The 72,089-nt window shown below is 36.7% G+C and overlaps 2 protein-coding genes and 4 non-coding genes across 6 annotated transcripts; 3 read left to right on the forward strand and 3 right to left on the reverse strand.

Annotated features, from left to right (window-relative positions):
• Positions 1-9,811: 9,811 nt before the first annotated feature.
• On the reverse strand, positions 9,812-33,270 carry LOC142978440 (serine-enriched protein). The gene is made up of 10 exons (XM_076122901.1): positions 32,711-33,270; positions 15,426-15,582; positions 15,042-15,204; positions 12,636-12,769; positions 12,072-12,231; positions 11,426-11,564; positions 11,224-11,301; positions 11,028-11,145; positions 10,778-10,941; positions 9,812-10,489 (listed from the first exon to the last, which is right to left on the reverse strand). The coding sequence occupies exons 1-10, from the start codon at positions 32,884-32,886 to the stop codon at positions 10,312-10,314; spliced, it is 1,467 nt and encodes a 488-aa protein (XP_075979016.1). The 5' UTR covers positions 32,887-33,270; the 3' UTR covers positions 9,812-10,311.
• SmE (Small ribonucleoprotein particle protein SmE) lies at positions 13,642-14,172 on the reverse strand. The gene has a single exon (XM_076122902.1). The coding sequence runs from the start codon at positions 14,065-14,067 to the stop codon at positions 13,780-13,782; it is 288 nt and encodes a 95-aa protein (XP_075979017.1). The 5' UTR covers positions 14,068-14,172; the 3' UTR covers positions 13,642-13,779.
• Positions 14,906-14,977, reverse strand: TRNAG-UCC (transfer RNA glycine (anticodon UCC)). Its single transcript has one exon. It is a non-coding gene; the product is annotated as a tRNA-Gly (tRNA).
• On the forward strand, positions 32,618-32,689 carry TRNAE-UUC (transfer RNA glutamic acid (anticodon UUC)). The gene has a single exon. It is a non-coding gene; the product is annotated as a tRNA-Glu (tRNA).
• Positions 33,271-33,464: 194 nt separating the features above from the next.
• Positions 33,465-33,538, forward strand: TRNAN-GUU (transfer RNA asparagine (anticodon GUU)). Its single transcript has one exon. It is a non-coding gene; the product is annotated as a tRNA-Asn (tRNA).
• Positions 33,539-40,385: 6,847 nt separating this feature from the next.
• TRNAG-UCC (transfer RNA glycine (anticodon UCC)) lies at positions 40,386-40,457 on the forward strand. The gene has a single exon. It is a non-coding gene; the product is annotated as a tRNA-Gly (tRNA).
• The last annotated feature ends 31,632 nt before the right edge of the window (positions 40,458-72,089 follow it).

Consider the following 72,089-nt stretch of genomic DNA (forward strand, 5'->3'; position numbering starts at 1 on the left):
GCGCGGAAAACCCTCCACTACCGGTTTTACCGACACGATAACCCCCATACACTATGACACAGGTGCAAAGGTACACAGGTAACCAGGTAAACACACCTCACTGTTTGTAAACATACAAACTATTAACGTAAAGAACCAAAATGTCCAGTCAAATTTTGCGGTTTACACTGGAAAATTACGTAACACCGCTCGAACACGTGAATACGACTAATATATTCAAAGTATTGACCAAATATTAAACACTTTTTACAAAGTTAACACAATTGTGCCAAATGTATGATCATGTGACCCGCGTCTGTTACATGTGGTCGTTTCAATTTTATATTGTAATCATTAATATGACCCCCGAACGCTTGTGTTGTTGAATTTTAAATAATTACATTATTACATCGCACAACACTGCATGAACAATGTTCCTTTATTACCGGCGAACGATTAAGATCGGAATAAAACATATAAAGAATTACCAGGAAAGTGTCATCTACAGATAGCCGTCGCACCTAAAGTGATAGGTCAGTGGGTTTTATTCTGATAATTCTCAGTAAATGTATACAATACATGGTGTCGAGATGAGGACATTACTATAAAGATGCGGGCTCTGACATTGCAGGAAAATTATTGATTTCTCACTAACTGTTTAGATTAAAATGGACTTCGCACCGATACCACCTTTTCGAAAATCAAATTAAACATATTTAAGGCGACAGTGATAATGCTTCACGTGCCCGACATCTCCTAAACAGCCACACAATTCCTAAGCTAATTGCTTCAGAACTAACCACAACTACATTTTATTACCTCAAGGCAACAGCTACATACTTTACTGTGTGATACTAAACACAAAAACTAACTTGAGACTTGTCACCAAATTCATCTTTGCAGCCTTAAACTTAGCAGGTATTATTATTAGTATCAGAATAAATAAATGACACATAAGATAGTAGTTCTGATCATTTTCTCTGTTAGAACCTTTCTTAGTACACTCATTCAATAGAAGCCTGCTAAATGCGTACTATGACACACGACAGATCATATAGCTTTAATGAGTTCATTACCACCGTGCGTGTCCCTGCGCTAGAAAACAGCCCTTTTCCCGGCATACTTGTCTAATTGTATGAATCAGTACATTCAGGACTTAGATAACAAATGCTGAATGGTATTAGCCATGACTCAGGGCTAAGCGGCTAAGTAATAAAACGCGAGAGTCGCACGATGTCTCCTACATTCTCACGAACAAGTTTTTGTTTCACATGAGTCAGCTGGCAGCCATCGTAACTACCTAGCAAGTCTAATATACCACCCCTACTTAGGCAACGATCGATGACATTTTCCAGTCGAGTTTCTGGTTTTATGTTCTTTACCTGCCCATTCTATTCGTAAAAAATATCGTACATAGCTTGAAAGTTTTTGATAACTTCACATAATAGTTAATTTCCTAGGATCATCCTGCACTTATGGGTCTGTGTATATTGTATAACTTGTCTCAATGAAAAACTTATCAAAAATTAGTGTAAGTACTTTGAGGTGCTATACTTTAAAAAATGCACTTAATTGTATAATTACAACTCAAAACCCTACTTATCTCAACTATGCTTATCTCATTATAAACATTCCGTAAAATTTCCATCGGTTTCATACAAGCCATGTGAATAACATACAAATCGTGAGCACAACATTATAATGAAGTGGAACTCAACATCCAGCGACTAGTTTTATGCTGGTTGACATAATTACACGCCATTATGCAGGTAACAGTAATTAAATCAAATGGAAAACAAAAAGAACCGCTCGGTCACTGGAACGTTATAACTTGCACCAAGCTATTAATAAAAAATAATATCAATATTTATGTTTTAATCGTTACAAAAACACCTTGTGATGTGTGGGAGTGGCTCCGTGGCTTGCTGCTCGCTCGGTTATATTGGTCGTGTATAATTTCACCGCGGGGCGCGTTGACCCCTGGGAAAACCTGGATTTTACTGTAAAATCGATTTATGTCAGTTTCATTAAGAGCCCGCGCACCACGACCGAGCAGCGCGCTTAGGGTTCCATGCTGGTCGCTTATTTTATAGACCGATTTATTCTTCAAAGTTAATATTAATACCATTCATTTATTATCAAAACATTTCAGGCTGGCAGTAAAAAGGGGTGTGACCTCAAATCAAACTATTCGATCACTCTATGAATATGGTTATTTTTTTTAAGCTTACGTATGTTGTTGTATCTGTATGTATGTATTTTTTTTTAAAGAAAGTGATAAAGGTACCGTGTCTTTTTACATTGTGCTTGGTACCTTAGGTATTAATATCCATGTTGTGAGACATGATTCGTAGCGTAAATAACTAATTAACTTGTTATTGTGAGTAAAGTTCATTATGATGAAATACCTGTCTTTGCAATACTGCAGTAATCAAGTTTGCAACATTGCAATAAAGTTAATAGATAGAAAAACAACAACATGTCACCATTGTATATGTTCCTTTGACCTGTAATAAGGTTATTGGAACATTTATTATAGTATAATTCAGATACTGTCTGTCAAAAATACTGTTTCAGTGCCATCTGCCAATAGTTTCACCACAAAACCGTTACTCGTTTCTATTGCATTACAATCTGTGGTTAATAACTTTTTATTTACTCTGTGACACGGAACCAAATTGACAGAGGATTAACCGTCAACTAATTTTTAAATTTAGAACGTATTAGAGGTCGCCTTAACATTTAGTTTTAAATTAATCGAGTAGGAAATCTATTCGCTAAATTAGTCGATGACCGGTGATGGCTTCTTCAAGGAATGTCATTGCCTGAAAATAGTAGCAACAGAGTAAAATAATAATATAGCTTTAATGATGGCGTCCAAGTTGTTGTCTGTGCAAGTTGTTATTTACAGTGCAGATTAAACTTTGAAAGTGTATTTAGCGCTAACTGTTGACGGTAGAGTGGGAAATACCCACATTTTACAGTTGTGTCTGGCCTTGTGGAACTGGTAATGCAGAGAGAAATTAACCGGACATTACAGGTAAGTTATGAAACACTAATTGCACTACCTGTTCTAGTAGAAAATAATCCGCAGTGCGTGACAACATGGCGAAAACATTTAAGATTTGATATTAAATCGACAACGCTGTGATAGGATCATGATTCATGTAACATGAGCTCTGTGATTAATTAATATCATCTTAAACATCTGCGTATGTTGAATGACGTGCGTGTTTCTACAGAAATAACATCAAAATGTAGTTCCAAGTATACGAAGTTCCATTACAGCATGAGAACACATGCGTGCACGCGCGACGCACGCCCATGCGTGGAGTGATGCATACATTGCATCACAGCATACTGAAACAATTACTGAAGTAATTGTATTATTGCACCATTATTATTCAGTATAGGATATAAACACGCTACTTCTTAAAATAATTATCTACATTAACAGATTTTTTTTAAACTTCCGAATACACTTCCGCATTAGTACCTATATACATACTTATATATCAAAGTCCTTCTGAAACCTAATGACATACTTCTACTCAACTTATTTTCAAAAAACTTAATTATGTTTTAGTGTCAAACCACAAAGAACTTTGAACCTTAAAAAAATGCGTTTCTCTAACAACAACTTGCATTTTTTGTTACAAAAATAAATGCATTCAAAATATATTGATTAAATATACGCACATAAGTATAATATAAGTGTTGACAGGCGGTCAAACCGCAAAGTCTTCAGCGATCGTATGAAAAGAACCGTTCACATTAGATAAATGAAAACGTAATTGATATATTCATTTTAAACTTTAAAAAACGTTAAACCATAATTTTCATAAACACACGTTTAAGATTACCGTTCTAATTATCGGGTTTATTATGAATGTTCGCCAATTTTAATAGGTTCTATACTTGTTTTATAGCTCTGCTTACACGAGGAACAAATTGTTAGAAATGAGAACGTTGGCCCGGATACAACGCGAGTCAAAGGGCTTAGTTTATATACACTTTGTCTATGTTTACTTAAATGTTTGCAAAGACATTCTATAACCTCACAGACTCGTTAATTGTTGACATATTTACGAACCAAAGTTTAAGATTCGGTTCTACATAAAATTGAATTATAGAGACCACAAGTTTGTATCCCTATTTTACCTCACGTTTTAAGGTTTAGCGCTTTCCAGTTGGCACTTCATAGTGTCATAACCATAGTATACGCAATATTTCTTTTATCTGAGATCACAATAGATATTGTTATAGGAAATGATGTAATTTATCAGTAAAATAACATAATAATATCGTAAGTTGGTTGACGCCATGTTTCTCCGTTGTGTCATGAGCCAATCGATATTAATTAAACCTTTTTACATTGCTACGAAAGTGCGCAGTCAAGGTGGCGCGGAGTAAATACGGGTAAATATTGCATGTGCCAAAATTGACTAGATAAAGCATACAGCATGGAGGACAAAAAAACTTATATGGGAAAGACACAAAATGTCTTATATCCGATCCATATTTTTCTTACATTACGTCCATATTACTTGCCGTCGGAAAATCTTGTACAAAAGCTCTTACAAAAATGACAACAAAGTACGTTTCCTGAAAAGTTCGTATCAGGCAAATGAACCACCCATCAGAGTGATTCGTCACAGTTATAGTAGATTAATCCCTAAGTGAAGGTCCGCTAGGCACCGTCAGTCCATCGTTCGCGATCAGTAACCGAAACAGTTAAACGTTACACGTGCCGTGTTGTGGCGGGCGTCGGTCGCCGGGCGGCGTGTGACACACTTTAACACTTCTCAGGTTATTAGCGGCCCATCCTCGGCGAGATCACACTGATCACCGTCATTATACAGTATTATACACAACATACGCCACACGCGGCACACGCAGATACCCGCCCGCCATCATAATTGTCCCGTCACAACAAACTCCTAGGAAGGTCTCCGGCACGTGTACCCGGCACTGGTCGCTGGTCGACGACTCGTCCTCCTCAATATATGCCGTGTGCAAATTTCTGTACAATTCCATGATTTGTAGGCCAGTACCTAATGCTGTTTTAATGGTTGTGTTGTTTTGACAGTTATGTTGTAGCTATGTAGAGGATGTAGCGACGTTTTACACGCACAAGTTCAGCAGGCTTTCTCAGAGCAGGTAGGGTTAAAGGTCTGTCGCTTAAAATGAGCTGCCAGATGTCCATTCGTTCATTGGTTGATATTTCCCAAAGCATATTGCACTGCTATGAAACGAGGGTTGTTTGTTGTTTGAATGCACACATGATAACATTCCGACGGAAATTAAATTCATAAAACAAAAAGAAAAAGTACACAAGCCAAAGATTTCAAATTCAAATTCAATTCAAATTCAAAATATTCTTTATTTCGTAAACTTTTCACAAAGTATTTGAAACAGTCAGTAGTTTTTTTTTGTCCGTTTCGAGAAAGCTGGTTGCTCGTGAGAAGAAACGGCAAGAAACTCACGGCTTGCTCTTTTAAAATGTCAATATAATTATTACAGATTTTCTATTGATGATTTACTGTGTGCAGTTAATAAAACAGTCACATATCCTAAAACAAAACTAGTTGTAATAATAAAAAAAAGTAAAGAGGATATTTATAGGTAGGACACAGTAAAACATCGTACATTAGAGTATTATAACAGTTTTGAAACAAGCTTGGTAGAAGCAGCACAGTCCCAAGCTTTATTATCGTCCAAATAATCTTTAACAGTATAATAGCCTTTTAGGCATAAATTTCGTTTAATCACTAATTTAAATTTATTGAAACTTAAATTTTCCGTGCGCTTTACTGCTGTAACAGTTGAAATTAGCGAAGTAGCAGCACAGACTTGCTTAAAATGCTTGCTGTATAGAGTAATCTTGTAGAGGGAATGAGGTGCAAAACCTTTCACAAAATACAGCAGCGCTTAGGCGATATTAATTATTAAAAAATATGAAAGAAAGTCAATTTTTCCACCCAAAAACATAACAAAAAAGTGATATAACATGACCTAGAGATGTAGACAAACTGTTTGATTAATCGACCTCTAAGGAGAGCATCAAAGTTGGCCGTGTTATGAGATGTAGGCCTCGAGTGACCTGTTCACCTGCGTGCCGGTCATCGACAGCTCTTACACGTGGAGCTGATCATCATCACATCATCACTAACACTTTCCATCAATTATGTGCGCGGGGTGAGCTTAAAACACACATGAATCGATAGGCTTGAATTTTATCAATAAAATATTACACTAAGGCTTTAATAGGGTAGCAAATTTCCTAAAAATGTACCTAGGAGTACTTCATAACTGTTTAATAGCCTTTTACTCAATCAATTACAAGATGAAGTTCTTTTACTTAAAGATCTCAGAAGGAATAATAAAAACAAAAATGAAAATTTATAAATTAGATATGGTAGAGATCCAGGTTCCTTTAGCTAGGATGAATGGAGGGTTCTGTTTGCTTTGAAGGCTGCTTCTATCGCAAGTGCCGGCTTTTAACGTTTTTTGTATGTTATAATGCTTAATGGTCTGTTAAATTTATGGTGCGTAGAAAAAATAGGATCTGTTCCCTTCAGAAATATCATGATGAGTTTTAAAATATAATGCAAAATCTTTCGTTATGGTTATATGATAATGACGAAGGTTAGATTGTACGAGCCGCTATTACATGTACCTACTTATAAATGCTACGTAGATGTGACAGTTATAAATAATAATGGACTGGGAAGTCCAAGCGATTAAGGTTTAAGTAGAGCAGAGAGCAGACGACAGACGTTCATTCACTAGTTGTCGTATTAAGTCATCATGTGTCACGGCTCCCCATGTAGGTCTGCGGCGGGGCTCGCGGGACACGGGCATCGGGCGCGCGGCCCGGCCGGGCGCGGGCGCGGTAAATGAACTATTCCGGATGTTGGATATGAACCCGGATACAATCACCAATAACTTATAATTGCTTTGCAAAAAATTATATTCCGATTGTCAAGTTCCTTTCCACATGTTCTGTTATAAATACCTAACTGTTGGCTTGTTCTACACCGCGCGCCGCCGGTACGTGCATGTGTATTGTATAACACTATCATAAATATCTAAAAATGTTTAATACTAGATAACATAGGATAGGGTTTGTCAATATAACTATTTACACGCAAATCACTGTAACGTACATATCTAATTACCTATACATAAGTTTAAAAGTTACTAATGCCATTGCTGATTTTAAACTTCTAAGTAGTTCTAAGTGAAGTTTGAAAAACATTAAACGGTGAAGGTAAATGGAAAGCATTTACCGTTTAATATCAGTGAACTGAAAGCAAATGTACATGTCACACACTTCCGCTCTGTTACTTAAAGTTTACACGCACAAAGCTCGTGATCTGTTCAAATCAGAGTCTGTTGAAAAAATTGATTCAACTTCAATACTAATAACTGAGACCTTATTATCTATATCATCCTGAGTATTGCGGGCGACATGACTCTCGGTTTTTCGAACAAATACCAATTTCCCATCACTATTAGTTCAGAAGCTGACCACAACATTTAATGGCATGAGATACATCGCTGATAAAAAAAGTTCGTAGCAACAATATCTTGTGTATGGGCTCTCGGCAGTGTCGACAGTCGGCACACATTTCTTTTACACGTGTTAGAAACGTGGTAATTATTGCTGGTCATTGTGGTCCTTAGGTATCGGGGTGAGTAGGTTACTTCACCACAATTACATGCGCCCGCGCCCGCGCACTGACCCTCCCATTTTGAGAGGAAAATTCTTCAAATAAGTGTGCATATTTGGACTCTGTTTGTGTGTAAACAAACTTACGTAAAGATTGTTTGTTTACATTTAGATGACGGTCAAAGTTCTACGAAGCGAATTATTCTAATGAACTTGTGTCATCCGTTGAGTTCAGAATTTCTTTCATCCATGCTACTGTCACAAGATGTAATTATCTTGTCTGAGACTGCAAGACGCACACATTGTTATGAAGAAAACTTGCGAGTTACCAAATTTCGAGAGCTGAGAGCTTAGTAGGTGCTTACCTACTTAGTACGTTTTAAGAATAAGTATTTAAGCTAGAGCCGTCAATCTGACACTGCGGTGGAACGATAAGTTTATTTATCGGTTCGGAATGCGTCCACCTCCTCAGTAAACTGGGCAAATTTCGGGCATCGGTGTAAGGCAAAAGCCTCCGGGCGACCAACTTTGACACTAGGTTGACCGTTAACCAAAGAAAGAATGACTGCTTGTCATTGTGGTTAAGACAGCGGTTTCTGCTTCTTCAGCACCTACATTAAGAGTTAAGGAAACTAGTAGACCTGTAGTTATACCATGTTATTTTAAAAATCAATATTGGATTAGATAGTTGTTTCCCTTCACACCTGATGCTAAATGACGAGGAAGACGAGGATATTACATACCCATCCTAAAGGTACATATTTGTTCTACTTATGAAAGCTCCGGCATTGTAATTGTTAGGAGAATAGCCGCAGGCAGATCTTTCACACCTTAAAAACTCGAATCAAAAAGAAACTATCGCATCCTTTAGTTGTGTCATAATCTGACTAAACTCAAAAATTGTGTTATTGTAACTTACTTAGTTGCATCTGGTGTGAACTGTTTGTGTGTAACTTGCATAATGTTTGTTTGTTTACCTGTTGTTGTTAGTTTTGTTAAAAAGGTCGATCAAAGTTCTTTTAATTGCGAAATATTAAAACCTTCTGATTGCTTTGATCTTGGTCTTAAATTACGTCGCAATCATTTAAAATCCGTAGGTACTACTATTTGAAAAACGGTTTGTTTTATTTGCTGAGCTGCTTGACAGAATTACTTACACTTACTCTAACATACTGATGTATGGGGAAGGACCAAAACACTCCATGCTATATGGACAATATGCGGCCCAGGACGCAGAAAAAGATACTTGTAATAATTTTGAGTGCGTATAAGGCACTAATAGGGTAGATGTAACAGTCCTTGCGCCGAAACAGATGTCAAAATCCATGTTGTTAGTTAATAAAGCAACAGTACCTAATTAAACGACTTCAAACAGCGGCTTGATTCACTTTGAAGTATTGAACTCACTCCGAAAAAGAAATTATGATTTGATTTGTGAGTTAAGAGCACCCTACCACTGTTAATTAAATAGATATTAATATAAATAATATTGCGAACAACTATGTAATTAGTTTTGGATCATAAAAATGTAAAATATGTTTAAATGAGTATCTATTTTAGTTGTTCAAAGTTAACAGTTAGTTTGAACCCGGATCACGGCAGTTGACTACAAGATTCGATAATTTCATTAACCTATAAGAAGTAGTATATAGCAGGGTTAAATTCGATGGTAATCCTTTCTAGCTTCTTCGTTTCATGATATTTTGAAGTTTATCGCGATTGTTACGCCTTGATGACTATAGTTTTATTTATTGAAGTTTCAGTTTTGTATACATAGTATGCAGTTAAGATGAACGTGTAGTACAAACGAATAGGTACACTATAAGAAAACTGTAAAAAAATATGCAGCCCAACAATTAGTCGCAAATACATAATTTCTAATGTATGCTACCTTTGATAGGCCGTTGTAAGGAATATCGAATTAGATATTTCTAAGATTTTTTTATAAAATATACTTTTGAAAAAAAGATTTGGAATTTTCTGCCACTCGCTGCGTAATTTGAGACCGGCACTGCCATCTAGTGAAAATAGATGGTACTTAGTCATGTTTGAATCGTGAATAAACTTTAATAAACCCTAAAAACAGGAATGGTTAATCTTTGAAGATAATTATACGCAATGTAATAACTAATCGATTAAATAAAAACAAAACCATGGTTATAATAATATAATCATTTATTATTGGCACTTAAAAAATACTGAATCTCAAATACTTCTAGAGGAAGATGGACGGTAAGTAATATCGTAATTTATTATATAAGTATAAAAAGATAATTTTTAACACTAAAAATATCTTTCATTATTTTAAACACAAAAATGCACAAGAAGTAAAACATGATTATATATTACGAGTAGCGCCATCTAGTAGCGAGTAGCTGTAACTCATTAGAAAAATATATCGGAGGCAATACTAACTAAATTCAAAAATAAGAGAGGAGTAAGATTTAATAAAATATGACATTGACTTTACAAACAGAAATATTCATAGATTTAAAGAGAGATGTAGTCGGAATAGGACTTGCTTTTCACCATATTTATGAATGTCGGAGCATAATTTAAGTAGTAATGGTAGTAATAGTAAATGTACGAAAACATATTCAAGTAAACATAAGTTAATTTATATATCGCAGTAGTACAAAAGAGAATTTATTAATAATTTAATTATGTTTATATGTGAAGACTTCGTAGTCCCGCACGGTGAAGTTGTACTCGGTGGCGAGGCAGGCGGGCGCGATCTGATCGCCGTACGAGTGCAGGTTGCTGTAGCTCTCCGAGTTGCTGTTGCAGTTGCTCGAGATCAGCAGGTCCGCGCCCGCGCCGAATATTGGACCACATCTGACAACAATGAACATACATTAAACTATAGTTTTAATTTCAAAATTAGTTATTATTTCCTTACCCTGGGCGGTTCACGAAAAACGTATTTTGTAGTAACTTGGTACTGATTTTTAACCGATTTTAATAAAACTAAACTAACTACTAATATTCTTAATTCAGACCATTTAATTTAGTTTTTTTGCTGTTCTTTGTTCCGTGTAGGATTGTGATTGCCACGAGGCATTGTGATATAATTTAAACAGAGAAAAGAGTAAGCTAAATGAATGTTACTGTTAGTGTACTAACTCGGGATGATAGCAGAGCGCGAAGGCCTTCTTGAGCAGCGTGTACCGCGCGGGGGGGTCGCTTAGTGCAAATAGAAAGGCACGCTCAGCGCCGATGTACCCGCCCGCACCTCCTGCGGCCCACGCCGCCTCGCAGTACCCGCCGATTACCTCGCCGCGGGACAACTAACAACACAACCAGAGCTTAGAGTAGATCCTCATTGAACCGTTTCACAAGACAGAAAGCGTAGACTTGTGTTAGATAATATTACCTGTACAAGTAGCAACACGGGCGCAATACCATCACAATGTGAGTGGAACGATTGCGCCGAGTAGCCGTGTGTTGACGCGCGGAATATCAGCCGCCATGACTGCTTTGGAGTACCGCACCTGAACATCAAACAATAAAGTATTATTTACTTCTATTAGGTTATCATAGCAATACAAGTGTAGTTGTCTTTATCTTACCAGTTGTTGATAACAGCTTGGAATGCACTCTTGTCTTGCTGTAGAATAAGAGATCCAGTGAACATGTTCACAGCCAACCTGCAACAAGATAATGTAACTTTCATAAAGCTTAATTTCGGCTAAATATCTATGGATTAATTGGGAGAAGAAAATATAGAATAGCTGTGACTGTAAATATAGCTAGAACATAATTTATTATTACCGAGGCTGTGTGCGCTTGTCAGCGTGGTGCGGCGGCGGCGGTGGGGCGGCGTGCAGGGCAGCGCGGCGGTAACGCTCCAGCGACAGTTCCATGGGCACGGCACCCGTCGGCTCTACCTCCTCCGCAAACACTGCACTGTCTGCACAAAACAATATTTTTCTTAATATATATTTTTTTTTTACAAAAATGACTCTATCTGACACAAGATGGCACTGTCGCGTTATTAGGTTAGGTAGTAGCAGATTGATGACGTTGTGACGCATATGTAAATTAATACTATACAGTTGGTAAACGGCGTAATTTGTTTTTCCATTATTTGACTTTAGTGTCACAGTCTAGGAATTGGAGTTCGTTGAACTCTTTAGAACAATAGAAATAAAAGCTCCGTTTATTCAGCATGAGAGTTTTCATTAACAAATAATAATGATACCCATACCAAAGCATCAAATCTCCTACCAGTCTTGACCAATGTTTACAATAGTCTTTGTAATTTTATCTTTGAAAATTGAAGGTAACTGCTATCGCGTGGCATTCGTTGCAGGGCCTTAGAGGCTTCCGCATTGACACTAACTATTCTCGTCTGTACCATTCACATGGGATTTCTCTACACATTAGTACCAATTATCGGCTTTCAACTGCTACCTACCTATAAGTAAGAGCCGCACGTGTTGCATGAGTGGTGCAAGATGATGACAGACCCTGGCTCGTTCCTCCTCGGTCCAGTGTGCGGTGGGTTGTGTCACACCGGCGCGCTGCTTGGCCCACGCCAGGGCACAGCGCCATACTTCCTCTTCTTCCAAACATAGCTGAAGGCGTGATTGATAACATTCATTAGATGATGCACCTAATAGATCTTGGCTAGGTAAATTCGTTGCTTTTAGGTGCAACTAGGTACTTATAGATTTTTTGTAACCTTCAATAGTCCTATGTCTTTACATTTGGTAATCTAGTTAATGATGTTCTTTCTTTTGAGATTTTAAATTATTTATTTTCAAGCAAGCATATGAAAGGAATTATTAGTTACCACCCCCTGTTGACTATGCCAAGTGAGGTAGCCTGTTTTACTACATCCAGATTCAATTATAGCAGCAGATATCTTTCGAATATTCCTGTCTCCACCCAACACATTGTATCTTTCTTGCCACTTTAAGGCTTATCATAAGAATTAGACGATCCTATTTATGAATGAATAATACAAATAGTAACTAACAAAGTCTGAGGAGATGAGTTTGATGAGAGCTTCTTTAGGCAGGTTGAGGAAGGCGTTGGTCTTGACACAGTCGGCTGCATTGTCACCTATGAATGCTATGCACCGCTCCATGAATGATGATGCACTTTTACCACCTGTTGGTCACACATGAAATTGTTTGAGCCTTAATAAAATAACAGAGATAATATTAATGCCATCATTTTGTTACATATATCTCTATCATTAGCTTATATTAGGTATCTGTTATTCATATTACTTTATAAATTGGTTTCTTCCTGCAACTTCATTGGTGTGAATACATTTCCCAGGGTAAAAAGTATCCTATTTGTTAATCAATCCAGGTTAGAAGCAATCAGTGTACTAAATTACCTAAAATCTGAAAGGTAGTTTTATCATGTTTGAACTTGTAATAAAATCTTTTCTCTACACTAAAAAGCTCAATATTTGGGTACCTCATGAGCTCACTGAAAGAAACCTAATGAACTGTGTACTCATTTGTGATTCTTGAAGCCAAAGAGATCTTATTACAAGTTCATACATACTATAATGCGAAAAGACTTTTTCCCCAACCTAATACATGGATGTATTAGGTTATCCATTTATAATATTAGTCGGATATAAAGTGTATTCCAGGGTCCCTGTACAGAGCAAATAGTGAAAACACCATCATATAGTTCACTGCTAAGTATAGCATAAATACAGCAGCCAAATTTTTACTAATGATTGCTATATGAACAACAAATAATATGTACATAATGTTTGGTAACAGGAACAAAATAAACATGTCCATCATCAAAAGAGAGGAACTTGAAATTGATTTTATGTGATAGAATATGATCTGTTGGCAGATGACCCGGACAAGTCAAGCTAGCTGAATTGTATAATAATAACTATTAGCAAGAGTCGATAAAATTAATAAGTTATGAATCCTCACCTAGTAAACGTTAATGAATAACAAAACCTGAAAATTGAAATCAAAGGCATAACTTCAAAAGAATAAAACTCATTTGTTATGGACAAATTAACTTATATTTAATGGTGCCACACCAATGTACAAGTACGCACTCGCCATAGCTTACAAAACACTGAGGTTCCTTCTTTTGTCCTTGGGAATGAACTTATTCACTACACTTTATAACCTAACTTATACCGACGCGTTCGGGTTTACATTTTGTATTAGCGTTATGTTATCTCCTTTCATCATAATTCGTCCGATTTGCTTTCTATTCTTTGTCTTCATATGAACTTCTTCTGCCTCATCCAAAACAATGTTCATGTACTCATCAAATCCCACGATGTGTCCCTCGATCCTCAAATTCACGTTCTCGTACAGCCAAATTTGTACCCTGCTTCTGTTCTGCAGATATCTGAAGATAAGGTTGATGGGCTGTACCATCACCTTCTGGACTTTCGGTGGGCCTTTGTATGCCATTTTGGTATGATATTATTTGCCTATGTACCAAGATAACTCCAAAAAACAAATTAGTAGAAGCCCGGCTTGGCGGCCTGTCAAATTGGTCAAACAGAATGTCTATGGTTTAAAATGACGCCGCGATGCTATTTTTTATCAAGCGGCTGTTAGTGTCTATGGTACAAATAGGGACGTGTGCTTTCATTTTAGTCAATTACCGATTTGGGTGACACATTTCTTAATTGAAGTAGGTATCTTACCGCTTACGTTGAAAAAAAAATCCTATTCCCTCATTTTTATAATTTCATTAAATTTACATTAAATTTCATAAAGAAAAGCCTTTACATATTTTTTGTATAAGGCAAAGTTATCATAAACTTCATATTTTTTAAAAGAAATCTTTTAACTAACGTTTTCGGCCCAATTTAACTACATAATTATATAAGCAGATTTCAAATTGATTATTTATTTATCCAGCCAGATATAATATTGGAAGCATACGATCATAAGTTTTTGAATTATAACATAAATCATTACGGTTCAAAGCGAAGGACTCCGAACGGAATAATGGCGATTTTAGGCTCGCGACGCTGATACCTACTTTTATTAATATAATTATAATAAAACGGTATAACGTAGCGGTATCACTTAATGTTTTTCATTCGCTGCAGCGTTGGTTCGTGAGAAAAAAATAAATAAAATTATAAAAACACTTTCGGTTAAACTACATCTTATCGGAATTTATTGGAAAAAATAATTAAAATAATAACTAAAGGTTCCATAAATAAATAAATTGATGTACAGCAAGTTAATCAGGTTTGTAAATGGTTGTAAAAGCGTAAAAACGGGGCAAAAAGTGTGCGATGGCCGGGAATCGAACCCGGATCAACTGCTTGGAAGGCAACTATGCTGACCATTACACCACCATCGCACTTATTGTGATCACTAAAATTTCGGTATTGTATCAAAGTGTAACACTTTAAAATGTAATTTACCTGGTCTATCTTGTATCTCCATAGCAGCTGCAAGTAATGTGCAAGCACTTTCAACACTCAGTGTAGACGTAACATGATCTTCACAAGCCGCTCTAAGGTCCTCCACGCCTAAGTCCGCTGCTAATGTCATCATTTCGAATACTCCAGAGTCTTGTAGCAGTAGCTATAAAATTTAATAACATTATCTCATTATGAACAGCTAAATTAAAAACAAAACAAAAAATAACACAGCGCCATCTAGAGTTTTTATAACGAACTTGGATGTAATTGAGGAGCCTACATCGTTTCATATTTGTGAATAGAAGATCTTATAATAAATATCAATGAACGTATCAATCAATGTATAGCTAGATAATAAACGATATATAATAGATAATAACTCACTTTGCCAGTGTAAACGTATTGGATAAAAAGTCGGAATGTTTCAACTTGGACGTGTGGCATACGTATTGGTGTAGGTTGTCCGCCAATAGATGGCGTTACGGTACACCCTGGAATCCTGCATACTTCGCCGCGTTTTGTGTTTTGGAAGCTCTTGCATCTGTAACAAATTAAATATTTTGTAATTTCGTAGTTATTAACTGTTACAAATGTTTCTTAGCTCCTGGTTACTGAAACTAAATTCTGAACCCATTTAAATAAATCTATATTCTAACAACAAAAGCTTTACAATATTTTAAAAAGCTTTTCGTTGGATTAAAAGAGTAAACCTAAATAGTTACCTACCTACTTGGAGTTGGTTTTAATAGAAAATAAATCCAGGTTTTACGATCTAAAACCTTTTAAACTATCGTTCTAAAGTATTAAGCTTGTGAAAACTTAACAACAAACTAAGAAGTTTAATATTTCTCAAAGGCTGAGAGCTATGAGCGTGGAGCGGCCGCGCCGGCGTACGTAATTAAAAACCGATAATCTTGTCAGAAGAAATTATAAGCGCACTTGGAACAAGCTCTCGGGAAAAACTTAAACTTGTCAAGTGTTCGAACTTGTAAGTTATGCGAAACTTGAGAGTGGCGCCCTCTGGTGCCGAGTGCACGCCGCTCTTAAATATCGATACTAAGAGTTTAAGAGGTGTCTATTAATTAACTTTCGATAAATTAATAATTTGGTTTGGTTTTGATTATTTTGAATCATGAAAGTAGGAAATGTATATATGGAGAAATAGGTCTCACTAGCATATTAACTGACATAGCAGAACCAATATCTTTATACGCTTGCTTCAATTTAAAACTGAATAAAGATTTTTCCCTTTTCTAACATCGATAAAATCTTCAAGGAGCGTATCATCTGTACGCTGATGACTTGCAGCTTTATTCGCAAGGAACTGTGGACTCCATATCCACAGCGGTTGATGTCGTGAACGGCGACCTCGAACACATCAAGTCCTGGTCCGAGAAGTTCGGCTTAGCCGTTAACCCTACCAAATGTCAGGCTATACTGGTAGGCAGTCACCGTAACATCAGCAGGCTTGGTCACGTTCACGTTCCACCTATAGTTTTTAATGGCTCGACTATTGAAACAACGTCTGCTGTGCGAGATTTAGGATTATACATTGACTCAACTTTAAGCTGGAAATCCCAAATAGCCAATGTTTGTCGCAGAGTCACTAGCACTTTGCGGGCTCTATATCGCCTCAAGAACATGCTGCCATGTAGGACGAAAGCGATGCTTGTACAGACTTTAATTTTCCCTCTCATCGACTATGGTGACGTGTGTTACTTTGACTTGAATGCAGATCTCCTCAACAAACTCGACCGTCTTCTTAACAACTGCATTCGATTTATATTCAATCTTCGCAAGTATGATCATATATCTACTTATCGCTCTCAACTTAGGTGGCTACCAATCCGTGAGCGCCGTAATTTACGCGCTCTCACGACGCTCTTCTCTTTCCTCACTTCTTCTTCTCCCCCAGCCTACCTAACTCCCTACTTTCAATACTTGTGTGATAACCACAACCGTAATCTCCGCTCTTCAAGCAATCTCACTCTTCTCTGTCCATCCCACACTACTGGGTTTATTTACTCTTCTTTCCCTGTCCAGTCAGTTCTGTTATGGAATGCGCTCCCTCTTGAAATCAGGATGTCCACTAACCGTCTTACGTTCAAGAACAAAGTGCGAGATCTTTTGTTGAACAAAGTTGCTGAATCGTCACAATTATCTTAGCGTATATTTATATTTATTTATTATTGTATATGTTACTGTAAAAGCCCGAACGGTGGTAAATCCTAAGATTTTCCGGTATAACCTAAGATTTACCAACTCGCGATGGTAAAAGTCCGAACAATACTTTTATTTCTAACTTTTACCTATATTCACTTGATGATGTCGAGATGTCGCCGGAGCCCCGCTTCGCGGGGCTCCTCCTTCTGGGTGGTCAAAAAAAAATAACCACGAAGGCTAAGGTGGGAGCTTCGCTTCGCTCGCTCCCACCTTAGCCTTCTAACCTAACCTACCCATGTCGCTGTGCCCAAAACTCCTTCTTTATAACTATGTCACAGTATATAATTATACCGTGAAATAGTTATAAACATAGTTATGAAGGAGGATTTTTTTATATACCGTAACATAGTTTTTAAACTCCGGCTTGTTCGGACTTTTACCATTGAGAGTTGGTAAATCTTAGGTTTTACCGGAAAATCTTAGGATTTGCCACAGTTCGGGCTTTTACAGTAACATATATATCTCATATTTTATAGTATCTATATTTATTTTTTATATATCATAAGTAATATTTATTATGTTTATGTACATATTATTTATGTTTATGTATTTACACTCATATCGCTCATTTATCTTATTATTTATTTGTACACTCTTTCTTAACTCACTTTCCTTCCTCTTTTAAACACCTTCGTAATAATCTCTGCATCACCCTAAGGTAGACTGGCAGAAAATGCCCCTGGCATTAAGTCCGCCTTTATACAAATTTGTATATTAAGTTTAAATAAATAAAAAATAAATAAATAAATGTGAAGTAAGAAGTTTATAATATAAACCGCAACAGGCCGGTTTATCTCGAGAAAAAATACAAATACCATTAAAACAAAAATAAAAATTAATAAAAAATAAATATCTAATGGCAGCAACACGTTTTTTTGACGAATGGTCACCAGTAATATATAAAAATGTGGTGAAGTATGTAAGACAAAGAGGTGTTATATATCTTTCATATAAATCCTTTTTTTTATACTGCATTAATTAATGTAATTTTCAATGGTACCTACTTCTTTCGGTCGGACTCTGAACTTCTGTAGTTTATATTAAATTCGAGTAGTAGTAGCTGGTAGTTCTAAGTAGCGAGTAGTAGTACTACGAACTCTTTGAATATTGCAGCAAGAGTTTTTGCATTAGTAGGTACCTACCTACAGTAGTAGTACCTACATACATGTAATATGCAAAAAATGTGAAAATACTTTCTTTTGACATTTTACGTGATACCGCAATCTCATATGTCTTAAACAAAACTTAACTTAGTAGATAGCGTGTTTTATCTCGTGAAATATTTTAATGTGGTTAAATGTTCAGAAATTTGCAGACATCGTAGCAAGTGACTATTCGCACCCTAAGAACAGACCGCGATTATCTAGAGTTTTTAATTGACGTCTAATCTAACTCACCTACAAAAATCACATATTTATACTTAGGTACTTACCTACCTATCTCTATCTGGCAGATAAGCACCACAAAATACCATAGACTAGACTAATATGTTATCTGTACGTGTATAGAGTAGGTAGAGGCAGACTCCCGCCTCTATGGTGTACCGCGGCTGATTGGATTTGTATTGACTAAATTCAATTTTAAACTTTGTTAGTGGCGGTCATTTATCACGGACTTAAGCGTGGCTTATCTCGGAAATAGTTGGGACGATCATTTACTCATTCATTATTAAGTTTAAGTAAACTCACATCATAAACAACAAATCTCCAGGCGAGGACGGCATCTCAACCGAAGTTCTCAAATTCGGGTCCCCTATTCTGTTACCACACATAACCAACCTATTTAACGCCATCCTAAAAACTGGAAAAATTCCTCCACAAATGTGCCATTCCAATATAATCCTTTTACATAAAAAAGGCGATAAGGCAGATATTAATAATTACAGGCCCATAAGTTTAATACCACATCTGTACAAAGCTTTTATTAAAATAATTCACAATCGCATTGACAGCACTCTAGATTCACATCAGCCTCCTGAGCAAGCTGGCTTTCGCCCCGGTTTTTCGACAATAGACCATTTACATACCGTCAATCAATTAATAGAAAAACACTCCGAATACCACATACCACTCTACTTAGCCTTCATAGATTACAAAAAAGCATTCGACAGTATCACTCACAAATCCATATTTACCGCATTGTCTAACCAAGGTGTAGATGAAACGTACATACACCTCCTCAACATTATTTATAACAATAGCTCAGCGAGTATTAAAATCAATAATCCTGGACCAACATTCAAAATAAACAGAGGAGTTAAACAGGGTGACCCGCTCTCTCCCAAACTGTTTACAAGCACTCTCGAAGAGATTTTTCAAACTTTAGCAGTTTTGTGGCAGTCAAAAGGCATCAAGATCGGCGACAAAAATCTTACCAACCTCCGCTTTGCGGATGATATCGTCCTGTTTGCATCATCCGCCTCAGAACTGCAAGACATGCTCCAAGATCTGAGCGCGGCAAGCCTTGAGGTTGGACTGATGATGAATCGGTCCAAAACAAAGGTCATGACCAACAGCACGAGACGTAAGGTCGTGGTAGACGGGCAAGATATACAATATGTCGATGAGTACATATACTTGGGCCAGTTAGTATCCTTCGAAAACAGGCAAGACAAGGAGATTGAACGTCGAGTCGACAACGCCTGGAAGAGCTACTGGTCCATGAAGACGTTACTCAAGGGCGACCTTGCAATGGTACATAAACGTAGACTCATCGACATGTGTATCTTGCCTGTCCTAACTTACGGTGCTCAAACCTGGTCTCTGACCGAGACTCAGAAGTCTAAACTCAAGGTTTGCCAAAGAGCTATCGAGCGGAGCGTATTAGGCCTAAAACTCGCAGACCGCATACGTAACACCGTTATACGCTCCAAAACAGGAGTCGCGGATGTTGGCAAGAAAGCTGCCAAACTTAAGTGGGATTGGGCGGGTCATGTTGTTCGGATGCATCCAGATAGGTGGGCAAGTATCGTCACAAAATGGATGCCTGAAGGTCGTCGACGACGGCGAGGCAGGCCGAGGAAACGTTGGCGTGACGATTTGGACACCTATCTGGAAGGGTGGCAAGAGATGGCTGAGGATAGAGACCGGTGGAGGAGTTTGGGGGAGACCTTTGCCCAACAATGGGACAGTATAGGTTAAAAAAAAAAAAAAAAAAAAAACTATTACCCTTTTAGGTGATGTGCGTATTTTATATTGCAAAACCTAAATTATACCTACTGTATTAGCAATGTTACAATGATTAGGTACCCTACTTTTGATGTGTTCTAAATTCTAATTAATAATAAATTATTTAGATTTTAACAACGACACCTAATTACAAGAAAGTATTTAATAAGCTAATAATTTCTGTAGAGTTTATTAATAAATTATTTGGTATAAGATGATGAAAAGGTAGGACTACATACCTATTATGTGTCTAGAACCAAGATGATCTGGATAACTTATACTTAATCACTTGAGTGTAATATTGATGAAACGGTAGGCGGGTACGAGCTTGTACTGCTTGTAGGTACCTAGTTGTGACATAGCTCACAGTTTGCAGACGCCAATATCTGGTGTCGACTTGATTAATTGCTATAATCAATCAATGTAAAACGAGATTACCACCTAATTGATTCTAGATTGCTTACCTATACCTATTTCAATTTTACTAGTAACATTTCAGACATTTTAATTAAGAATATTTGTATAGTCAAATAATTATAGGTGTGATTCATGATATAGATGAAGAATACGAAATTTCGAAGCCTCTTATTAATGTAGGCAAAAGAATTTCCGACAGTCAGCCGCATTATTTGAAATTTTTCGTTCTGAAATTGTATGACGATGGCGCCTGTTATGTGGCGTATTGAGAATGTGATGTCAAAATATCAGGCAGCTGAGATCGATCACTCAACGTTAATGAATATTATATAGAGGCACATTATGTTGGTGTTACGGTAGGTAGTGGTAGGTAGTGGTTACGCCACGGCTCCCACAGGACGCCGTGTCAGATCTCATGTGACGTGTGCATTATTTAGAGTGTTTCGTCCTACTTATACCCGTTATATCTTGCTAGATAAAATAAGATGTGGTAAATTTGGAACAGATTTACTTCTTAACACAAATAACAATTATTTATATAACTAAATCGCAGGTTTGTTGACATCATGTTCATATCTAAAATAAAAGCATATACTTAAGTACATTCACAAAAAAATAAGCTTTAAAATATAAATATTTATCGAACTTCCAATTAACTAAAAAGTTTGTCATACAAAATTAAAAATAGGCTAGTAAAAATGTAGAGAAAATTAAAAAAGCCATTAGAAGAAAAAAAGCTATTTAAAAAGAAAACTCTAATGACATTACCAAATTGTTTTGACGAATAACGGCTAATATTTTCAGTTTTGAGTGATCAACTAAAGAGGTTTAAAATTCTGCATCGTCTTTGAAATAAATCCTCATAAATAAAAACTTCACCACATTTTTGACAGTCAGAAAAGGTGATTGAAATCTGTTTAAAAAAGGTTTCCACTTTATTTATTCGTTCACGACTAGAACCAAAATCTTCAGGTCTTCAATATTTCAGTCTGGTGTAAAGCCTTAAGACAGTTGTCCATTAATTGCAAACTCAGTGACGTTCATGGTGATTTATTTGCGGACGGATCACAGATGCCTTGGTTACCCAAGTAATAATACTAAAGGTATAGGTACATATAATACGTACTTAGTACTTAGTTTATACCTTTTCTCAAAAATGTGTGCCCTTTTGCAAAATTTGATGTATTTGTATCTAAGTCTAGCTGAATACCTTTTATCCATAAATCGAAAAATATCCCATAACGACTCTCTATTCTCTATTTGATGTAATTTCTTTGACTTTATGCCATACCATACATTTTTGAGACAGGTTAAAGAGAGCTTGTGGAGAAATAAGTAGAAATTAATATCCATATGATCCTTCGTCCAGCTGGTGTCCAATGTTCAATACATCCCGGGTACCGTGACAGACGTACATTACACGAGCATGGCGTCGATTTGTTCACAATTAATCACAGTTTGAGTCGTCCGCGTCCTCCGCGTCCTCTACGTGTAATTAATTCAGTGGCGGAGCTGCGATTGGTCCAGGAATCTCCGCAGATATCATTAATCTTGGTCGGCGAGCCAGATGTTCTAAGACTAACGTGCAGACATGAAATGCACTGTCCCATTTTTTCTTGTTTTACCACTGATATCCTCTTTGTTTTAAAATTTGCTAAAGTAGGTACGCATCTCTGTTAAAAACATCGCGTACTTTTCGCATTGAGAGGAGTTAAAAGGGATGGACAATTCGTTTGTTTTAATTAATAAGTTCGTTTTACTTTTTATGTCTTTATAACAAATAGACATTACTACCTGTAGTTTAGCCAATACGTTATTTACGCTTCATAGCGAGCTATAAATGAGAACGTCCAAGTGACTTTTAGGTATAAAACCATAAGATTTTCTTATGTGTCGTATCTTTGATATTTTATTCATTGTATATGGCAGCCGTCTCCGTCAGATGTTGACTAATGGAGCGTGCCGCGAGCTTTCACTTACACCTTTTTGCTGATTTCCATTTAACACGTGCTTCCTCCTTGCTGAAGGATTTAATGCGAATGTTCTTATGCCTCGTCATCATTTTCACAGCAAATACTTCTGCGCTTTTTATAAAACGGCTAATTTATGAAGAGATTTCTCGCCAGTTTCTACCGGTTATAAGAGATTTTCTTACAGTTCCTTTTGCTTGAGAATAGAACTGAATGTACCTAGCTGGCTCATTTACTCTTTTAAGATCTTTAGCTGATCCAAGTCTGGATTATAAATTACTTAAACATTGCGCAGTTATTGGACTTTATAATTGAAACAAGGCATGCATCATCTAAGTTGGTAGTCATTCAGTTTGTTTTAGCTTTTCTTAGAAGCAGACGTTCTCAATTTTACTCGAGGTCTTAATAAGTTCTCAGACAAAAACCTATCTATTTTACCTAAGTATTCAGTATAATATCGTGTGTAAAAAGTAGTGAGTGATGTGATTAAGTTGACGCGTCCACACGTCACTGACGTCACATGTGGACAGTAGACGGTAGGACGGAACTAATTGACAGATATCCTTCGACTCCCCGTAGATTAGATTTGTGATATTATGTAGACAGCTCTAGCGATATAGCTTGTGTGGATACGTTTTAATAAAATGTTATATGCAGTCAGTACCTAGTAAATTACCTATTTATACAAAATTAAGCTTTGGTTCTTTGACAAAAACAAAATTAAGAGACGTTTACAGACTTATATAAATTTATATTTGCACTTAATATGATAATTAGTAAAAAGTGGTTACAGCCAAATACCAGGTCTGCTGAACAACTTGCTTAGTTTTACCTAAAAATTCTAGTTGTAATTATTTAGGAATCTAATCATTAAGTGAACATGTTTGCTACATACATTTGGTTTCTGATAAAGTAAAACAAAACTTATTATTAGCTTAAACCTCAACATTTAAATAGTGTGGTGGCAACACTGTCGCGTCGCACACCAGTCCGCACAACTTTTAATAGCGTGGTTACAACAAACCTCTCGTTCATTGCCTGTACAACATTTATACCACTGGCAATACCGCGTGACGTCACCTTCGGAATAAGTCGGGAAACATCGGGTATACATGATAGACAGGTTCTAAATTGGATAAGTTTGATCGGTTACGTATAATAATAAAATATTGATTATGTAGTATGAGTGTAGGTAATATGTTATACCTAGCAATTCGTGTCTAGCTTGCCTAGGCATTTATTAATTGCTAATTTGAAAAATTTTGCTTCTCCGTAGTAAATCTATTTGCTTATAAAGCTGTAGTATCTAATATTTTTTACTATTGCCGCGTATGTCTACGCGTACTTGTCTATACCGACTAACTAGTATCTAGATAAATATTATGATATATCTTATTTTCATTTCATTTCATTTCATTTTTAGATTTTATTCCCAAAGGTAATATTATGATCCTCCCCTTGCTAAATATCAAACTAATTCTATTAACAGGTAGATGTTTGATTGAACTGCATGCACAGTTTATAAAAAGGCAGCTAAAATAAACACACTTAACTAAATTACACAGTCGACCGGGGAAATGTTGGCACTTAATAAAATTAATTTCGCAATTTGTTGCGTTAAAAACAAGGGTGTGTATAATCAGTATCAGCGCGGGCGCCATGATTGATGACGTCACGGCGACATGCCGCGCGACACCGCGCCGCACGACGCGACATCGCGACAACGTTGACGCGCAATTTGCGACAGATAACACGGTGACCACGATGTAGTGCGAATTAAATGGATATGCATGCAATGTGGAACAAATTGGAATATTTTACATTTTTGTAAACTTTTTGTATTTTCGAATTTGAATAAAGCTACGTCGGCAAAACTGTAAATACTACAGATGAGTGACAGTGAAAGCACGTCTTTGGATTTTCCTGCAGAGCAATTTGCATTCATTGCCTCACTACATTACTTCACTACTTAACTGCCTCTGTGGCGCGGTCGGTAGTATATGCGACTGCGTTGCGAGAGGTTTCGGGTTTGAATCCTGGGTCGGGCCAAAAAGTCTTTTCTGAGATTTTCTGTTAGGAATTTCTTAGAGATTGCCCGGAGTTAGGAAGTTGAGGTCGAAGACCTCCGTACCTCGGAGAGCACGTAAAGCCGTCGGTCCTGCGCCTGACCTCTCACTGGTCGTGTCGGTTATCCGTCCCACCAAACTATGAGAGTGATGAAATAGAGAGTGTACCTGTGTATTGTGCACACACTTGGACACTATAAACAAAGTCCTGCACAGATGGCCAGTTTCAATGAAACTGACCGCCGTAGCCGTATATCGGCAAGGAGGACATTATTACATTACTTGCGTCTTGCATCTCTAACAAGTGAAGTTTAAGATTAGCAAGTCGGATCATTGTATTAATTTTAAGGGGTTACAGAAGGGGATGTGCTTGTAATTATATTCTCAACATATGAATAAGTGTTACATCTATTTATTAGCTAAGTCCATTTGTCAGTCGATATTTTGTTTATCTTGCAGACTGTAGAGTAGCGTGGGGCGTCGAATCTCCTTCAAGAGTGGCTTAAGATACTTGATTCTGATCCAGGACTGTCCTCAACATCTTCACATTGTAGTATCAGTAATGATGACGATTAATAGTAGGCTCGCCGCAGCCGTCCGTCGCTCAGTCGCTCGCCTCTGAAGCTGTGTGGAGCGAGATCATTAATCACACCGGCCCTTTTTGCCACCTACACTTTTGTATATTATACCAAGTTACTAGCTTATTTGAATTGAGAAATTACATGCGTGAGAGAGCTTTCTCAATATCCTTAGATTTTTTTACGTTGAGTGATAGATTTAGGTACATGCTGTCCTGATCAAAAAACGTAGAATAAATTTTAATAATGTTCTTTATTTTAAGTCAAAAAGTATGTATTCTACACACTACTGCATGCAAGTAAATAAAATTTTCATTTCAAATAGCCAGAAGGCAAAACTCACTAAACAAATTAAAACTTTCAAACTTTAAATAACATAACGTGTGCAATTTGAAAGTCGTGCATATGACTTCTGCAAAACAATGCACAAGTCACCCGTTACAATTAAGAGTTATTTCTTTATACCTGCACGTGTGTACAATTCTATGAAAGCTAAAGTTAAACTGAAACACTAGACATATTTGTTGGATTAAATGAGAAAACTTGGTCGAGCGCGCCAAAAAACAATGGTGTTGTTGAAACCAGCGCCATCTATCGGCGGGGTAAACAAACCGACGGATCGTAATTACAACTCGCTCTTTCACGCGAACCGCTCGTTTTCAGGTGACCACATTGTTCTACAATATTTCCTGGAGTTATAAATGTGGGCCAAGTATTTTTCTTGTGAACTTAAACATCGCGAATTCAAGTACCTACGGTTTTACTTCCAAGAACATTGTTTTATTGGTATGGTGTGCCGGTGCGGTATTTCATAGTAAAAAATTATAGCATTAGAAAATTAGTTCTGCATAAAAATTTGATTATTAAGTATTTGAGATTCTAAGTATTATTAAAACTGTAGGCGGCTACAAAAGCATATAGTATTTTCCTATTGACATAACTAACCAATGAAAATGATAGTAGAAAACATTGCGTTTGATTAGGAAAATTGGGTACCTACTACCAATACAGTTCAAACTAAATTACTATGTAGGCACCAACAATATTACGCGATGTTGTATACAATATAGGTGTAGCGCGTATTTTTGAAAATATTTTTCTAAAATATCCACAATCGCCGTCTGTCGTAGTCACAGCGCTAGCAAACAAAACGCGAGATTCAAATCAGTTCAACAATGCTAAAGGAACAATACGCCACGTAGCGACAAAACGCACAATACAACATCAATTATTTTACACCTAACACTGTTGCCAACTTCACCACAAAAAATATTATGGAATTTCTGAACGGATTGCGACGTCACGACATGAGTTTAAAAAAGAATGTTGTTATAATGGAACTTTAGTCGAGTTTAATACTTTTATTTTATACTCTACTGGGTCATAATAGTCGTATCGGCATTAGGAATGCTGGATATTCATTAATTTAATTTGCAGGGGTTTATGTAAATGTTGGTAATGCGATTACTTCACGATTCATGTTTTAATGAACTAGTGTTTTATATTGTTGAAAACTATTTGTATTTATTTAGGAGCCATGTTGGATATTGGGACTCAACGAATATGATTTAAACAGTCAACAAAAAGTTTTTAAATGGAAGGGATAAAGCGCGGCAAGTGCAAGCTGCCACTATTAGCATAGTTAAACGTTTCTTGATAGCCAACTTAACGATGCTAATTGAATTCAGAATAATGATCAGCTCAACTGTTTGAGCTAACTAAATACAAATTGCTGATAGGTACTTAGTTAAATACTGGGCGAAGCGTCGTATTATAAGGATAATGGAGATCAAAATAAAAAGTTCTTGCAGAGAACGATTCAGATTTTTTTACGTTTTTCTATACTGAATAGCGGTTTCTGTACCTGGTTCCCAAGTTTCGTATGTAGCTTATTATTTTTATAGGTATTATAACTCGGGATAATACAAATTAGTCGTTCGGTATGTTTCAAAGCAATCTTTTTTCAGGAGATTCAATTCTATCACGATAAAGTGTATGCGCACGCTACAATGAGTGTACCGTGAGAACCAGTAGTGCAAAATAAAGTATCAAAGTTTATTGCTTGACCAATTTCAAGTAGCGGAGTTTGTCGCCATTAAAATTTATATGTATAACTTAGTAACAGTGTTGGTGAGACTAACCGTTGATTTGGTCGCGTCCGCCATTATATGGCGCGCTAGGTCATAAACGAGAGTCCTGTGGCGTCGTCCGCGTCGCCATCGCATTATAAAACTTTGATTTATGTCAGTGTCGAGTAGTAGTTGCAACTTATTCAGTCAGTTGAAATCGTAATATTTTATACGAATTTTTGCTTGGTCTTAATCTTAACCCTACAGCGCTGAGTTTTAGTAAATGTCGTGAAATAAATAACTGCACTAGATAGGAAATAGAGGAATCAAAGATTGAATACCTAGTTCATATTTGAAATAACCAGTGGCAAAAAATGGCAAATTACGAATAAACATGATATTTTGCAGCCATAACAAAAGCCAGTGAGTTTCAACAACAACATCGGCGGCACACGTTGCGCTGACAGCTGAGCGAAGCGAGAGAAGCCGCGTATTGTGAGCGCAACCGCAAATTGGAGGCTCGTGGCTGCTCGTGGCTCGGTTCAGCGCAGCGCTGCAGCGCCGGCGGGGCCACCGCGCCCACCGCGCCTGGCGCTGACGCGGCGTCGCCGAGCTCATTACCGCTTTATTATTTGTACAAAAATGTCGCAATAATCTCACCGCGCACCCTCACCTGACAATCTTGTTACACGTAAGCTTTTGTGTAAAAACCGAGCACAAAGCCCGACGCTTCAAATATGCTGCTCATGTCGCTTTGTTTTCTAACTACGCCAGCAATGCTGTGAGGTTTTTTGCGCTTTGACAGTTTATTATAATGGCGTTATGACAAAAACGGTGACCAGGGATAATAACATCAGCACTTTTAAAATAACCACAAGACCCTTTATCATTTGAAACTGAATGGCTGTAGCTGTTACCTACGTATATAGCCTGAAATATAAAAAGCAGCATTTAGCTTTCATCGTGAAATGTTAAATGGGAAAAATTTAAATAAAAAATGTTCCATATCACTTATTTCCATCGTACAAAATCATCCATTGACGTGGTGTTTTCTGTTCGCTTTTCATTTTACTGTAGGATACATTCAGCCGGCGTGCACTGTAATTTACAAGATTGAATTACACCAATCAGGATTAACAAGTCGATTTATACGCTGACGATACGTTCAAAAATAACGTTGAAAAAATACAAGTAGCCATGGCGTTCATTAGCTTTGAGCGTTGGTAATTTGAACGCAACTCAAGTCGCGTGCTATGAATGCACTGAAAATTAGAATGTTGCTAGAATCGCGTGCAGATTATAGTCTTTAGAATGCAGTTGGCGGCGCTGGATTCTCCAACCGACTGAATTAACTAACCAGATAAGGCTGAATGTTGTATTTTTTTCTTTTCCGTTTCTAAAATATAGCCTGCCATAGAGATTACCATGAGATTACGCCCTGTGTCAAAACTATTGAAGGCAATTTCTTCGTATTTTTTAGGGCTGGTAAATTCTTAGTACAAACTACAGCAGTTGATCACGAAAGTTCTTCATGATAGATAGCATACATAGGAGCTGTAGCAGTTTTAGTGGGACTGTAAAATCTAGATCCGAAAAGTAATCCTGCAATCAGCGTTCTGTTTCTGTTGAATACCTATTTAGAATTAACGTCTATCAATTAAGTTTAGTACGTAAGTATTTCATCAAAATTCCAGTGTACTCGAGGCATAGGAGGCTTTAGCGCTCAACTTGTAGGTATAAAGTGTATGGAAGCGAGTGTTGCGCGAGTGGTGGTGCGATAAATTGTGTGCGGGCGCGGGCTCATTGACTCATCAATCACCCCCTCCCCCCGCGCTGTACACCCGGTGCCGCTGTAATTAAGTCCCAAATTATCCCTGTACGAGGTGCCCATGAAGCTAGTAGAGCAAGACTCTTTGACCATAGATAATGTTAGCGAGTAAGGGCATATACAAACTTCTATCATTTGGTTGATCACTCGAGTAACCTAGGTAGGTACACTAATACTGTGCGCAATTTGTGCGTAATATTTTTTTTGTGAATTAACATGATGTTTTAATTTCATTCTAAAAGGTTCTTGTCACTAAATTAATTTATACTTTGTGCTATAGTTTCAAAGCTTTTTCCTCGCAAGTTACGTAAAACTATATATAAATAAACAAAAATAAATAAACTTTTAAATAGGTAGCCATTTTATCGAAGTTTTTGAAAACAAAATTAAAGGTTGACCACATGAAGAAATATCCCTAACTTTAATCAAAAACTATGGTGGCCCTACCTAACCCTGCACAGTTCGAACCAGTAACACCAATTGCCAAAATTCGTCAAGATTTCTATATCTATCGTCCTTTTCGGATAAACAGACGTTCTCTACGAGTGACAGAGATGGCGATATAGTAAATTGTATCGAAGTTAAGTGTGAATAAGTGTAGGTTGATGAAGTGATACAAATTGTAAGTGTTGGTTTAAAGAGCTTTGGTTGAGAATTTGTGGTAGTATTGTTCAGTTGAGGACATTATTGTCCCCGCTTTGGTTTGACTGCTGACTATTTTGGGATTCGATAAATTCACTGAAGCCGAATTATTATGGTTCTAAATAGGCACCATAGTATGTATATTTTATTGTAGCAATTTTTTATTGATAGGTAGTGTTTTGAGACCATCACATATTGCTAAACCAATTAGAAGAAAGGCTTCTAAGTTTTGCGTAATATTACTTTACGTTTTTTAGTTACTAACATCCTACCTACTATCGAGCAATAGCTAAATACTTTTAGAATTTATACTAATCCAAAAAAAAACATCCAGGAGACTTTAACTCGTCCATTCCTGGTGTTTTGGTAAATAAGATAGATAACCTATAAAAAGTGGAGTAAACTTAAACGTTAGGCGCGAAAACTTCAAGATGGACGGCCAGTGTTGGCAAGCTTGATTAAAAACAAACGAGGGACGAACAAAAAGTGCCATGACTATAAACAAAATTAAGCGGCAAGGCGGGTTACTTTACAAGTTTATAATAATGGCCACAACAATGCCGTTTATTATTGTTTCAAGAAAAAAAATCTATATACCTACGTATATTTTCAAATTTTCACATTACATAATTGCGTTACTTTATTATAATTGTAAATAATTTGTAATAATATATCGAGTGAAATGACTGTAAAAAGCTACCCATTGAGATATCTATCGTTTCTTCATGCCAATTTCATGGAGACATAATATAATAATGTGTAAAGTTTTAGTCGAGTCATGTATGAATTTATAGTTTACTGCTTGATAATACAATTTCGGATTTAAACGTATATGGTATAATGTTAATCACTTATCCATTAGCTAAATATGCAACGTTATAATAACGATAACGCAACAGCTGATCGCGGGTGATTGATCGCCGCGGCGGATGTTGCCAACTTCGTGAATCAATCATGCTAGGCAGATGGTGTTGCCAGGAGCTGATGCTGCTCTATGGAACACGAGTCGGTTGTGTTGTTGTTGATATTGATACTTCAAATTAGTTCAAATGCTTTTCCAAGTTTAATTTGTTTCCTTAACAATTGCTTATAGTGGTGTATTCTTTTGTAATTCATTCGGTAGCAATACAGATAATAGTTTGTCATAGATGTTTTAGTCGTTAAACAGTAAGTTACAGTGCGTTTTGATAAATCAACATTGATTTTTATATTCATATTGGCATACCACATACCTACCTACCTACCGTTTTTATAAAACTTATACTTCACATACCTACTTAACAGGTTATAATAGACATGTAGATACGAATGACGGTAATAATCTATAATAATATAGTTATACCTCATGATATAATAATATATCGTCGTTGCGGCATTGTACTTCTATCATACGATGGACTTAGTTTTTCTAACTCTTTCCAAAGTATTTTTCAAATAAAACATTCTATACGATCAGAAAAAAGTAGGATGTTCCTTTCCGGTGTTATAATGCTGAACATAATAATAAAAAGTGAGAAACTAGAGTCGTATATCAATTCGAATAGGAAACTTCTCGAAGCGGGAACCGCGCAAATAGTGAGTTATTTTTCCAATTTGCTCTTAACAAACACATTCGGGGAGTGTTGCGAACTTTACGCATAACTTGACGGAGTTAGTCGGGGCTCGCCGTTTTTCCGCCCCCTTCAACTGGACCGCGGCCACATCAGCCACATGTCGGCAACAGAACCCAAGCCTATTTACATGCAAATTGCTAGCCCACGACAGATTTCTTTTCGATATCCCCCATCTTTGGTTTGAATAACTTTCGTCACTATACATAATTCATTCAGAACGGACCGCGGAGATCTTTTTTATTAGTTTCCTATTCAGATTCTACTTTGGATTACACGCAGTCGTTCAAAAGGACTCGATGTGGAGATGAATTCAAATTTGATTTTAGCGCCATCTGGCAGCGATTTTAAAAATAGTTGCGAAGCGTAGAGCAGAGATGGCGTTGGCAGTTTTAATTTCCGAACTATCTTCACAGAAAATGTAAAGCAGTTTGTGATGAATATTAATTTATGTACTTGTGTAGTCTTTATTTCCTTTTAGCGCATTATGGAAGTGCGCGCCTCATCAAGCAAATTACGTCTTCACATCTCGGAGCTCAAAATTAATTTGCATTTGAAGCAGTGAATGGTGCAACCATGAAAGGTCCGTAATTTGCTCGGCAAGCGAACATAGATAAAATTAGTAACAATTTGAACTCAAACTTCGACGATTTCGCAAATTACAAGGTTTGTTTCGAGAAGTTGTGAGTTTTGTAGTTGGGAGAATTTAAAATAATGTATTTTACTGCTGTTTACTTTATAACTGACTTTACGGCTGCTTTCTTTGTGTTTTTAAATATTGTAATGAAAGCCTGAACTTATCTACAAACGAGTAACGACAATTGCCTAACTCCATACATAATCTCAAATGGTTTAAGTTAGCTTAAGTTTAGTAATAGCCATAGATCGTTTGAAAACGTTTCGTTCTGAATAAATATTTTGATTACAAAATTGTAAGACTACCACATAATAACAATCTTGTTAGAAGCAGTGTAGTATAAAACTAAAATTCAGCTTCTCTGACACATCCCGTATGGTCTAGTGGCTAGGATACCTGGCTTTCACCCAGGAGGCTCGGGTTCGATTCCCGGTACGGGAATATCTTTTTGGCTTCACTTACCTCGCAATTAATATTATTTTGTGTGCGTAGATCTTTTCTTCGGAATTTCCGAGGATAAATACGATGTCAGCAGAATCTTGATCTTCAGAGAGTCGCTGTAGATCTCTGAGGAGGCCTGGCAAGCCGGCTCGTTCCACCGACGCAGTACAACATGTACCGGTCACTCGATTTGCCATTGGCACAGACAGTTTTTTTTTCGTCGGATAAATTTTGACTACTTGACGTTCACACGAGTTTAATCACGTCAATAATGACAGGTTAACAACAAGAAAACAGGCACTAACTCTATTGTATCAAATACGTAACCTAAACAAATCTAAACAACAACAATGAAAACTAATCACTTGGAATTTGTATGAAAACTAACACAAAACTATACACTGCGACAAACACAAATCACTACACGCCACACACAACACACACAATAACAATTAATTGTACAAATATTAGATTTACAAATCATAATCTCAAATCTGAGTTAGCTTGTCAACATAACCTCAATCACATAACTTAGCTTCCACTACGAATACTTGAACTTGGCTCACGAATATTGTTTTCCAACTAAACCTGTTTATTCACAGATTTGCTTTGATAACACAACACAGTGTTCGTTGTGCGAAGGGTTAAAATCGCTCGTGCAGGTACCAAACTGGTTTTCATTATAACTCGGGTAAGCTACTTCTAAATATTTCTATCTTTGTCATACATTGCTGTTAAAAGTAAATAAACCACTATTTCGTCAAGCAAGTCAATAGCCTCCGTGGCGCAATCGGCTAGCGCGTTCGGCTGTTAACCGAAAGGTTGGTGGTTCGAGCCCACCCGGGGGCGCATCTTTTTGTAGCTTTGCACTGTCATTCTCATGTTATTATTACAGTTTTCCTGCTATTGATGCATTCCACGGCGCGGTGACTTTGATGTCACGATTTATTTTCGTCCTAGTTATAATGTTTTAATTCAACGGACTAAGATATGTGAATGGGATCAGCTTAGTACAGTCGCCCTAATGAAATTATTATTTAGTTTTATCATAGTTAATCCAAATCGATAAATATTTAATCCATTTGAACATCGTATGTTACTAATGGTCATGTTAAAATCAGTAAAATGATCGGTAAATGATGATAGGCCAACAGCACAAGCCAAATAATTTCGCGCAGCATTTCCTTGCACAATGTCATTTTGACTGTCATTCAAATCCTTCGAGCACACATTGCATTTCCGAACTGAACGCATCGTTGATACAATAATACAGGCGAGCATTCAGCCGTTGATCAACTCGATAATCTGTGCTTACTCAGCACGCAAATGGGAACATATTGTGGAACATTGCACTGCATGTATGGCATAGAACATGTATGAACATTATACAGTCATGTCGGTCCAAAACGCGCCGATTAGGAAGTCAGCGCGTCAGCTTGACAGTTCGGAAATTGCAAGCAGATAGCGGGCGAGCGTTGTGGCGCGACCCGAGCGCCGCCCGCCGGCAACTGTCGGCAACTGTCGGCTGCCTCCGTCAAACTTCGGACGGATTATGAATTTGAATTGAGAATTCGTTGTAAATTGTTACATTTCAAAATCGGTTGTGGGTATTTAAGGAGTTTTGAGGTTATTAATGGTGCGTTGAAACCCCAAGGTACTTAAAACATTGACTATTGACATGTAATAGGTACTTACATTACCTAGTGCATTATCCAGTTATAGCGGTATTTTTGTAAATATACCAGAACTTTAAAGGGTTTCAAAAGTGTTAATAATGCTAATGAGTGAAAAAGGTCTACCGTCATGGAAGACCCATGTGGGTATATATTTATTTACTTTAGTATGACTTTAGTTATTCTATCGCCTGCGCAGATCTAAATAGTTACTGTTGTGTGACCGTAGTTGGACCTATATAAATAATTTTAATGTATTCGGTATACCTTATACTTACATCAAACTATGTAACTTCCGACGTTCTATAAATTCAATCTGAACGTCCACTGGTCCACTATTGCCAACATTCCATTCAAATAGATGGCTTCGACACAGTGAGAAGCCAGGTGGAGAATTTAACTGGGCTTGTAGGACGCAGCGCACAGCCAGTGTCAGTACATGGACATAACAAATTGTTACGATACTTACGATGATCCCGTTTATAATGACACGAGTACATACTGCATTACTTCAAATGTTGTATTAGTAATCTGGTTCTAATTAAGTTGTAATCACTAAATGATAGCAACGCTTCAGACTTGATGTGCCAAAGTGCTCTAAATACGTATAGATTGTTTGATTTGTCCACCCATTGCGGCGTTTTCATAGACTAACTATCATATTTCAGTAAATAATGTATTAATACCAAACGTCGAAACGTTTGTAAATACGTAGCGCACTAAAACCACCATAATATTCGTACAAAACGTAAAAAAACTACACCGCCGTCCGCCATAAAAATAGTAATTTTCAGTTCAAATTTTATAAAAAATCGACTATTAAAATTGCACGATGCATCGGTATCAGTTGTTAGTTGAACGCAAACGTAGCACCCGCATATTAGTTTAGCGCATTACTATTGAACGCTTCCACGCATCCGTCACGCACACGCCACGCACCGCGGCCGCACCGTCCGGTTTGTTAGGAGTGGGTACACAATTGACGGCTACAGCCGGACTGACTAGACTAAGGGTGCATAATATAAGTCGCACTTTTTGGCGAATTTGGGTATCTAACAAACGTATATAGTATATACCTCTTGGTCATGCTAGGTAGCAGAATTAGTTGTAAATGAGAGTGAGTATTAAGGAGAAACATCGGTACCGTTGAAACTTAAATATTTGAGTAATTTAGCTTACTTTAGTTACGACTAAACTTGCTACTAACTATGTAATACTTTCTTTTACAGGCGACGTTATGAGTGAAAACCTGATGCTTACAGTAGGACCTTACGATGGAAGGAAATAGGTAAGTATTTCATTTTTGTAAGCAATAAAAAATAAAAGACATACCTACCACAAATCATATCGGTGATATCTTGCAAAAAGTTCAGGTGAGTAGTACTCGTAATCAGCAGTCCTGTATGACAATATGTATGGATGTCAATGAAGCAAAGGAAGTTTGTAAGGTTCATACTAATTGGCGATCTGTGTCCCTTCTCCTTTCCCTTCCTCTGTCTTCCCCTATGGAGAGAAGGCGTGATTTTATGTATGTGTGAAAAGGATACAATGTTCAGCGCAGTTAAGTTTTAACACGTAAAATAGCATTAAAACTGGCGTCACCATAACCACGTCCTAACTGAGTCATCATTCATTCAACTGCATTATTCACCCGTCATATGGTGAGCTCTGTTTACATCACATTTACCAATGATAGCAATGAACAAAGTAATAAAGCAAAACAACTATTTGTTCTATGTACCGAATGAATTTTAAAAATGGCGACGAATTATGAAAATATTCGTTAGTTGTTGATTTGATTTGAATGTTTGTTTTCATGATTGCGTTTATTTTGCTAGTCAAAAAATTGATTGCATTGTTTTTGAATGGTGCATAGGAATTATTCATTTATTGAGTATAGAGTTATTGGATAATTTTATAATTCCTTCATCAATTTATTTTAGATCTGTAGTTCAGTTCTGTATTTATTTAGAAGATAATTCAAATCAAATAATCACCAATGTTTATAATGAATTGGGTTTTGGACAATTTATAAATTTATTATATGTCGTTTATAATCAAAAACTCGCCTTTCAAAACCAAAGCTCTCTTAATTTTCTAGAAACGCTCATAACCTAGACAGGTTACGCTTCAGTCTATTGATGTTTCCTAGCTTGCTTCCCACACTCAAATATCAACAACACTGTACTGGAAGTTCATTAAACAAGAGGAATGCAGATTTTAAATGTCTTACGGAAATCACATGAAAGGCTGATCTTGTGAGTTTAGGTGGCGATCCAAGTAGGTAAGTCTATCGAAAACGAGGCTAGGAGAAAGAAGGCCGCGGGAGATTTCCACTTCATAGAAATGATAAATAGTTGATTATGTAAACACCATTACAGTGGGTGGAGTCTGGCGTCTTCGAGCAATAAATATAATTGTGCAATAACCAGATCTGTAGATAGAGCATCATAATTTTCCTATGGTTTGTTTGAACAGATGTGGAGGGCATGCATCATGGGGTAAACTGGCTCGCTGACAGCTATACCGTGCGTAGTGTACGGACCAGTCTGGTTTCTGTGCACGTCACCATACATTAGTACAATTTACTAAATAATGGTAAATTAAAAAGCCCCATTCGTGTATAATAATTCTCTCAGTTTGTTTTCATTGCGCACGAGTGGTGTGTCGAACTGCTTTCCAACTGCGTTGTTGACGTGTTAATGTGTTCTTTTGATCGGTATTTTTATTTGCTCTTTATTTATGGGTGTCAAGGTTAATGTTTTGTGTAACACTGTGTCTGTGTATGTGTATGTGTGTGCTACAGGCACGGCTTGAGGTAAACAGTTTAGGAACAATCAACGATTGGTGTTTCTCAATCGAGCGCGTCTGTACTGCGCTATGGTAGCTGTTGCGACATTAACCAAATGTATTGTGTGTTGACTACATTTCAGCCTAGATATATGGTACTTACACATATTATGGGATTTCTCAAGATTTGAGTTAATAGTTGAAGATCTTTTAAATTAACTTTCATACTGAAGCTGAGTTTTTAAACAGATTATAGGTAATATCGAAATATTTAGGTACGTTTATTCTCAAATTCGTTTAGGATTATATAGACTACGTATATGAAATTGAAATGCAGCCGCGGTTAGATATCTTAGCGAATACTATCAGAACATTGATATTGGAGTGTTGACTGTTCTGCCAACGTGCTATCAACCGTGACCGTCGTTGATTTAATATAAATAAGTTTTTTCTTATTACATGAGTTCTGAGTACTTAAACGTGAAGCCAACAAACCGTCATCTAACTCAGTAAATAAGCGTGAAATTATATCAAAACGCAATAAAGTAGCCTTGTAACAACAACATATCTAAAAGGAAACACAAACAAAAAACTCGAGCGGAAACGACTTTAAAAATATACCCAATAAAAAGTACATAGACGTTATCGTACAAATATTGTAGGATTGTATCAATCACTGTCCGCGATAACGATGATTATTTGTACAAGATAATGTCTTGAATAACTGGATTATAGGCATTTTGATGAGCTCGGTGTTTGCCAACACGTGTACCAGGAGGGTTAAGTCCACAATGTCCTGTGTGCTTTGGATTACGGTGATCACTCATGATTGAATGTGTAACGGTTCTGTATTATTATTATGTTTGTTTTATTTACGGCTGCCATGTAAGTGTTAACTTATTAGTTGGTATAGTGATGAGTTTTAAGTTGCTTGTAAACTTGTTGCTTTGGGAAAGTAAATATAGAAATTAAAGAACGAATAGCCTGCCGTGTTATAAAAAAACAAATTGTCGCTTTGTACGTTGCATATTCTTATACGTAGTTTACAGAAATCAATTTAAATTTTGTATAGAATAGTAAATGCCACAGGCAATATCATTTTATCTTATACTTAAAGAGAAAGTTCGTTGATATCTAAAAGACACTGGCCCAGCTCATGCCACAAAAATAAAACTACTCGCAAATAGCAACGAAGATCCCATTACAAAAGTTTCATTAAAATAAACTCAAGTCAGTGTTCAGCGAAAGCACAGAATAAATAATAGTACTACCGTAGCGAAAGCTTAAATTGCAAACTAATTATACAAACAAACAAAGCGAATAATGAAGTGAGATGTTCTCCGTCGCTTCGCTCGTCGCTTCGACAATGAGCCGGCGACATGACGAGGGGCCCACATTGTCCGGAAATAAGAAAACCAATTAAAGGCCGCGTACTAAACGTCACCTAACCGTTGAATATGGATGTCGGCGCGGGGCCCACGCACTCGGCTCACTCGGCCCACTCGGCCCACTCGGCCCGATGCGATCTGCCCGCAATTATACCACAAAAGAATCAATTACAGCGTGCGCCGGCAAAGCGGAAAGAAAACAATATTGCACTCACAACGCTTAGACTCTTCAGCGTTTCTGTGCCTTACCTTGCGATACGACAGCCCTATGAACCTTTAGAACTGAAATCTTTTAACGAATTAGTAACTTGTGTGCCTTAATTAGCCTTCACAACTTTGAATGACTTTAACTACAAGTCAATTCGAACAAAGTCTATGAAAGGAAACGTTTGCAAAATGAATTTTCATGACCTATGTCTGCGAGCACCTGATGATGCTGCAATCATGACGATGAAAAGTACTTACTTGATATTTTTGAATGAACACGTCAGTGTCAGTTTTACGTGGTTTTTACGTTGAATCGTTTCCACGCAAATGGTTTTACAACGTTTGCGTATTTGACATTCACCGTCACTACGCCTCTCAAGTTTTGTACGACGCGGTGAAATCACACTCTGTCGCTCAAATTTTATGCTAACTCATGCATTTTATAACGACATGTTCGCGAAAATCGTTCACACATCGGCGCCTCCGCCGGGTCTAAATTTTTATGATAACCGCGGTTCGTCTCGCGAGTTCGGCCCTCATGGCTTTGAGGCGCAGATCAAAGCATACGCGCTTCTATTAGCCCTGATTACAGCGGCGTACTCGACGGGCCCCCGGGCCCCGGGCCCCGCGCGTCCTCCTCGCGGCGCATTGTCTCACGCGACCGCCGCCGACGGGTTAAGTTAAGATGCGTTGTAGTGTCATTGCAAGTTTAATTAGCTTTGATAGCGAGCGTTTGACGTGTCTAGTAGCAGATAAGTAGCCGCGCCATACAACAACCTCTACCTTCTAGTTATCTAGAGCTTGTGACGCGCCGGTGTGTTGTGCATGGATATTGTTCATTACTTATTAGTTGCGAAATATAAAGGTCTTTGTTTGACAGGTGCTTAGCTAACACACAGACATGTACCTACCTTTTTTAACTCTACTTCGTAACCTGTACCTAAGTGATTCATTTACTAATGTCAGGCATTCAGCATTCAGCATGTTTTTATGTCCCATGATAAAGTCAGCATATTAATACCTTGGAGTTTCAAATTTTAATATACTTATTCTATTCTTAGCATAGTAAATATTTTGCAAATCAGTATCGGTGACAAATATTTGCAAGTTTCCGGCTTGTTCGCAGTAGTACTGGAGGCTACTGTATCTGAAACCGATTTATTTATCAGTATCTTATCAACATGTGCTATTTACTAAATATTTAGATTAATGCTTATTTTGACAAATAACAGCAGTGTTACACTTTTAATCTACAATTTTTATATGCGTTACCAATATTTAAGTATATTTTAAATCAACTTAGACTCGCGATTTCTTTTTCATAAACTTCAGAAAAAGACACTCCATCAGAACGGCTAATTAAATGTATTTTCGTAATAGATACATAACAAATTAATCGTTACATATAAAATTATAAACAATATTATTAACCAAAGTAACCTTTCTAAAACGCGTCGATATTCGTTATCACATCTCGAATATTCTAATAGTTGGAGCCGTAAAGTAGATAATAATATCTATGGAGAATTCCTTGTTAGTTCAACGAACTCATCAATAAATTAATACCTATTCAAGTTTTTATTAAACACTTGAAGATGAGCAGGCTTTGTGATCTGTAATTTCGAGCCACAATTCAAGGCGTCGGTGGTGTAATGGTCAGCATAGTTGCCTTCCAAGCAGTTGATCCGGGTTCGATTCCCGGCCGACGCACTCTTTTTGATATATTTTGTTTTACTATTTTGTATGTTATTATGTAAAATAGTGAATTATTAGTTACAGTTTTGTTTATCGCAAAATGTAGTTCTTATTACAAATCTCAAGTGAGTATTTATTCTATTTGAGTTGACTTTTATAAGCTCTACCACATAAATATGTAGCTGTTAACAATAAATTAAACCTAACTTGGGTAAAATATAATTAATTACCATAGTAGATACAAAAACTCAATAAAATCATTAGTTCTAACTAATTTAATCGATCTAACTCATTACTCAATTTTGTAACTCTACATTAGTTCCACATTTCCTCAATAGATGGCGCTAACTGTATCGAAACGATGTACTTAGTCATAATATCTAGTTCAATAATACCGATTTTCAGAACAAATAAACAAAGGATGTCTTCGATTTCATTTGAAACATCAACAGATTAGTTTCTATAAGCCCCTGTCACTATCTCGTAGTACAGTCGAACACGCTTGCAATTAGGAGCAAATTGTGCACACCGTGTTTGCTTCTAGCGCCGGAAATTGTCTTCTGTCAATATGGGGCTGACTGTACCACCCTCTCAAAAACACCAACCTCTTATACACTCGAAATAAACCTTATTACAATGCTGTAAGGTTTATTTTGTGAATAATAGAACGTAAATAGTATTTTTGTGTGAATTTTCGTCAGTAATTGTATATGATTTTCTTGTAGAGTTATCGGTAGGGAGTCAAATCAAATATTGGTATCTACATTTAATACGCGGCAACTAATAATAGGTTTGATATGTACGGGCAGGTTATATTGTCTATTTTCGGGAGCAGTAAGGGTGCTGTGGTTATTAGTTATAATTAGTATTTTTATCGTGTTTTTTATCTTGTAGAGCGTGAGTCACGCGCACGGTTTGTAAGTCATATTTAATGACGTTGTCTTAGGTTTTTTGATAAGATAGAAACGTGGTATAGTTTTAGTAAGAAGTTTTATGTTTTAAGAATTATCTGGCATAGTCAATGTTAATTTATCAGAAAAAAAAAGTTTTGTATATTATACTAATGTTATTAACAATTTTAGAAGTCATTAGTTTGTAGACTTTCTCTTTAGCCTTAGACAAATAATTCTGAAAGCTATTCCAGTACCCAATGGAATACCATATAACAATCACAAAGCCAGAATGTATGTATACCATGACAAAACCATCAATTCAACCTTTGACAGACTTTACCAGGAAATGCTAACTGAAGCATTTATCAAAAACCGTTCCCGAATCGCTTGAACCATTAAAAACTATTCGTCGTTCCCAATACGGGTATTTTTCTCATATTTCGGTTCCGACAGCCGCCACGGATGGGTAGGCGACCGAACAACAAAACTTGTGAGCTCCATACGAACACACTGTCAAAGCGTTTATTTTCCCGGTCATAATCGAAGGTTAGGTCATCGAGGAACTAATTGGCACTCCAGTTCACTCGTTCGTTGTTCAGTTGAGTCGTTCAGTGAACGGTGCGGATGTTTTTAGTGCTGACTGTACTTGTGATGTACGACGCATCGAGTGTGCGATAATGCAATTAGGAAAAACGGTGAGCATGTGAGTTTTCATGTACGATTTTGACTTAAACAATTTTTGAATATGCGTTCTTGGTTATATAGCGGAGTTTAACGCCAATCTATGTAATATTATCGCAACTTAATAGTGCGGTGCGCAAATATAAGTGTATTATGTATTGTCGAGTGTCAAATATTATAAGTTTCTTTAAAAGTGCCTACATTTTACGTAAAATGCTCCTACAATAAAAATAAATGTTTTCAAGAATGTTCCTTATTTTACCAACTTTGTATACAGATAAGGTCTTTTATATGTATTTCTATATCTATCGATATCTATATTGAATTTTAATCGCCCTGGTTCTCACTCAGAACTCAATTAAAATTATAAGTAATTGGCATTTTTCGTGTAATCCTATAGGAGATTCCTTTCCAAACTACTATTTACTTTCATTATCCATAATGAACGTCTCGAAACACGAAACCAGCATCATCCAACTTTGATGACCAGGAAAACATAATCCTTAACAGCTATCCTGACAAGGTTCATTTGCGGGCGTCTCAAGACGATTGCGATGGTAAACAGAGATAGGACAAACGCGGTGAAAGCAGGTCACGCCCGCGGCGGCCGCGGCCACCACCGCCGTATTCTGCCACCCTGGTACTTCTAGTTTAGATGCCAGATACCACTGGCCACTGTTATGTGGATTGTTATGTCCTTGGGGCTTTTTGAAAGGGTTTTTGGGTATATTGGACGATTTTCGTATGGTTGTTGATAGAATCTGAATGTGCAGTTCAAATGGTTGTGATTTTTTTTGTATGTGATTGTAAGGACGATTGACGAATAAATGTCAACTTAGGTTTTACTTTTGTAAAAGAACTATTTTTGTAAATATTTTTTTGTCTCGAGGCGTGTATAAATATTTATACGTACATTCAATCACGTGAAACTATCTTGTAATTTTCAAATGAATAGCAAGTAACTAAGAAAAATTCTGTATTTTCTTTCTGTTTAACCATTCCTTTTCTAAATCAGCGAAAACTATAAAGTTACATGAAAATATCTTCTTTAAAAACATAAGTAAAATTACGATCCTTAGAAAGAGTGTTCAGAATAAGCCGCGAAGACGTTATAAGCAGAGAGAGTCGTTGCTAATCTCTAGACGTAAACACGCGTCAGTCGCCGCTGTTTGTCCACCACTCCGAGCACGAGCCGAGGCCGACTGTATGTAGGTACCTACACGTACTGCTGAAACAACTTGCTACCTTGTACGATGTATGTACTGTATAGCATGCTTTTTTGAATTTCATCGCTTTTTACAGAAATCTTAAGTAAGTCTTACTTTCGTTTTGTGAAATTATCGGTGGTGGACAATATTTCATAAGCTTATTTGCAACTGTAGATTTTTTAACAGCAATATCATGAAGTCAGCTACAAAATAATATTGTACTTACAAGTATCCGATATTTAACAGTTGAGAATAATTTGTAAAGAGTTCTGCAGGTACGAACTTTTCATACAATAGTGAGGAGATTCCCGTTCGATTTTTTGTTAATTTGACATAATATTAAAACAGTAAAAAAATTACTCATGTGGTATATAACTCATAGAGCCAACAAATATTCATAATCTATACACAACCTAATGAATGTATTGCTAAATCATGTACCAAAAAACTAATTAATGCAAAGTCCTGCAGGTATACCCCCAGATTGGGTACTTGGGGTACAACATTGGGTACATTTGATAGTGAGTGTACAGGGTACAGTGTAGTGAGACTCCGCGAGACACCGCGCTGACACTCATTAAACAACGCGCACTAACAAAAAAAACGCGACTGCAACACGACACAACAGAGATGTTACATCTACTCTTATGAATAATATTATCACGAGAATATAAATTTAAATGAGTAGTTTGTAAGCTTAGATTTACTTTTATTATTTTGATTAATCTTCTCATTCTTTTACTCATGTGATTTTGAGTTAGGCTTTATATTCATTGAACTTTGACTCATATCAGGTATTTCATCTTCTTACAGTTACATATTTTTTACCTGTCATTGTGACATTTAGATCTATTACTAGGATTGCTGTCAAAGTTTCCTGACGAATAATTACTTATCTGTTAAAAGCTCGCGATTTCTTCTGCATTTCTAACAATCAGATCTCTGATTGAATCTGGTATTTTGTGTTTAAAATGAAATACCATTTATGTTTAAAAACTATTGTTTTAACATAATCTTCTTAGTTTATTACATTATCTTTCAGTATTATCACCTGTTTTTACCCACTTAAGTTCAACGTAACATCTACACCATGTCAGTCTGATCCACCAATTCGCCCTAACTACTTGAAGTCGTCCCCCTGTTCACCCCACTAAAAAGCCATTACCGCGCCTTTGAGCTCGCCGCGCGCCTTTGATTGCGCCGCTTCGACTAGCCACTTATAACTATTGCCTGTACCGACTTGAAAAATGTTCGCAGATACAGAGATACGTATTGATGTTTACTTTGTACTACTCTTTTTTGTTTTAACATGAGTTTCTAACAGACAATTTGTTTTTTTTATTTCTAGATTTATTTTCAGATCTAAAGTAGGCTTAGAGAATTATGACAAGCCTATTTGGTCTGTTAGTTTTAGCATTATATTTTCAAGTTTGTTGTCGTGTTTTGAGTGTTGTTATTTTCTGTGAATGTGAGCTTGTCGAATATCTTTCGTCCTTCAAGTCGGATCGGCACCCCACTGGACATCGGTGGACATGCTCGGAAAGGTTGACCAACACTGGCGTTGTAAAATTGTAAGAAGGGGTTGTATCCAAATTTATATGTGTGTTATAACCCAGGTAACTGGGTTGTGGAAGTCTGATAGGCAGCCGCTCCATGTAAAATACTGATAATAAGCTGCATCCGGTGAGACTGGAAGCCCACTCCAACATAGTTGGAAGAAAGGCTAGGCTCGAAAATTAGGTATTATCTACCTTGGTGTTTCCGAAACTCAAGATTCTAAGCCTTTGAATAACAGCACTTATTTGTAATCCGCGTATCAATTAGCTGCAAAGACAAAACTCAGCGCAGCACTTGTAACGTCAACATTATCTGAAAGAGGCTGGATAGATAAAAGAATGTATTCTTGTCGCACTTGATATTCACGTGTAGTGGCTGCACCGCGATAATTAGGCTGCAAGCTTTGATGTGACGTCACTGCACACGTGACGTCACCGCGCCGAGGAAATTAGCTCTCGTATGAGACCTGCTTGTGTAAGTGAAGCAATGAATTGATGGTTGTGCTTCAGTGCGAGTTGCTTGTGTACTGATGTTTGTGTTTTTACCTTCCAAATTGGCTGTAAATTTAGCTGTAACTCGTATTTCAGTAGTTGCGGTGTGAGCAGACGGCACTAAATATGTTGTAATTTGATTCGAGCGCTTTAGTTTCTACAGAAACTGATATATGTATAGTTTGTTTTACTATTGTTGTCAACCCCGATCCTGTAGCATTAACCCTATATTAGGGACTATCGTAGCGCCTTTGTGTCTAATAAAGGTCGGCTTAGGACTTAAAGACCCAGAGCATCTAGACATACCTTTTGCCAAAAACGGAGCAGAATTGCGCTGTTCGACTGGTTAGAAATAATAGTTCGTAAAAGTTTCCATCTTATGAATATATATTTTACGACAACTACATCATGCAAGAACAAGTACATAATATTCTTTTCATGCTGTAAAGTCAAGCAAAAGAGGTTTAAAACATCAGAGATGCTGCTCCTTCAGATCTCGTATGATCTCGTATCATTCGTGCTCATTGATTCGGAATGCCTCGCATGCCGAGTGACGGGTACATATACCTATACATATTGAGACGTCACTATACATAGTTTTATATGATGTATATGATTATAGGTGTATTCGTATTTTGGGAATAATAGTCCATTGAAATGTTACATGAGATTTACATTTCTTAGAGGACGCAATTTTATTTTTGGAACATGTAGGGGGGGTCAATAGAAGCTTAACTTGAAGTTTGTGGGGTCGCCACCCTTGTCCCCCGGCCGCCATCTTGGAAAAGGGGGTGGAAACACTTTTTTCGCTATATCTCGGAAACTATACGTCTTACAATAAAATTGTGAAAGCATAATTTGTAGCAAATTATTTGGCCTACCAATATGTTTAATAACTTTTGCGCTAAATTAACAAATAAAGAAGTTATAAGCAAAAAAGTGTTTTTTTTTTTACAATTTTTTTCTCTCCGAATCCGATCTACTTCGTAGCGCTGTTACTGAGTTACTAATAAATGAAATTGAAAAAAAATATAGGGAAATAAATTCCTCGAAAAATACTTTACAAGATTGGTCTGAGGTAATTTTTCTGTATATTTACATATCAGCTTAGCCTTTTTTCCAAACTATGTTGGAGTCGGCTTCCTGTCTTACCAGATGCAGCTGAATACCAGTGTTTAACATGGAACGACTGCCTATCTGACCTCCACAACCCAGTTTCCTGCGATATAAAACGATACCCCTGGTTAAGACTGGTTGTCAGACTTTCAAGCTTCTGAGAACTGTTAACGGTTGTCAAAGATCTTCGAAAATGACAGCCGTGACCCACAATTTAACGTGCCTTTCGAAACACGGAGGAACTCGATATGTGTAAAATGGTCACCCATCCACAGAACAACCTCAACAAGCGTGGCTTAACCTCAGATATCCATCCGCGCGGCTGTCGCTAAAAAAAGTTAGAGAGCAATAAAGAAAATATGTTTAAAAAAAATTACACTTTTTTGCTTATAACTTCTTTCATTGTTAATTTACGGCAAAAAGTTATTGAAGATATTTGTAGGCAAAATAATTTGCTACAAATTATACTTTCACAATTTTATTGTAAGACGCATAGTTTCCGAGATATAGCGAAAAAAGTGTTTCCACCCCCTTTTCCAAGATGGCGGCCGGGGGACAAGGGTGGCGACCCCACAAACTTCAAGTTAAGCTTCTATTGACCCCCCCTACATGTTCCAAAAATAAAATTGCGTCCTCTAAGAAATGCAATATTCGACCCTCAAATTGTAACATTTCAATGGACTATAATGTGCTTTGTCCATACTCCATACTTATATTATGGAAGCGAAAGTAACCCTGATTGTTTGAGTGTCTGGTATGTTTTTATAGTACTACTGTTATAACGATATCAATACTATTGATCAACGCAGTTAAACGGTTCACGTTACTACGGATGGTCTCAGATGGTAGAATGTTCAGACATTGTTAAACGGATCGCTTCAGACCGGTTAGTCCATTAACGCCTACTACTGTTTTACACAGTTGGTACAAGTCCAGTTTACAGTTTAGTTAAGCAACTAGGTTTATCCTTAGTGACGATAGGCAATTGAATGCAGCCGCAAGTAATGCCTTAAGCATGAAAAATTTATATGCAAGTGAACCCATTTCTTACCCTACCAAATAAAAAAGTATGTTTCTAAGGGGAGGGATTAAGGGTTAATATTGACTCGCAACTCGTTCTGTGGTACCAGGCTATCATAAGCCGGAGCTAGTGAGCTAGTAGCGCGGTACGTGTCGATCCGACGCGGGCTCATCACGGATTCCCTTTACCGAAGCACGCTGCGCCCCCCGCGCGCCGCACCGCACCCCCCGCACACACCCGCGACCCTCTCAAAAGGAATCTTTGCGATTCGTAACTAAAAAGTACTTGGTAGTTGGGTACTTGTATGTTGTCTGATTCGGGAGGATAAGGCACTGGTTTTGTTCATACTCTATTGATGAGCTTCTGTATTTGTTTCAGTCGATGAAATGTTTGAGTCATGGGATTTTCCTTAATGGGTATAGATTTGTCGGGTCAGTGAAGGCTATTAAATTATGATAGAATGGGCTAAAAAGGAATATGACCTCTGTTCGAAAAGAAACTCGATCCGGGGTAGTACCCGTAGTGCCTACGTGAAAATAGACGAGATTACAATACGATTTACATTCATCAAAATGTTTATTAACTCTGAATATGAACCTGAAGCCCTAAACATATAGGTAGATATATTTAATGAATGTCGAATTTAGTGAGTAAAACATGATGAAAACGACAGTTGTTTTACTCACTAAATTCGAAATTATAAAAATTTCATCTTCCCGGGACTTTCTTCAGGAAAATTGTTATGATAGTAACCTTACTAGTCCTAGGAGGCGAAAAAAGTTTACTTGAGAAGTTATACATGCATAACAAATAGAAGAATAAAAAAAAAAAAAAAAACGCTTCCATTCTCATTCAGAGTAAATAACTGGTAAAAAATGTCATAAACAGTCCACAAAGACGACAAAAGAAAAACAGTTATAAGGATATTGATACCTATTGATTCTTACTTCATCTATAACAGTAACACTGAAGAAAAAATAAAAGCCTCCTTAAACATACATTATGATAATAAAATTGGTACTCAAAAAACCTTCGACCAATTTTCAATAAAATACCAGCGAGTAATAGCGTAACATCTTCAAGATCGATTCTCTATGGTAAGCCTGACGTTCCTTTTGGCTCACATGCACCCCAATGTTATACCCTCGGGATCCGACCTCTCGCTCACACTCGTACAAACATATACACCCCTCTCTATCGCTGCAAACGTCATTGCGTGGCGCATTGTCTGCGAATAAAACGCAAATTAAATTTTAACTCTAACGCAATGCATCTAGAGCTCGAATTGGATTGCACGAGTTTAGCAAAAAGGAAATTGGCATTTACATCGACAGTGGAAAAGCCAGTTTTCCGCGGCAAATTTCGAAATGGAATTCGAATGTATACACCGGCCAAGTTAGGTTTGCCGTCGGTGGTGTAGCTTTTGTTGGCGGGTAGTTCTGTGTTTTAGTTTTGACAGGTGCAATTTAATTTGGTCGCTTTGTGCGTTGGCAACACGCCGGCCGGCCGCATTCGTTGACATGTACCGGCACGCGAACGTTTTTGTTCCTTTTTCAGTGTTTTAAAATTTGATTTTGTTTAGAAATGTGACGTACGCGTAGTGTATACTTATATAGTGACAGTGCTATAGATGTAACTTAGTACATATCGGTTGTGTGAAGTCGGTGGCCTCTGCTTTGTATACGAAATTAAATTAAGCTTTCAATACGTAAATAATAATAAGATAAGTGTTCTATAAGTTTTAGCAAAGTAAGATTGTAACTTAAGTGTGGGGTTTCTTCAGAGTTAAAACTAGGTGAGTTTTAATTACTTATAAACTTCTTTAAATTAAACTATTGTTATAAAACGTATTCTAAGGTCTAACAAGTGTGTGTGTGGTGCGAAAGAGTGCAGGTTGTGCAGTGGTTGCGTGGGTCGTTGACCCCGGTTGCCATGACGACGGCGGCCACCATGTGCGCAGGCTACGCCGCTACGAGGCTACGGTTGATTGCTACGATTGCCTACGGGACACTTGCTCATTGCTTTGCGCATATACATATTTTATTAATATAAAGTTTATATGCTACAAAGTTTATATGAGAGAGTGCATAGCATTTTGTAGTTTATACATTCCCGTAAATTGTGAAACTATGCTCTGCTTTTATACAATTTAAGAGAAATAGTAAATTTACCTATTTTCTTAGTCTTATTTTGCCTTTTATTGAATATCTACGTGAAGATTTAATGGTGCCACATCTTAAAGATTCTTTCAACATTGTCTACAAGTTGCAAATTCACTTATCTTTCTTATAAGACGATATTGTAGTTTACCAATAACTCATTAAAACTTAAACCCAGTTAATGTAGTAACTCAAACAGTGTGTGATCTGTTATAATAATGTGTATCGAAGCAATTAAACAATGTAAACATCTGAGCGATCTTCTTGTGTACCACGCACGTACCAGTGTGTAGAGAGCTTAAGACTTTGTACATAGACACTCGGGGTTATAGCCAAAATTCTGCCTACTTTAGTCTAAAATAAGTTTTGAGATTACCTTATATTGATAACTAGGTGACCTACGCGCGTGAAAGAAATTTACGCATTTTTGCCGTTTCGAGGTTGTTTTTTGAAAAAGGTTTAATCATGTTTCTTTGCCTATCTCCGTGTAACGTTATATCAAAATCAGTTCAGTCGTTTAAATATTTTTACCTTGAAAGCATGGAGATATTTGAAGACTCGGATACATGTGCTACTTTTTTTATCAATTATCACCTAACACGGCTAATGTTTGACTAAATAAGAAACTGTAAAATTGTATGAACCTGGATTGTCTAGCCTTCATATATGAGCAAAACCGCTCAGATTTTAAGAAGTCTGAAGTTTTTAGAAACTGTTATATTTATCTTAATTTGTAATTATAACAGTCGGTAATCGCGTGCAAATTCTTGCATTTGTGTGAACGTGCCCTAGGGGGTGTAAAGTTAGAGCACCTCCATGTGCGGTGGCAAACGTTTTGGAAGCCGTAAAACAATAATCCGTGTATAATTCGATGGTTGATAACTGTCTTAGGAACGTGCTCCACTGAATAGAGAAGCGAATTGTATTGCTGTAAAATATTTTAAAACAAACATACGGGATTTTGTGTCTTTTTGCTACACTGTAAGAATAGTATTATATAGTAGTAAGTATTTAAACCGAGTTCAAGAAAAGGAGGGTCACAATTTCACGATTTTTTAATTATCATGAAGGCAACAGTTTAAATAACATATAACTTCTGAAGGTTTTAAATTAACATTGTAATATATTGAATACGGGTCACTTAAAACATGCCGTGCTGTCACACACCGTCACTTAAGATGTCCAGGCTTCTATCGAGTGGCGAGCGTAAGGCATTTAAAATTACAGCAAATAAATTGTTCGTAGTCGCGCTATTATGAATCGCACTTTTGAATACCACTACCAAAGAAATTCTAGCCAAAACGTGGCGGTGACAAAAACAGGTAGTAGTTTTAAACACTCGGCTTAAAATTGATTCCCAAAACTAGATCGACGTTAAAGCTACTATCAATTACCGAATAATGATTATGACAGTGTGAGGTGTCCTATTACAAGTTAGATCGTATCACAGATGAGTTTCTTTTGATGAATGAACCGAAGCAAGTTAGATTAGTTTCACCTTCACTCATGCTTATAGGAAAAGTTGGGTCTATCCCACTAGTCCCGTTGAGTTGTCCCGTGACGGGACAACTGGCACTATTTTGTCCCAGTTGTCCCGTGGCGGGACAAGTGACACTGTTTTGGTGCCAGTTGTCCCGTTGCAGAAAAATCACGGGACTAATGGGACAGACGGAAGGGTCAAAACAACTGGTTCCATTGAGTTGCTCTGTGACAACAGGTACTTGGTACTTTGGTAAGATAGCAGATGATGAATTGTACGCTACTCTATGTAAACTTTAAATTCACAAGAAGTTTTTTTTACCATTTAGGCTTTTCACTTTATAATTAAATTGACAAGAGTGACTATATCTATGACCGTCCATTTCAGAAATTTAAAATGCTTATCCGAAATTCCCTACTTGAAAAAACATAATGTAAGGAAACTATAAAAATGTCTTGTTAACAGGCCCAACAATGTCATTTCAACTTATCTACTAGAAATTGAGTAAAAATGTACTACAACACATTTAAGAAACAAAAAAATTCATATTATTTGTTTGTCCTTTCCATCTCGGGACTATGGAGTTCCAGACTTTTGGAAGGCAGTCCCCACGTACGAAGCCAACTCGCAGAGACCCTTTTAGACAGTTTTAGTATAACAAAGATGTAATGGGACACAATCCGGTAACAATCCCGGTGTACACTTTGAGTATTATTACTAAGATATAGGTTTAAATACTTTTGATTTTACAATTTATCTACACAAGTATAGTGCATATTCCATTTGAGATATCTACCCTTGTTAAAATGTAAGAGTTTGTATTACGTCTGCTATCTTACCAAAGTACCAAGTACCTGTTGTCACAGAGCAACTCAATGGAACCAGTTGCTTTGACCCTTCCGTCTGTCCCATTAGTCCCGTGATTTTTCTGCAACGGGACAACTGGCACCAAAACAGTGTCACTTGTCCCGCCACGGGACAACTGGGACAAAATAGTGCCAGTTGTCCCGTCACGGGACAACTCAACGGGACTAGTGGGATAGACCCGAAAAGTTATATGTCTTTGCAAAAGTGCGTTGAGAACTTGTGAGGCAGGAAAACTGCAAGTTTTGGAAGAGAAATAACTTTGTTTATGTCGTAGGATGTTTTTTCTTTTACAAATATTTGTGGTTTGTACCTGTAGTAGACCTTATTTCTTGTATTTTGAAAGGAATGATGCTATAGCATCACTACAGGTACTTTCCTTTCCTTTCCATCTAAAAGTAGGTGACATTATAATGTCACTGTCTCCGTGCTTCGGAGGGCACGTAAAATGTCGGTGTTGTCAATTAAGATAACATCCGTTAAGCCATTTCACAGGCCTTTCAGGCTTGAACAACTTTGACGCTAGGTTGACCACTAACCAAACAATAGATAGATAGATTAGCGATATCGATAGACTATGTGTTATTCGAAATATAGGAAGCTAGGAAGCTCTTCCTTAATGTACGAGTATATGTAACAGAACCTATATATTATGTAATAAATCCATCATGGCGTTTATCCTAACGAACGTATATTTTTTCCGCAAAGTGCGTACTTGTTTCAAATATTGTGTCGCGGGAGTCATAAATCGTAAACGTGATTAACGTCGAGTGCGAGTAAACCCGCGGGGCAATATATGTATACTTGCAGTCTTGTGGGATTAATATCATGTTATGTTAGATTATGTAAAGTGAGGCTGTTATTTTGCTGCTAAAATTTGGAAATAACAACTTATTGGTGATGGGGACGCCTTAGATCCTTACACCGTCTCATAGAAAAGCCTGAAACACTGGTTGGTTAAAGAACGGAAAAGTGACGACAAGCTAACGACAGCTTAGGTGACGTAAAAAGAGGTAATAAATTTTATGTTTTAACAATACTTCGATATTGTCAAGCCTTTTTCTAGAATGGTGTAGGCTGAGACTAAAAAACAGCTACCTGAAAAAATCATACTTACTTTTAAAAGTGGTACAACCGTATCCCAAATTCGCTTATAACCACTGAAAACATTTGAAAGTTCATGAAAAATACTGACAAGCACAAACTAATCGTTTTAGTGTTTACCCTTAACTTTTGTGAGTTTTACGAAATTTATAGCACGATGAAATTCGAACTCTGTATTTAATTTTAAATGCTCACACATTAATATCTAAATATTATATCTTGTACTGTAAACTTAGTATTATTGAACTAGGGGTGAGTTTAACCCTTATATTGTGCCCTATAGTTTACAGTCGAACGTTTAATAGTGATTTACCCCCAACCATTCGACGGGTTAACGGTAATACCGAGGAATGCAGTAAAACTGTTACGTTTAGTTACTGCACTCGTTTCACTTCATTTTCAACTAAATACTCTATTTTATTGTATTTTTTAGGGTTGTTTTTGCTGGTTTTGATTGTACAGTTTATTGGTCATAAAATAGTGTTAGAATATTTTTATTGTAGAGGACGGTCGTTAAAATATATCCCGTATAATAATATATTGAGTTGAAGCAGATTGGGTGTAAAAACAGTTTACATTATTTTTTGTGAACAAAAATCCCTAGCTCAATACTCCAAAATGGATTAAAAGTCTAGTTTTACGAAGCTATTTAATTTATGCTAGTAGAATATTTTGGACCATATCATATTTGAAACGTTAAATTGTTCTTACGTTCCAAACGTGTGTTCCTTACTTATGTAAAGAAACGTTATGTAGGTACTTTACAGATAAATTTAATGCTTATTTTAGTACATTACCATTTGATCTCTGCATCACCCCAAGGTAGACTGGCAGAAAATGCCTGTGGCTTTAAGTCTGCCTTTATACAACTTTGTATAAGAAGTTTAAAATAAATAAATAGACAATATTTAGTGCATTCCAGTTGACAGACCTCAGCAAAGCTCGCGTATTCTGGCGGTAGGTGTGAAAGCGAGCGGTCGGCGACCACAGCACGACACCTGCGTAGGGATTCCCGCGGGGATCGATGCTCCCCGCCTAGCTAGTGTTGTGCTCCCCGGGAATGTAGCCGCGGGATTCCTCACGTGGAAATGTGCGGGATTTTTGTACGTCTATTTTGATAGTACTCGTGTTGGTGTTTGTTTTTTAGACGTCTCGGTGTAATGCGATGTTTTGTAAGTTGTGTTGTAATGTTTCCAAAATTACATTTTTATTAAATTAATACTTCGACAGTAAGTGTTTTATGATCTACATTTTATATTCCTGAAGGAGACACCTGGTTACAGTTTTTCGTTGTATGTGTTACATATCAAAGATATGTTAACTACTTATCGTGTTCCAAATAATTCCATACTTTTTTACATTATAAATATCAAAAGCCTTTTTTACATTATATCACAAAATAGCTGTCACAGCATAGCTGTAGAGCCCCATAAATCCCGTAGTGGTACGGTGTGAGCAGACATCACTATCGTCGCCCCTCGCTAATGCCGCTCACCCTTTTACTTATTATAATTTTATATTAAACGCCAAGCGCCCAGCTTTGGGGATGCGTTTTTTACTTAAAAAACTCCCTCTATGTTATTTTGTGTAGATTTTCTTGAAAGGCCCACCGTTAATCGTCTCCCAAAAGGCGATTCACCACAGGTTTTTTGTTCAGAAATTCTTGTATTCGTATTAAAAATTCGTGTTAATGCTATTTACTAAAAGTTTACCAGTAACGGGCCTGAGTTTGATAATGGTAAGAGGCTATCTGCCTTAAAATTTGACTTTCAGTATAGCTTAAAAACGACTTAAGTTTCAGTCATATTAAGACTGCTGCGTTACGTAGGAGTACGATGTGTTTCAAATAAGTGCAAGGAGTTGATAATTGGGTACAGAACACAACAATACTAAAATCAATGCGTCTCTTCGAGAAGGGAAAAATGTAGAAAGTCTTTGAATAAACCTTATCACTAATTGGCAAGTGGGTATTATTTGGTTGTTGATGACCTTTCCAGAAATATCATGTAGCTGAACACCTAGAATCAAACATAGACAACTTAAAGTTCTCAAAAATCTGTCTTTAACGGCTTTAATATGATATACAGGCTATCAAGGGTCACCTACTCCTCACACAAATGTATCAACTAACAGCTCCAGTTCCCCAATATGTCTGTTATGTAGATAAAGCTGTCTGCCTACTGTTCAGTGTTCAGTACATCGTATCAAGTGAGTCACGAATGTCAGACTGAAGATTTGCATTCGATTTAGTGAGTTTATGTCTTGAGGGCTCTTCCCTACTATCTGAAGACATTTTGAATGTATTTATAACGCGTAAAAGAGAGGGTTAGTCACTCTGACGAATAAATTGTACGATTTCACGTGCCTTAATCTATATTAATATAAAAAATCGAGAGTTTGTTCTTATGTGAAGCGTCAAATGTAAAACTACTGAATCTATTTTGATATAATTTTGGAGATAATAGAAGAACCGGGATCAAACATAAATAATTTTCGCAATGCTAGAACATTTCATTTCGTTTATTTCTGTGGAGATTCCTAAAGGATAAAATACGTACGGATTAGCTCCTGTTATATAAAGTAAACTGAATATTTAACCCTGCTTTCTGAGATACATTTAGCGGTAGTTTATCTATGTAAGTTAAGAAGTAGTTGCGTTTGAGCTCATATAAAAAAGACAGTTTGATAAGATAAACTACCGCTAAATGTACCTCAGAAACCGGGCATAAGGCAACTAAATACGAACAATCTCATTTTGTAGCATCGATTGAAACGCAAAGAATCAATAGTCAATTAGTAAATATATCAACTCACGATACTGTCAGTGTACAGTGGTGTGTGTGACGTCACAGGTGTCGCTGACACTCGATCCGGCGAGGGCGCAGCGGCTTGAATGTCACGTTATTGTCTTCACACCTCGCTGTCGGTGTCCGGTGTCGGACAGATGGTAGCACATTTGTACACTGTACATATTAGTTGATAAATGTTTATAGACATTTAGTAGCGTTAAACAATTTCCCTTTACTAGTTGACCCATGTGGCATGAGGGTATTTTTTTCGGAACTGGCAATCTCAAATCTCTAACTATCCACATACAAAATTCCGGGACCCACAATTTAACGTACCCTGCGAAACACGGAGGAACTCGATATGTATAAGATGGTCACCCATCCACAGAACAACCTCGGCAAACGTAGCTTAACCTCAGATCCGCGCTGTTGGTAACCAAGACATATTTTTTCAACTTGCATGTTACGCATATTTGTATACAGTAAAGTTCTTGTTTTTAACAAACAATTTTATGTGTGCTAACAAATTATTTGTAAGAAACTACCTACCGTAGCCGCTAGGTGCTCACTTTAACCAATACGCCATACGTGTACAATTAGCCGTATTTAGTCCTAAAGAGTGCTATCAACTAGATCGGCTACAAGGGCGGTATTACCACTAGTATTGTGTAGTACTGTGTAGATGAGAGGTAATCACGCCATGTGTACGCCACAACTCCACTCTCAACACACGCGAACTGCTCGTAAACACAAACTACCACAAAACAACGGATAATATCTCTTCTATACATTGTTTGTCTGTAAAGATGTCTTTATAAACTATAAGAGCCTTCTTATTCCTAGTATAATATCCACTTTCTTGTCTCTGAAGTGATGATGTTTGAAATTAGGATTTTGAACTATCTTCATGCAATTTTTTATCAAAATCTTCAACCATTTTAATAATGAAAGCTTCAAAGACAGTAACACATGTTGTCATACAAAGTCCCCACTTAAATAATAACAAATGTTTCGTAGCAAGTCGTCGAATGTCTTCGATTTTCATATATTTAGATCTTTCGCTATCTTCCACCGTTAATGTAAGCTTCGGTTTCATGTTTGACATCCAGTAAGAATCCTAACGTCCTCATTCCCTATATTAATCCAATCGTGTACCAACTAACGAAATTACCCAAACACGAATCCAACAATTGTCAATAATCACCAATATCCTGTAAAACATAACCCAATAATACTAAGCTATAAGCTCAACCGTTTGTTAACCAATATCAACCAGTATGAACCGGCATCAACCGACATTCTCTTTTTAAATTACCGGTGTAAATAATCGGGTTACGCGCTTGACCCGCTGCCGATTTTCAGTTAACATAACTCGATTGTGAATACGTATCGAGTTTGTATTGCTATCGTTAGTTTGATTATCACGAAATTAGTTTTGTGGTTGTGTAACTGAGGTTTTAATTGACGGATAGTAGATACACTGGTTTCATATATGTTTACATTATATGTGAATTTATATGTAGTTACAATTTGTAAAGAATGAGCAAAAATTGACTTTTGAAAGGCTGTTTTGATAACGACTTATAGTGAAGTTACAATTACATTAAAATCATGCTTTAGTTCTTAGTTATTTTTTGAAACTTTCAAAGAATGGTCTGAAATGGTTTCATAAAACGTAAGTCTAAATATTTGCATACTAATTGAATTTTAAGATCATTAAATTTACGGCCCACGATTTCGATAACATTGTAAAGTTTCACTTGCGGCGCTAAAACATTTGGAAATTACTAATTCATGTTAACATATTAAGTACGTTTCATAAATAAATGTAGGTATTTACACTGGGACTATTTACACACCTATCTCTCACCTCATTAGTTGATAAAGAGTGATGTTATTTTAGCAGTCATTCGCCACCGATCATTACTCAGTGCGTACATATTTGTGCACTCATTATGAAGTGTACAGATGAATGGTACCGCGGTAACCTGACACCGTACTCACTCCTTACTGTGAGGGTACTTCGACAAGCCTCAGTACAAATGTTTGTATGTTTGTTTGTTTGTAACGGACTGTACTTCAAATTGTAGTACTTTGATTAACGGTTGTTTCTAGAAGTAGTTAGTAGTTTTTGTTAAAGAAGATTTCACCCACATTTTTCAGATCAAATTGGATATTATAGTTAGAAATGTCAAGTCCTCAACCAGCTCTTTCTAGAAATAAGGCTTAATTCCACATTCAGGCCCAGTGGGACATTAATGCTATCATTCCCTTCCTATCATCCCGCTGGGCAATGGATATCTCTTGGAGTGAAAGAATTTGGGTAAGGAGGGTCTTAAGTTAATCACGCTGACCACAGGCGATCATTATTTTGTGTCTTCAAGAATTGTTCAACATCAATCAAAATACTGGCACTTAGGATGGTTATTGATACATAGCATTAACTGCCAGTTTGGAATTGAGGAGAGCTGGCAAGAATATCCTGACCACTTTTTTTCATAGCCAAATGTTGGTAAGTTATTCAGCACGATTTTAACTTTCGTCTTAAAGATAGTACAAAAACTAGGTTATCTTGGTTATATTTTGCTGCACAGAATTCATCGAAGCGTAAGAAATCCCCCGCGGGGTTAGAGGCATTCTTCACCATGCTTTTTCATTTGTTGTTGTTCTAAACAGAAGATTCAATGACCTAGATTCGAAAAGCCATACAATACACATATTTTTGATAAATATTGAATGGAAACTAAATTCAAAACTACATCAATCTGCTATATTATTAGACTAGTCACAGGTTTTTTCTTGTTAGAAAGTGTGATAAGGCTGAGATTGAAATCCTTTAGGTATAATTTTTCTTTAAGAGTTAGGTTTTTGTTAGTTAAGTCAAGTTAGTTTGGTTTTCGCGGGAGTAGTTCAAATCTCTAGCAATAAGTACGATCTCAAATACCGCGAAATAATTTACCCTCTCTAGCTGTGGTCTGGGCTTTGAGCAGCGTTTCAAAGAACACCGAGAAAACGGCTAAAAACTTCTAACAATAGTAGGTATATCCTATTTTCCTGAAAGCTATCCGCAGCATCGCAAACTGTAAATCTATAGCTAGTAAGGTTGTGGCTCGGTGTCAGTAATGGCCACTTAATTTCCACAGCGGACGCTCTGAGCGATGACTGCGCGCGTCGCAGCACCGGCGCGTCCCGTCAAACAAATATTTTGAATCTATTTCACTTTAATAAGCTTTAGGGAGGCTACTACCAGTTTTAATTATAAACTCTCACTTGCCTCTCGGTTTGAGGACTCTTCGGCACTCTGAAAAAAAACAGACCTGAAAATGATTTTAAATTAAATTTTTGCAACACATCTTTGTCGATTTAGACGGGCAGTCATAAATTGTTCTGTGAAAGCAAAATTTCAGGACTAATTTAAAAGTTTTTATCTGGTGATTCGCAACTAAAAAAATTAAAGATTTGTCTTTCAAAGAAATAAGAACCGAATAAGCTGGTACGTTGGTCTTTGTATTTGTGCCATTCGGATAAACATTTATGACTTGGCGTGCAGCCCAACGGGTCAGACTGTGGTGTATTAAACTCATATCATGTCTACTTTTAAAGAGATATTGTTACATATCAATATTATTAAAATTATTACAATAAATAATGTAAACACAATATTATCTATAATTTTAATCATTCTTTATACGCGAATGAAGTGGCGTGCAGAATTAAGGTTCTGCACGCCACTTTATTCGCGTGGAAATATTTGTCAGGGTGAAGAGTATGACCTATGTGTGAATCCAGGTTATAAGCTATCAGAGCACCAAATTTCATTAAAATCTGTCCGTTCGTCTCTTCGTGAAAGAGTAACAACCATAAATATTTACAAACTTTCCCATTTATAATATTAGTAAGGTAGGATAGAATAGAAAGTACAAGCAATATAGTCACGTTAATTAGTTCTTCAACTTTATCTGTTGTGAGTATTCATTCGACTTCCTATTCGAGAAAACGGTGACTTGGAAAACCATGGTACCCCTCCAGTTTGAGGTTTAATAATAATCTGTTTCGTGTTTAATAAATGAGCGTGGCGACCGCGGATTATGAGTTTAATATTCAGAGCGAGTATCCTTCGAGTTGAAGAGTCTCCAGGTGACATTTGTATGCCGGTGGTTACGGCTCTAGTGGTGCTTGCTTCACTGTTATTGGATAGTGTAGGACCTTAGAGTTTAGGAAATATTGTTTTAGCATAGGACACTAGGTTTTCCAGGATATTCTCAAGTTATTTTAAGAAGGCACTTTTGCAATTGTAGGCTTGTAGATTTTATTTCAGCCGCTTATGCGGGTTAGATATGTGGTTCGAAAAATAAGATACTTAAGGTTTTTAAGGTAGAAGTTACAACGAGTATCTATGCTTAACGCAGTTTTTACTTTGCACAGCCTGAAAAAACATGTAGGTTGATTTAATTGCCTTCACTTAACTTATTACAAGTATACACTATCATCGTCAACCTGAATAGTTCCTAATTGTGTCTTAATTTTCATGTCAGCAGTACTCATTCTGCCAAAACGAATTACACCTTTAGAATAAACAAAATTAAAAATTAAACTAAACACATAATTACCAGTAAAACGTGCACAACTTGCTCACATCTTTAAATTAAAACGTGAATAAAATAACGTGTAAACTTTGAGGCACACATCAAAAAGCCTCCTTTAACTTTTATTTAGCAAACACGACGCTCGCGTTAATTTCCTTGTAAGCCTAATTACACATGAGCTTATTTGCGCCTTGCGTACTGCCGCGCGCCCTCTACGTCGAGGTGTGAAGTGACACCACAAAAAAACTGCTTTACAAGTTTTTCAAGGGTAAACTTTAAAGTACGACGTTGAAGAAATTTTCTTAATAAATTAGTAAATTAATTTTTGTGTGTGGTGCAAATGTGGCTTCAGAATTTAAGTTAGGCTTTAATTATGTTTGTTAATTACTTATTAGCACTAATAATAAGAATTGCGTTATTTAAGTAACAAATATTTTGTAGTATTTTAAATCTGAATTAATCTGATACCGTAAAAATTTACAATCCTATTGGTCTGTTTGTTGTCAAGTGTATATAAGTTTGACTTAATTCATTTAAATACAAGCTGTGTTTAATATCTATGTATTATAATATTACCAACATTATCTCATTAGTATTCGTTACACTTACATCAGAACACACGGTTAGTTATCAGTTCACAATGGCAAACTACTTATCATTTATGAAACAACGTTTACAAGCAAACCTCCACCTGTTTATCTCAAGTAATTATTACTAACAGTATCTAAACTTATTATCGTTTAATCTCACGAGCGTGACGTGTAAGGCCCTTCGTACACAAGGCTACGCGAGTCTTCGACATTCAACGATTTCAGTCTTCAAGGGACTCAGCCTCAGCCTACCCTTTCTTCCAACTATGTTGGAGTCGCCTTACAGCCTCACCGGATGCAGCTGGACGTGAACCTTGATACCTGGGATATAACACGATACCCTTCGGTAAGACTGGTTGACAGACTTTCAAGCTTCAGACTACTGTTAACGACCATACAAATCTAATCGCGGGACAACAATGTCGGCGGTACATCTTGTGTACGATCCTGGCGGTAGTCGCTAACAATTTGTGAGTGTCGAAGATTTGCGTAGCCTTGTGTACAAACAGCCTTAAAAGCGAAGCGAAGGCGTGAGTCTCGCGGTGGCGTATCAAAGCGACGTCGGATCGCAATTAAGGATCTCACAACGACATTAATTAAAAGCTTCTTTCGGAATTCTGCCTCGCCTCCTGCCGCCGATCTAAACTAGCCTTTAGTGAAAAAAAGTGTTTTAATTAAGAAATTTGTGGTATGTTTTGTTATAAACGTTTGAGCCGCCGTAAGTTTGTGTAAACGTTAGTTTAACGAGTGTTCAAAGGTTTTACGAGGCGACGTTAAGCTACGATGAAATGTAACGTCTCACGCGTTATTTCGGGTAATTATGACGATCTTGCAACGAGTGTTTGCTGTTTAAAATTCTACGTTGTTGTTCGTAATTAATATACACAAATGACTTTATTTCACAAGAGATGACTTAAATTTTTATATCGACGGTAAAGAAGTGCAATTTTTTTTTTAGAAACGGAACTCCTATAAATTCTGGAGAAGTTAAGCCAAATTCATACTGGCTTCATTTATACAGTCTGTACACATATGCCACCATGCTATTTTTTTTGTCTAAGAGGCGTATTGTAAATTTAATGCTATCTTTACAACAACTTCAGCGAGTATAATACGAACCTAATATACTAGGAAAAATATTAACATTTTGTACTATCTTCAAAATGTACAAAAATATCTAAACAGCACTTACCCTCATTTACACAACGGTGAAAAAACACCCAGTTAAGTGACTAACTTAGCGGGAGTCGACTGAAAAAAATTAAGAAAAACCTTTTGTCGCCGGTCTGGGCCATTCTGTGGACTCTTAATTAAGCGTATAACAGACATAATGACTGCGGACCACAATAAGCTGTTATGCTGTTGACCCTAAGGCGAATACTCGTCTTTTTTGGCGCCCAACGAGCCTATTACCACTTACAATGGGTGGCAAGAGAGTGAAAGAACATTTTCTGTATTTATTCAGTTGGTGTGTACTTTTGTACACAGTTTCGCCTACTTCAGCAGATGATTTATGAATTTACTTTTGAAAATATGAAGGTATATTTGCGTTTCAAAGTTGGAGGTACCGTTCTGACAGCTGTTTGACAGTAATTGATGTGTTTCACGTGTTATTGGGAGTATGTTTGAGTTTGGTGGATATATTGGTTATGTTATTGCAAAAACGAGAGGTCTAATAATAGAAGTAGGGCTTAGATGGTAACTGTATATTGTATAATGTTCAAGGGTAATAACGTGTGGTATAGACCAATTTCATGACTCGTTTCCCATTTTCGAATTCTGAAAAAGTGTTATCACCTTATCAGGTGAGCTTTTCTTTTAGTTGGTTATCCCACGCTTAATATATAATAGGATACGGGAATTAACGCGAACACGAATTTTACCTTAACCCTAGAAAGATAACCATATTTTGACTGCCACAAAAGATAACCATGCGCTTTAGAGGCGTACGATATATTAATATTTTTTTTTTAATGAACTAACTTAACTACAACTAACTAAAAAGCTAACTAAAAAGGACAGGTAGATACGTGCGCTCATTAGAAAGAGACAGCAATGTCAAACGGACGCGGGCGCCTCTGAGGCGTAGGTTATCTTTCTAGGGATAAAAAACCTAACGTTTCGGCGCAGGTTGCACTCGCCATGGTCGCAGGCAGGCACGCTTATTCACAAACCAAAAGAATAAACCTGGTATCAGGTATGTTTTCGTTTCATATACCGGAAACCATAGGTATCCTCTATGATTAATAATTAGGTAATATTTCTACTAGTGAAATACCGCCAACTATAAACAAGTTCAACCCTTCAACTTATTATTAGATAATAAAACGAGCAAAAAACATCGTCGTACACTTCCCATCGGCGGTGGAAACTCGTTGAGAAGTTAGATTAGTTGTGACGCGATTACATCCAATAAACTGTGGCTGTAACCGAGTGGCTCCGTGGCTCGGGTGTAAACAAGCGGAACGAATCGTTTTACAACCACTCCTACTGACGCTACTTGCTCAGGAGGTAAACAATCATGGATTGATAAACACTGGAACGTCCATAGGAAAATATATTCAACTTTAGGATAAATCAAGAATATTCGTCCGCCTCATATACACGAAGTCCTGTCATCGCTGCTCCAGTCAGCCTGCGACCCCGGCGAGTGCAACCTGCGCCGAAACCTTAGGCATTTTAATGTTAAACGACGGAAAGCCCGGAAGGTTCACTTCAAACACAAGGCCCGGCGCTGAATGTCGCGCAGGTGTGTCGTTAGATTAAGGTGGGAACATCGTTTTGAAGGAACTTATTAAAACTTTTTGAAACGAAACAATTTTCCAAAAGCAAGTAACTACAAAATTCTTGTTAATAGAAAAGTTCTTGATGATGCTAAAAGTTGAGTAATAAACTGATTATACTCAACCATTCTTAAACGTCAAAAAATTAAACGAGTACAAATGATTTCTGTGCCCATCATTGTTCAAAGCACAAATATATCAGAGCCAATATCCGTAAGCCGTTCCAAAATGTTGTCATCCACGACTCATCGAATTATCTTATTAAAACGACGCCGGTTCGTCTCATACTCTTTATTACATAGTACCCACTAGTCGCAACTACCCACGAACCTACGTACCCGCAGTACCCACATAGGTACCCGCTGTCATTTGGCGCGGCTCCAACTCATTTTCCACTTGTATTTCACATTTTGTCAACACTAGTTACAAAATAACTTGATTCCTCTTTGTCCGACTGCGATTGGGTTTTGTGCGACGTTTTTGAAGAGCTGTGCTTTGCGGGCTCCTTTCATATGTGGTTGTGGTTTTATTGAGGCAGGTCACTGTGACGGCCCGTCTGTTATAATATATTGTTTAATGTGGACTGAAACGAGTACGAAGAACGCGTTATTGTCATGGGCCTAGGGATTTTTAGGTATTCAACTGGTTTCGGATAGTATCCAAGTAGTCTTTAGTAAAATTAAGGAAGTTTTGCTATGGTAAGTTACAATGACTATGTGAAATTCATCAGCTAAGATAAGTTACTAGTATTGTGGTCAATAAAGGAATCTTGTATTGTGTATCTATCTATGAGTTACACGGTGTATATCGACGAGCATTAAAAGCAGTAATAGCTAGAAGAGCTTTGATAACCAATAAACTCCGATAAATCTGATCTAAACAATAATTGTCTGTGTAACTTGTCATCCGAAACAAGAGAACGACAAAAGTTATGTATCAATAATAACCAAAATCTTATATATAAAGTTTTCGTTGCCATACTCCTCCGAAACGGCTTGACCGATTCTCATGAAATTTTGTGAGAATATTGACTAAGTCTGAGAATCGGCCAACATCTATTTTTCATACACCTAAGTGACTTAATTTTTTTTTATATGGCATAGCAACGTTTCCCAGGTCAGATAGTATATATTATAAATCAATATTTGGTGTAACAGTTCCCGATTCAGTGGACGATTGTAAAAGTAACGGTGATCAGAGAATCATTGTCGCCACTAGTGACGGTCACGAACAATGCTGTTGTAACAAATTGCACTTTTGTTGCAGATTGTACCGCGACGCACTACACTGCACGATACGCGACACACGAGATAGAAAACCTGTTACTTAGGTAAGTAATGTATTTCTACTTAATATTTAGTTTTATAAACCACTGACCATAGGTGATTATTTGGTATTTTAATAATGAAGAAACATTAAACATATGTTATAATATTATGAAATGTAACCTAGTTATTAGCCTACTCGCCGAGCTTTACTAAAATTTAGGGCATGTTTTTATGACACAAATTATCCATATATCTTTGAAACTAGGTTTTTAATCATTTCCGCGCTAAATGTTTAGCATGTTTATAAAACGGTTCAGCATTGAACAAAACAAACAGATAGACAAACATTCGCATTTATAACTGACTATGAATAACTTTAATAAACACATCGTAACAACATCTTCAACGCTAAAGAAAACCTATCCATTCCAGCAATTACACTCAAATTACTTGACACAAAATTTATAGCTTTATTACATCTTACCTCAGTTAGTGTGTTCAACCCTAAAGCACGTAGGGGTGTCACCCTACTTCATTACGCGCCCCTCAAATCGCGCGGCACGTGCGTCGCGTGCAAACGTGGCGGACACCCCTGACGGGTACCTCGGGCGTATACCCCTGGTGGATATCCTCGGTGGATACCCTCGGCGACTGGTAATCCACTGAAGGTTGACCTCCCCACCGTCAAGATAATTTCGTTACTATTTTAAGAGTTGTTTTACGCGATCATATTCATTGTAACACGTCGTAAAATGTTCCGTTTGTTTTATTGTTTTTATGTTTGGTGAGGTGATAAAATTAATGTTTCTTGGTTCTTTTTTGTGTGAGAATCAACATTACGTACGATTTTAAAATATTTATACTTTTGATAGTCAAAGTAACAGCCAAATTTTATAGCCAGATCAGAAGGTACGGCTGTAAAAAGAGTTGGCTAAAAACTCTATGGGACTGTTTATAATATCACTTTATAATACCTTGATGATGATTAATTAGGGTAGCAATCGTATTCTCTCAAACACAACCCTAAATTACAAGTTCTTTATTAGAATCCAAGGATAGCTCACCTTCGTAAATTCGACCTAAATTCTAACACCAAATTTCAAGAATTAATCACGAATATTGCAAAGCGTTTTCAAACCAATCTCACCAGAAGCTAAGTAAGTGTGGTTTGAAACACTGCTCCATTTAGTTCCATTTCTCTACTATAGGTGGCGTGTGTTCTTAGACCCGCCTCCCCTGAGGTCTGGCACAGATGCTGACCGGGGAGCGCAAATATAGCCTAATGTACTACATTATTTAGCTAGGATAAGCACTGGCTTGTACATTGACTTGTTAGTTCTGAAGGTAGTTTAGTGCCGGCTAAGATTCTCGGTAATGTATTGCTTTGATATTGGCGTTTGGATTTAGTAAGCTTACGGTGTATGCGTTTCTTTAAATTATTGTAAATGCGAAAGTTTGTCTGTCTGTCTGTTTGTTACACTTACATATCTCAACTGTTATTGAGAATATACACGATAAAAACATACATTTTTTTTAATTCAACTCGAAGCGGCAGATATCCAAAAAATTATATATTTATTTATTTACCTAAGTATTAAACAATAAAATTTACGTTAAAACAATTTGTGCTTGTTTGAAGTGTATGAAGTCATCAAGATTTAATAATAAAAGTAACACAAAGGTGATTAAATAACAAATCGAAACACATCACAAATTATCTTTTTTCGTTTAATAATAGTTAGCAAAATGACACGATAAAAAAAAATCGCGTAAAACAATTTCAAACCTAACAAAAATAAATTGTCCTCGTGAACCTTCAAACTAAAGAGTCCCCTTATCCCTCGTCACTTGTGTCCGGAAATTATTACAATTATTACTGACTTGCGATTTTTTAACACGTCGTGACGTCACGCGTGCGAGCGAGACGGCGATAGTAACGTGATATTGTTATTAAATAAATGTGTGTGTAATTTATGTATTGGGTATCATGACTGTAGCTTTTGATAAGTTTTACTCGTGTATATGAGGGGGAGTACCAACCGCTGGTAACGAAATTTTTTATAGATTTTGTTGGGTAGGTAAATCAAAAGGTATTTTTAGTCATCAATATTCTAAAAAGATTTTAATTTAGTTTTTGAACTTATTGAGTATCTGAAAATTTCAAAATTATCTTATTTGGAAGTTCCCTTTTATGGAAGCCGTTTAAGACTGATTGATGATATTTATTGCAAACAAACAATTAATGTATACCTAGCGGACCTTAGCATATCCTTAAAGCAACTTCCATAATAATATATCGTTTATCCATAGTGATACAGAATTTATTTTTCATCAAACTATCTTTAAAATATACTCAAAATAAAGACGACCTTCATCCTACCCACAACAAAAGCTAATAACAACACAATTCTGTACAAAAATAATAAAAAAGTACCCGCAAACTGTGAATCACGTCTGTAAAGTGACCATAGAATGTGCTATAACAGTTTCTTAAACAGTAAAAACGTGCACGGGAACCCATTGCGTTCGGTAATAGTGTAGTATACCGTGCGACGGTGGCGCCGCACTCGGCGACGAAAGTACTTGGAACTATCTTTGTATGAAACTTAACATAAACTGTTTGTGATATTATTAACTTATTTGAAGTGATGGTGACAGGTTTGTAGTCATTAATTTCTTTATAAATCCTTGGTTTCCCATTTAATTATTAATATTATGAATGCGATGTGTGTATGTCTTATTCACTTTTACAACAAAACTGCTAGACTGAGATTTGGCTGAATTGAACATTAAATTTGTAATAGTAAAATACAAATAAAACAAAATAATCACATACTTATTAAAATAAAAATTTATATAAACCACTTAATTAAAGTGAAAACCATACTGGCTAGTTTTAAATAAAGAGTTAAAATGCTAAAATGTAACAATTTTATCAAAAATTACAGATAAATTGTGTTAGTTAAACGGACAGCTAAAAATTTCAGGCGGAGAGACGTTTCGGAATGTTGTTTGGTAATCAGTTGATTTTAACTTTATTCTAAGCCGACCCCTATATTTATTTCGAAGGCTCATCACCCCATCAATACAAATCAAAGCAAGTTGATTAGTTTTCGACATCAATCTATCTAAACTTTAATTGCGAATCCCAATTTATGACGTCACTCGTCAGTGATCGTTCACGCGATGTGACAGGCCGGTTGGTTTCGCTTGATTTCCACCGAGGCTGGTCTCCGGGGAGACTGCTCATCACACCCGCGTCATTCAGCCACATCACGCACTGCCTACTAATATTGAGAGGGGAGCAAAACGAATTTTTAGTTTTTATTAAAGCGGTCGCGTTTGACGATCATTTTTGTTTACTGAGGGTTTTTGGATTGTGTGGTATTTTTACAGTAGTCGTAAAAACTTTTGAACGCTAAAACTTTTGATACAGGGACTGTACCGATACCTTTTTCCTTTCTTCAAACACTAATACCCGGTTTCTAAGTACATTTAGCGGTAGTTTATCTATTCAATAGCGTTTTTTTTATATGAGTTCTAACGCTATTGAATAGATAAACTACCGCTAAATGTACTCAGAAACTGGGGGTTAGTATTAATAATTGCAACATTCACAATAATGTATAGATATTTTAAGAAGATTAGTAGTCTTAGTTTACTAGGTCAAATGTTTTGTCCATTATAAATGACCGCGAAATTAATACATCCTCAGTGGCATACATAAATTAGCTCGTTATATAATGTAACACATAATTCCAGAGACACATTGTAATATTCCCAAAGTGCATTACAGTGTGAGCACGTCAAAAGGCCGTCGATATAATGACGACAAATTGCATTCCCCCCGTGCGCCACCGCCGGCGCCTGGACGCGGTCCATTCTCATTTGGCCGGGTAATATATAAAAATGTTTAGGATTACCCGCAATGAAGGATTTAAGGATCCTGAAGGATTTACAGTCGAGCTTGAGGATTTTATTTATGAAATTCTGTGAGAAAATGTTCTCTTTGCGAGAGTTTGAAAGTACGAATTTTGATGGAGAATTCTTGGAAGTATTTGATGCTTTGTGTCTTATTATAAGTTATAGCTCGTGCTTTTGATTGCGATTTTGGGACTTAAATGCACAAGCAAACTTAAAATAGGAACTAGGACAAACACTTAAAAAAAAAATTAGAGCAGTACCTAACTATAATTTTACAAAAATAGAAAAATGTTTATTAATCCGAATTTTAGTATTCAAATTCAGCGCTAATTAAACCAATATAACCAAAGAAAAATACACGATCATTATTCTTATGACATGAGCTATTAACCTTTAAAGTTTAATAACCGTAAACTGTGATATTAATAGCGTGCACGGAGTTATGATAGTGTTAAGTTATAGGACATCGGCAGGCGGGTAACGAAGCGTCGTTTCCTCGTTATAATGCGATAACGTGTCGCGCTGCACCGCACACTGCATGCTGCACTATGTAGTTATACTGATGTGATTATGTTAAAGAGAGGACAGATTCTCTATTAAATGCGCTGTAGTTTTATTTGTTAATAAGGCTTATACTTTGACTAGCTGACCCGTGCAACTTCGCTTGCGTCACATAAGAGAGAATGTGTCAAGATTTTCCCCGTTTTTGTAACATTTTTAAATGCTACTCTGCCCCTATTGGTCATAGCGTGATGATATGTAGCCTTTCTCGATAAATGGGCTATCTAAAACTGATTTTTTTTTTCAAATCGGACCAGTAGTTCCTGAGATTAGCGCGTTCAAACAAACAAACAAACTCTTCAGCTTTATAATATTAGTATAGATAACGTGACGCGCTGCACCGCACACTGCATGCTGCGCTATGTAGTTATACTGATGTGATTATGTTAAAGAGAGTACAGATTCTCTATTAAATGTAGTGTCGTATTGTGACTTACAATGATTGAATCCAGTTAAAAGATATTTAACATTAAACGCCCATTGGCGTAGGCAGAGGTCAAAGAACGCCACTTAATACGATCCTTACAAACTTCCCTCATAGATAGGTATATAATCATAATGGCATCCTAAAATAGTACAAATATTTAACGTTTTCTGTATTGAATGTGGTGAGCTTTAACAAAACATATTCAAAATTCAAGTCTAATTTAACTATCAAACCTAAAATAATAATTATGAGGAAGTTTCTAATCGTTGTAGATTTTAAAATATCTATAATAAGTATTATGCAAATACAGGCATTTGCGTCTACACAGTGGTATTCCTTCAAAGAATTTCACGTATTATTTTCGATGTAAAATAATATGAAAACTTTAGTAATGAAACCCTTTCAAATATGTAATTAGCGGGTTGCTGTTTGTAGAACCTTTTTATTTCGTCAGCTGTGATTATTCTAATTGGTTCACTTCAACAACTTCGTAGAGTAATTAAAAATAAAATTATGATCCAACACCCGCTTTGATGAGTTCTGATTGACTTACACTTTATTATATACTTTTTATTTAGTAATTATATTTCTGAGAAAATTTGGAAGGAGAACAAGTTGAACTTTAGGGTGAAATAGTCTCAGATTGCGTCGTTTGGGGTTCGTTGCCTTGGTTGGTAAACTTTTGTAAGTATTTTTGTATATAGCCGTCTGAAATTAAATGAGATGCCGGTTATAGCCGTTTGTTATGCACATGTAGGGCAATATAAGCTGCGTTTAGCAATTTTATTGGATAGATTTCAGACGGACAGATAGACGGATGGTGCGGCATTTTAAAGATTATTGGTTGTCTGTTTAATACTTTTTTTATTAATATTCTTTCTTTACTAAACTTTTGCCGCGTTCTTCAATAATGTTCTACGTGTATCATAAATGCCAAACTAACACGAAAACGCAATAAGCAGTGGTTGCAAAATTGTGTGGAATTGAATCGAATCCGCTTGGATATCATGTGTAGTGTAATGTCATCAAATACCAATCATCGGGCTCACGACCGGAGAGATCACGTTTCAATTTGCAATATGTCGACATTTGCCTGTACCTCACTTAGGTACCTACATACATACGTACGTAGATATTATTCTTATCATCAACGTTGCAGCTATTGTTATGCTGAAATTTATTAACATTTGTAATGGTGAATATTTTAAGTATGGTGTATGTAAAACACGCAACTTTCTTTTCAGATGTTTGTTTTGTAACTTAACTTCGAAACCCTGAAAATACTTTAAGACCCAATAGCTTTTGCCCGATGGATTCAAGCCAGGTTCATTCAGATTATTTCGAGCATACATTACAAAGTCATTTAAATTCTTGGTATTTAGATTTACTATATGCATTCTATTATATACTAATATCGGCACGAAATAGCGTTCGTCAGAGATAGATGGAAAGAGGGGCGTTTGCACTGCAGTGGGACAACATGGGCTGATAATAAATAATAAAAAAATATGTATTCACTCAAAGTCTTATCCCTTCCTTGTTATGAAGGAAACCCTTGCCCAGCAGTGGGACAGTCATGGGTTAGAAAAAACAAATTGTATAAAAATGTATCAAATTTCTTAAAATTAACACAATATTAAACCCCTAAGTGAGTTTCTTGCTCCCATTGTACATAATGTCGATGAACTGCAGAACTCATCTTGGCACAAAAGAGCAATATTTCTGAACCGCTCTGTGTGTTGGAGTGGCAAATATATCCAGTTAAAATTACACAACAAAAAGTGCTGGCAAACGGAGCCTTCTTATGAATCCCATATAAAAAATATATACAGAGATGGATTTAGAAGATAACTGCCGGGGAAATTTAAGCGAACAATATTTTGAAACGATAAATTAACGTGATTCACGTTGATAAGAAATTAGTTACTTAAAAAATCTAATGGAACGACCGTTGTTAGCAAGTGACCTTTTTTCCTTCATATATAATATTTTTATTCTGTAGCTCTCTTTTTTAGTCAAGCGTCGCGTTCGTTTATCGCTATTGATGCTAAAGTTTAGTTTAGAAGTCTTTAATTCTGACCGAAATGAAACCAAATGATTTCTAATTACATCATATCATTGGTATTCGCAGGATTCAATGCTTAA

The sequence above is a fragment of the Anticarsia gemmatalis genome, chromosome 14, assembly GCF_050436995.1.
Source record: "Anticarsia gemmatalis isolate Benzon Research Colony breed Stoneville strain chromosome 14, ilAntGemm2 primary, whole genome shotgun sequence".
NCBI classification, from domain to species: domain Eukaryota; kingdom Metazoa; phylum Arthropoda; class Insecta; order Lepidoptera; family Erebidae; genus Anticarsia; species Anticarsia gemmatalis.

Bases quoted from the DNA above. Each gene is read 5' to 3' on its own strand.
- LOC142978440 (XM_076122901.1), bottom strand. From the start codon at position 32,886: ATGGCAAATCGAGTGACCGGTACATGTTGTACTGCGTCGGTGGAACGA. The intron at 15,583-32,710 runs GTAAGTGAAGCC...AATTTGTTACAG, and splicing joins AAAATAATATTAATTGCGAG to ATGCAAGAGCTTCCAAAACA. The intron at 11,302-11,425 runs GTAATAATAAAT...ATCTTGTTGCAG, and splicing joins GACAAGCGCACACAGCCTCG to GTTGGCTGTGAACATGTTCA.
- SmE (XM_076122902.1), bottom strand. From the start codon at position 14,067: ATGGCATACAAAGGCCCACCGAAAGTCCAGAAGGTGATGGTACAGCCC.